We start from the raw sequence: 72,089 nt of genomic DNA on the forward strand, positions 1-72,089 counted from the left end.
ATAAATTTAAAAATTGAATGAATTGCCAATACTATCTTTGGTAGATCTCACATAAAAACAATGAATTCTGATATTTAAAATCTAAAGCGCTTAAGACCTTACAACACAAGGCCCCTGCTGACATAAAGCAAAATCTATTGGCCTGAGTGACTTCTGAGTCTACACTGGGAACCACTCTATATTTCACTTCAGTTGACTCTTAAACCCAACCCACTCCACTCATTCTTATTAGCTAAAGGGCTCCCATAGACATTTAAGTTTTGATCTCTTATCTCCTTTAGTGTTTTACTTATAAAATAACACAAGACAACATTGAAAATTTACAATAAAAATTTATTGCATAGGATCCTAGCACAGTAATTCCCATTGTTTCATTTCATTACAATTGATACTATCTGAATTAATATTATCTGAAAGTATCATCTGTTCATTATAATTTGTATTGCTTGAACTATATCAAGAATAATCCTATCTCTCTTGATTAGTTTTTGTTCTATTATTCTGAACATTATAATACTAAAATGAAGAAGTTTGAACTATTTACAAATGCTGCTAGAAAGCTGAATCAAATCTGTGTTCCACCAGCAGCACAAATTTGTCAAATTCTGTTATATGCTGTGAACCCCTTAAATGCATTCAGGGATAAATTAAAGCATACATGGACCAGTAGATAAGAGCTATGAAATAACATTTGGCAACTTCTCTTGCTTTACTCCACAAACACCTGCTACTGAAAATTCCTTCATTAGTAATTCATATAGGCCTTTGTTATCTTTGGTTTATTCACAGAGAAATGACTTGCTTTTGTAAGTTATAGTATGGCAGTAAAAAAAAATATGGAAAACAAAACAAAACAAAAGAGAGAATTTCCTTCAAACACTTAAAATTCTGGACTCTCTGATACAACATGTAGGCAATGAAATTCTCAAAGGTGGAGGCTCTAAAGCAGGGGTCCCTAACCCCCAGGTAAGGTCCATGGCCTTTTAGCAACTGGGTCGCACAGCAGGTGAGCTACCAGCAAGTGAGCATTCCTGCCTGAGTTGTGCCTCTTGTCAGATCAGCGTTGGCAATAGATTCTCATAGGAGCATCAACCCTATTGTGAACTGCATACACATGCCAGGGATGTAGGTTGCATGCCCTTGTGAGAATCTAATGCTTGATTATCCCCAACCACCCCACCCTCCAACCCCTATGCAATGGAAAACTTATCTTCCACAAAACTGGTCCTTGGTGCCAAAAAGGTTGGGGACTACTATTATAAAGGAAGCTCATGCTTGTATAGTCAAATGAAAGGGGCAGTCGGTGGCTTAATCCATTTTTCAGCAAACTTTAGGACACTATTTCCCCATTCCAAAAGACATTGGTAACACAGAAACCATTCTTTTTAGGAATCATCTGCATATTATACACACAGTTAATTGGAGCCTTTGTCTTTTTAAGACAACCAGGCCCTATATCCTGGAGTCATGCTTAACTGGCTATGTGAGAGAGAGTGAGAGAGAAAGAAAGAGAGAGAGAGAATAAGGAGAAAGATAGAAAAGAAAACATGTAATGGACTTCTCTTTCACTTTCCTGATTTATTTTAATCCATTTAAGTGAAAAATGCTGGCACCTAAGGAAATGGTCAGAGGAAATTCTACCTTGGTGACTGAATTCATTCTCTTGGGATTAACAGATCTTCCAGAGCTTCAGCCCATCCTCTTTGTGCTGTTCCTGGTAATCTACTTGATCACTGTGGTGGGGAACCTTGGGATGTTGGTGTTGATCAGGATAGATTCACGCCTCCACACCCCCATGTACTTCTTTCTTGCCAGTTTGTCCTGCTTGGATTTGTGTTATTCCACTAATGTGACCCCTAAGATGTTGGTGAACTTTTTATCAGACAAGAAAACCATTTCCTATGCTGCTTGTTTAGTCCAGTGCTATTTTTTCATTGCCATGGTGATTACTGAATATTATATGCTAGCTGTAATGGCCTATGATAGGTACGTGGCCATCTGTAGCCCTTTGCTTTATAGCAGCAAGATGTCCAAAGTGCTCTGTATTTGCCTGATTGCTGGTCCATATGTCTATGGGTTCCTTAGTGGCCTGATGGAAACCATGTGGACATACCACCTGACCTTCTGTGGTTCCAATATCATTAATCACTTCTATTGTGCTGACCCACCCCTCATCCGACTCTCCTGCTCTGACACTTTCATTAAGGAGACATCCATGTTTGTGGTAGCAGGATTCAACCTCTCCAACTCCCTCCTTATAATCCTCATCACCTACATCTTCATTCTCATTGCCATCCTGAGGATGCGTTCTGCCGAAGGCAGGCACAAAGCGTTCTCCACCTGTGGGTCCCACCTGGTGGCAGTGACTGTGTTTTATGGGACCCTGTTCTGCATGTACGTTAGACCTCCCACGGACAAGTCAGTGGAACAATCCAAAGTCATTGCTGTTTTCTACACTTTTGTAAGCCCTATGTTGAACCCCATCATCTATAGTTTGAGGAACAAGGATGTGAAACAAGCTTTTTGGAAACTGATCAGAAGAAATGTGCTTTTGAAGTAAAATCAGTGTATCTTTCTTTATAAGTCAAATAAAAGATCTCTCTATGAGAACTGTATTTAACTTTAGTAGCTTTATAGTAAAGTCAATTTCAGATCAATGAAAAGCTATAATCTACCAACAAAACATAGACATAGATACAGAAGATTTATGGTTTTACATGTTACATATGAGTTGAATGTGTGTGTGTGAAGGATAGGAAGGTGTATATGCACATATGGGGAATAATTATTCTTTTATGCACTTTTGCATTCATAACAATACATTATTTTTACATTATAAAAATATACATTGTTGTAATAAAACATTGGGTCTCTATGGAAATGTAAAAAGTAAGATAGATTAAAATATTTCCTTTTCTTTCCCACATCCTGGTTTTTTATTCTCACTTCCTAGTGATACTATGATTAACAGTTTCTTAAGAATAAAAAAAAATTCTAAGTATCTACAAACAAATGTGTGGAGAGAGAGAGAGATATATATAGACACACACACACATACACACACATATACAAGATTGTTAAAGCACAAGCTGACTGTCATGCATTGCTTTTTGGGGTTTACAATTCTGTAGCTATTACTACGCAGAAAATTCAATCTCGTGTTTTGGAGGAATGTCACAACTGCTGATGAGACTTGCTGTCCCCTCTAGGAGAGAAACTTATGATAACACCTCTGTGTCCATGCCTAACACCCACTTATGTCTCTCCACTTGTGAGAGTCACTTTCAATGAGACACTTTTCTCCTTCTGCCACAATAGGACATCAGTACAGTCCAGCAGTTATTTTTCAGATATTAACTCTGGAAGCAGGCAAAGAATGGCTCCTATAAGGATATATGACTGGCCACAAATAACTGTGACTTCTGCAGAGCTTATCAATTAAATTCCACACTTCCAGGGTCTAGAGTTCTTCATGCTTTCTCTCACCTCTGCTTTAATAATCTACTTCTTTAAGGATTGATCATGCATTTTTTATTAGCAGCATCAAATGTTACTCACAGTGGTCCTTTGCCATGGTTAGTTATTATATACCTAATTTTAGAATGACATATGTCAACTTGTTTGTAAGTATTTTAGTATGAAAGGAAGCAAGAACAAGTTGATACTTTAAGGATGTGACAATTCTGGTGACTGCAATTGATAACATAAGCAAAATTGACAAATGTGTGCTGAGTATTGACAATAACTCACACCGCTCCTAATACCAAGGAATTTTCAAGGAGCTCTAGAATGGCATAGTTTTACAGGGGTCATGAAACTGTAAAGAGAAAGATCAACACAACCTGTTAAAAGCTATAAGAATATGGAGGTGCTAATGAAACCGAAGAAAGAAAAAATTATCTCTGGGCAAATTGAAACTAACCCTGTGATTGTCCAAGACAAGAACTTATTTCTGTTTTGTGCACCTTCCTCAGCCCTCCCATAGCTCCTAGTATGGTGGTATGGCAGGTGGGGTCTGAGCAAGATAATTAAGAACCAATTTGTGATCAAATATGTAGATATTACTTTCAATGAAAAGGAAAAAACCATAAAACTCTAAGAAGTCATAACTGAAAAAGACATATTTTTTCCTCAGTTGTATTTCAAAGCTTTCTTTGTACCTTCGATTTGCTCTCTTTTTAATATTTCCTATGGAAATTTTCAAACTCATTCATTTTGTAGTATTGCATATAATTATTTTAAACTTTTTACTACTACATGTTCCTATTTAAATACTTTTATTTTGAAAGTCAGATTTCCTACAAATTCTGTTAAAACATACACATAAATTAAAAAGCTGTTATTAACAGATTTTTCACATTTAATTAACAATTTGTTGAATTCCACTTAGACACATACCTAGATATATTCTTGTTTAACACACACTTATTTTTAGTTTTGTAAAACTGGTTCCTTGATTATATCAAATTTTCTGATCTCAGGGCCCATGCTTCTATCTGGACAGCCTAGCTTGGCACTGAAGAAAGGTTCAACAATGACTGCAGCATGAAAAAGTACACATCATAGAAATCAATTTTTAAAAGTAAGTGAATGTTCATTTTCCAAGTAAACAAAGTGCCTCAATTTTAGAATATATAAGAAAAGTGTCTTTGAATGGACCAACAGCTGACTCTGAGGGAATATGTTATTGGTCATAAGCCAACTTACTTTTCAGAAATGTGAGTGACCATAATGTCGTTGATGTTTATGACTGACTCTAGCAATAGAAAACCAATAGTTATGCCCATATGCACACAAGTTTAGGATAAAAGAGGAATTACAGCAAGTACTTTCATGAATTGACTGGCAAGCTGGGATCACATCAATCAGCCTGTTAAGACTATCTAAGTCCATATCGTATTGTGTTAGACAAAAAGTAAATACGTGCTTATGAAAATTTTTGGTATTAGTACATTATTTTAGTAGACCCTGGATTTTACCTAAAAATTAAAGAATAATTTTTTTATTAACGACATTATAATCCCATTATTAAAGTCTATCATAAGGGATTTCAAGAAGAGTCTCAAATTTCATGTCTCTTTTCTTTCAAAGTTAATTCTGCTGAATTTCTTATTTGTTGAACAAATTAGGTAATACAATGAAGAAATAATCAGAAAAAAATAGACAATATTTACTGTACTTTTGAAAAGAACAAAAATTCTGATATATTTTTTTCCTCACCCATACAAAAGATCCGTTATTTCTTTTGGGAAAACTTATACATGTGTATAAAAGACTAAACGTTATAGGAACAGTTATGTTATGAGCCTAATGTCTTTGCTCATATAACAGATATTTTTAAGAGCAATGAATAAGTGAAAAATATTTAGACCCTCACAGTCACACATATATACAAAAATAAGAAAAACAAATACTCTTTTAGTTCAGGTAATATTTTAACATAAGTTGTTTTTACTTAATCTGCCCATCAACACTATGAATTCAGTATTATAATATCAATTTCAAAGAAAAGAAAACAGATTTACAAATTGTTAACCTAAAATCACATAGATAGATCAGAAGGGGAGTTCAAATATGCCTGGCGTTAAAGTTTGTTTGTGTTCTTACTATAATGTACTTTTGTCACCATACTTTATTGAAAGGAAAATCATATTTTTTATTTTCCAAAAGTGTTGCTGATCATGAATTTGACAGCTGCATGCACACTGACGGATATAATGCACTATAAAAAACATTCTTTTTATAATGCATAGATAAATTTAACTTGTTCCATAAGATAAACTTTTGTAGTCAGATCCTGACTCCATCATTTAAGCTAAATGAGTAATTATGAGCATGAACTCTGGAATCTGATTTACTGATCAAGTTATACAACCTCTCTCTGCTCAGTGTTCTCCTCTATAAGGTGAAGACATAGTGCTTTTTCATAGGGATGCTATCTTCATAGAAGATATTGATTAACACATAAAACACACTTAGGACAGTACTTGATACATAGTATTTACTCAATAAAAGGTAGCTGTTTTAATTATTAACTGGAAAGTTACTTTGCCTATCTTAGACTTAGGTTCCTTCCATAACTTTCTATCTTTTCTTTTAGTACATTTGTCACTCTTTGGATATAATTAATGTCTGTGTTCTCTATAATATTGTAAATGACATGAGGTCAGAAACAATGATGTTTTGAGAGCAGTTATTTTCTATTTCTCAGCCTGGTGTGTGGTGTGTGATTCCTAACCAAATGATATATAGATAGATGATAGCTAGGTAGATGATAGCTAGCTAGAAAAAAAGAAAAGTAAAAAAAAGTAATGGTGATTATAACACTAGTTTTGTAAAGTAATAGGATTTTTCTGCAAAACAGAACACACTGATGGTATCTTAAATGTGTATATTTTATTCATGTATAGTCAGTCTGCTTTTGTTTCCTTCAACAGAATTCGTCTGGAAATGTGCAGAATAAATCAAACCAGAGAGAAGAAATTTATCTTCCTGAGGTTGACAAGTTGCCTGGCGTTGCACCTTGTCTTCTTTGTCTTAGCTCTATTAATTTGTATTTTTCTTTTTCTGGAAAACTTGGGCCTAACTCTGCACATCACATCCTTACACTGTCTCCTTGCCAGTCTGTCAATCCTACAAATTCCAGTTAACTTATTTGGCAAGTTCAATTCCATAGCCAGTTTATATGAATGGCATAACATGGTCACATTCCTGTTAACCCAACATTTTGTCCCTGTAGCCATCTATGAAAATCACATCCACATGGTCATCTGTCTTCTGTGTAGTCACAGTATTGGGTCCAAAGTGCTCCACATTTATATGGTTGCCCTTCTCTATGTTTTCACTTCATGTAGACTTATTTAACAATGTGGTTGTTTTCCCAGAGCTGACCACATGGAATAGCATCATGTTCAGCCACTCTACTCTGACCACATAAAACCCAATTTTACTATGTGCTGTGTTGGACCTCTATAATGTGATGGAAGTATATGGGAGTTATAACTTTATATTTTCCAAACAAATTTGGAATCTTTATACTGTCAGCCAGAAAAACTTCTCTGTTTTTAAATTTCACCTTATAAATTTGTCTAGGTAATGGTACCTCCTTGAAGGAATCAGCAACAAAATTAAAATAGTAGCTGCCCTATATGTTTGTGACTCTTTTTGAACCACCAAATAAATAGAAATAGAAAGAGTGTAATGTTTGAAAGTAGTAATGTGATGGTTAATTTTATGCATCAACTTGACTGGGCTAAGGGTTGCATAAATACTTGGTAAAATGTCATTTCTGGGTGTGTCTGGAAGAGATTACCATTTGAATTGGAAGACTGAGTAAAGGAGAGTGTTCTCACCAATGTGGACTGGCATCATCCAATCATCTGTTGAGGGCCTGAATAGAAGAGAAAGGCAAAAGAGAAGTGAATTTGTTTTCTCTGGGTGAGTTAGGACATCAGTCTTCTCCTGCTCTTGGACAATGTTGGTGCTCCTGAGTCTCAGACCTGTAGACTCTGACCAGGACTTATTGTTCTCCTAGCTATTAGATCTTCAAACTCAGACTGAATTAAACCACCAGCTTTCCTCATTTTCCAGCCTGCAGGCAGCAAATCATAGGACTTCTTTGCCTTTATATTTGCATGAGCCAACTTCCATTTTGTGTGTGTGTGTGTGTGTGTGTGTGTGTGTGTGTGTGTGTGTGTGTAATACATGTAATACATGTAATACATGTTTTCTCTGGAGAATCCTGATGAATACAGATTTTGGTATTCAGAGTGGTTCTAGAGCAACATAATTTTAAGGATATATTTTCTGATCTGTTTTTGAGGTTTCTGGAATTGGCCCTTTAATTTCATTAGATTTCAAGACGCTAATGACTATTTACAGTAGTCAAAAAAGCATTGATAGTCCATGGCATAAATTTTTTTATGTATATGCCATTCATCTGCATTGAATTATACTCATCAAACACTTTTAAGATGCAAGGAACTATGTGACTCTCTATATGATACTTTTATACTTTATTGGAAAGCTGAGGAATATAATGACATTGGTTACTCTTAATGTCACTGGAAGAAGTGCTGAAAGGTAAGGATGAGCTCAGGGATTTTAATTCCCAGTCTAACCCTAAGAGCTTCTATATGTGTCCCGAAGGAGATCCTTGTTTCCTGTAGCTTCAAATATAGAATTGCAGAAAGGGATCCTATATGTTGAGTTGGGGATTTGTGGGAAGATCCTGATGAAGCTTGAGAGAGCCAGCCCCTGAGTTCTGATGAGTGCTCTCTGACAATGAAAGAGGTGTCCCTACTCCTAGTGGAATTGGCCTCCCCAATCCCAGTGGTATCAACTTTTTCACCTATGTCTTGAGTAATTAACTCCATATTGCCAGAATAAATGGTAAAGATGTCCCCTGAGGCAGTTTCCATACAAGACAATACTGATTCTTTTGGGGGCCCACCTTTTCCACCCCTCTTTGCTTCTAAACTTATAACTAAACTCAAGTCCCAGCAGGCCCTGAAAGAAGAAGTGCAATGCAAGATCATGAGGAGGTGGACCACACTTCTCAAAAAGTAGATGAGTTTTCTAATTTATACAAATTTGGAAACGTGTAGGAATGGATATTAAGCATATGGTAAAAGAGTGGGATGGAGATAAAGTTGAATCAGGTCTAATTTATTAATATGAACTCACTAAACATAAATTCTCCATTTAATGTTGCAACTTGGGGAGTTAAAAAAGCTCTAAGTTTGGTTGTTTGGCTGAAACATGCATCAAAAGATGGTCCACTGTGAGTGAACTGGAAGTGTCTAACTTCCCTTGGTTTAATGTAGAGGAAGGAATTTAAAGGTTTAGAGAAATTAAAATTTAAGAGTGGATTTGCCATTTAAGACCTACTCATCTTTACTGGAGGAGTTCAGAAGACAAACTTTTCACCAATACATTGATAAATAAACTTCTGAGGGGACCCCTGGCATCCTTGAAGAGGTCTGTGATGCTTTGCTCTGTAAGTCAGACCTTATAGTGGAAACTGCAACCACACAATTGGAAAATCAAAATGTAGTAACAGTAACTAGACCATGGGGTGGCAGAGGCCAAATGGTGACTTTCAATGGCCCAAGGCAAGGTGGGCATAGTTACCATAATGAACAGCAGGTTAAATCATCAAATAGAATAGTCTAACCTGCACATAGCTATGACATTGGCTAGTTTAATCATGGTGTTCCCAGTGGTATAAGTAAATAGAAAGCCTACTAAATTCTTACTTGATCTGTATATGCAAAAATGTTTTAGGTCAAGGGGACAGAAGTCTAATCTGAATTATAGTAATTGATAGTTATGGTCCCTTAATTAATTTGTAGATTAGAGCCAGTATACAGAGCCAGAACTCCTTGAATGAAAGTGAGACGAAGTATTCGCAAGGAAGATTTCCATATATCGCTAGGTCCCACAGAGACCTACGGTCTTTGATGTGGGTAACTGCACTGGAGAAAAATAAATAATCAGACTTTTGAGTACACTTGACACTGACTCCAAACTGACCGTTTCAGGAGACTCACAGCATCATTATGCCCCTTCAGTGAGTAGGGGCTTATGATGATTAGACAATCCCTGAATTCCATCTCAAAGTGGCCCCAGTGGGTCCCTGAACTCATCCTGTGGTTATTTCTCTGGTTCCAAAATGCATAAATAGAATAGGCATATTTGGAAGAATTCCCACATTGGTTCTCATATTTGTGGAGCTTGGCTAAAAGAAATAGTTGAAATAATTTATTTAAAGTGTTCTGTGAGCACAAAGAAAGAAAAAATAATAATTCTGGCAAAAAGCTTTTTGGGTAATTCTCCCAGAGAAGGTAGCCACTGAGATAGATGGGTTTTAAAAGTCAAGTAGGAATTTAAAAGGGTAGAGGATGGATTGCAAAGGCATTTCCTAAATAGTGAACCAACTGATCAAGAAGAATAGCTTGGTTGTGCTTGTGACACAAATAATAGGTAAGAAAGTAATAAAAGATGAAGTTGAATAATAAGCTAGATCAGATAAGTCAAGAATAAAATGCTTTGTTAACATACTCAGACTTAATTGGATCTACATGATGCCATGGTTTGTATGTATCCTCCAAAAATAATGCATTGGAAAGTCAATCACCAATGTAACAGTGTTAGGAAGTGGGGCCTAATGGAATGTGTTTAGGTCACAAAGGTTACAGCGTAGTGGGATTAATAAAAAGGCCTAATAAAGAATGACTTTTAAAAAAGCCAATTATGAAAGGTCTTGAGGTTGCAAGTCTTTAACTTGCTGTCACCTTCTCTTGTCCTCTGCCTTCCTCCATGCTGATGCAGCATGAAGGCCTTTGATAGATGCCACCATAATGCATTTTGATATCTCAGTTACCAGAACTATAAAAAAGATACATTTCTGCTTACTGTAAATTACCTAGTCTGTGCTATTCTGTTGTAGTAGCATAAAACAGACTAAGAGAAATTTGGTAATCAGAAGTGAGCTGTACTATATCAGCTGAACATGTGAAAATGGCCTTGGAACTGAGTCATTAGTAGAGGCCAAAAGATTTTGCAGGAACAGAGTAGAAAAAGCCTAGACTGCCATTAATGGAGCTTTAAGGGTGATTATGGTGAGGGCGAAGAAATGTAGGAAAATTCTGGAACTTCTTAAAGATTACATAAGTGGCTATCATCAGAATGCTGGTAGAAATATGGCTAGCAAAGGCCATTCTTATGAGATCTCAGGTGAAACTGAGAAACAATGTATGGGAAACTGGAGTGAAGGCCATCTTTGTTATACAGTGGCAAATAAATTGGCAGAATTGTGTCCATGTCATAGGGGTCTGTGGAATACAGAACTTAACACATGCACACATATGTTCATTGCAGCACTGTTTACAATAGCAAAGACTTAGAACCAACCCAATTGCCCAATGATATGATAGAGTGGATAAAGAAAATGTGGCACATATATACCATGGAATACTATGCAGCCATAAAAAAGGATGAGTTCATGTCCTTTGCAGGGACATTGATGAAGCTGGAAACCGTCATTCTCAGCAACCTGACACAAGGACAGAAAACCAAACACTGCATGTTCTCACTCATAGGTGAGTGTTCAACAACGAAAACACATGGACACAGGGAGGGGAGCATCACACACCAAGGCCTGTTGTGGGGTGGGGGAACTAGGGGACAGATAGCAGGGGGTGGTGTGATTGGGGAGGGATAACATCAGGAGAAATACTTAATGTAGATGACAAAGGGGGGATGGATGCAGCAAACCACCATGGCATGTGTATACCTACGTAACGATCCTGCACTATCTGTACATGTACCCCAGAACTTAATGTGTAATAATAAAAAAAAAAGAATAGTGAGCTAGGCTATCTGGAAGAATAAATATCTGAGAAGCAAAAAATTAAAGGTGCTGCACAACTTATTTTGGGTGCTTACGGTAAAATGAGAGAAGAAAGGAAAAAAGATGGAATTTTTAATGAAAAGGAAGCAGCATGAAAAAAATTAGAAAACTTTTAGCCTGACCATGTAAAGAATTAAAAAAACAAAACATATTTGAGACAGAATACTAAGGGAGTGGTCATTTGCTAAAGAAATTAATATAAATAGAAGGAACACAGGTTGGATTTATCAAGACAATGGGAGGATGGCCCTGAAAACATTTCAAAGACCTTGTGGGCAAGCTGGAATTTTGAGGGCAAAGTATCCAGAGGGGTATATAGATATATGCTTAGTTTAGAACTGGAAGTGAGCTGGGATGTACGAGATGCAGTACAAACATACATTTTAAAGATGTGGAAACTGAAAGAGTGTAACTGGCCTAAAGCTAATGGACTAGCTTGTGAAGACAGGATTTCTCAGCGGAACTAAACTGCATTTGCTTGGTTTTCTTTCTAGTTAAATGTTGTAATGAATTTATCAGATATCTCTTCCGTGTACCTGGAAAGCATAGGCATTTTGATTCATTGTAATCAATGTTTAATCATGAAATGAGATAATGTAACAACAAGTGAAGCATGTTAGTGCATGTTAGTGGCTAGAGATAGGAGATTCATGGTCAAATCTGCTTTCTTTTCTCAATAGCTCACTCAACAGCTTTTTGAATTTGAGAAAATTGAATTTTCTCTCTAAGACTCAGTTCCTTCAATATATAATGGGTCTAATAATATTTATTTCAGATTTTTAATATTTACAATAAAATTATACATTAAAAATTTTGTGTATTGAATTTATGAAAACTTTTTATTTTACTAATCGAATATATTAAATACACTTAATCACCTCAAATTTTAACATCTGTATATGGTACAGTATGGCCTAGGAAAATAAAGATTTATAAAAATTATCCTAATTATTTACATTCTTTAGATTTCTTCAATCATGTTCATTTACTCTTGGACATTTCTGAGAACAAAACAACACAAAGAAAAAGAAGGGGAACCAAAATACTGCATGACTTTTTTTTTTCATGAATGTATGCTTACTGTAATGATACTGTGTGGTAGAACATGTTTTGCTATATTAGTGGCCAAGTGAAACACGTGAGTAAGGTGCTCTCTTTAGGGCGCACTTCTTTCTGCTGAGTGACGGAGGTACTGAGGTAGAACAGTGCCCAATGATACAGGATAAGCAATAAGTAAAGTAATTACCAAGAGACGTGAAAAAGATGACACAGAAGAGATGTTAAGCCAGTTTTAACTCCCATGTTAAAAGTCACTGAGCCGTCTTCAGGGAACATTTAATTGGCAGAACTGATTGCTTCTTTGTGATTTCTTTTTAATGCAACAGGGAAAAGGGGTCAACTTTATAAACACAAGCAAACATTTCCTTATTTATTATACTTGAAGGCCCATTGGTTTTACTACTTCTTTATAGGTAGAGCTGTCTATTGTGTGTGTGTGTTAGGAACTAGACAAAGTGTTTTGCTATTTATACTTAGAAACCAAATGCTTATTTGCTAGAAAAGATGCATGATTAGAAATAGTCAAATGACTTCATAGGAGTATTGATGGTTATATAGGTATCAATGCACACAATCTGACAATATGCATTTGTTCTAACTACTGAACAAAGGAGACTAGGGAACTAAAATTTCTGTGTAAAGATATATATATATATATATATGATATATATGTAATGTATGTAAAGATATATATAATGTAGGTAAAGATCTGATAACATGTGAGGCACATAAAGCCACATAAATGGCTTTTAATCCTCAAAAAAATACATTATAACTTTTAATCCTCAAAAAATCCCTTCAACAACATTTCAAGGTGAGAAAACTAAAGCTCATAAAAGTTATGTAAGTTGTCTATAATAGTAGAACTAATATACAGCATAGTTGTAATTTTTTAAAGTCAAATCAGGCAAATTCCAAAACTTTTGAGTTGATTTTGGGAGACGAATACCAGTACTAAGGCTGTTGGAAACATTTTGGCACAAAATAATTTTAACGTTTTGGAAAGTACAAATGTACATGGCAGACTGTTTCTAAGGAAGGAGGGATGTAAGGATAGGGCATGAATGTATAGAAGAGTGCAAAATGATGTTCTAGTGTTCTCTAGAAAAAGATGAGGAAAAGATGGGAAAGTAGCAAACTATTCAATCCTCATGAAAATATATGCATGCACACTGAAACAATTAAAAGCTATTTATGTGTGTGTATTATGTATCTCTATGTGTATACATACAATATGCATAGTGAGGGAGACTTTATGTACGTAGTCAGGGGAAAAGAGAAACATGGAGACAGAGAAAGAGGCTGAATCACTATCCTTCTAAAGATATTGATTCCTGTTACATGAAGAGCCTTTTAGTTTTTCAAAGCACCTCAGTGTGTTTGCTAGGGAAAGTTGGAGCTAGAGCAGAGCTTGTGATTAGGAGACTCAAAAAGGTGAACAACTTAGAATAAAAATATAGAGAAAAAGAAAAATACAGTTTTTGAGGTCATTTTAGAAGAGAAGGAAGGAGGGGTGAGAAGGAAGGAGGGGAGGAGAGTAGAATTAAGAGAAACCAGAGAGGTATCATGAGTTGGATTAAGTGCTGTAAAATAACCAGTGACAAATCCTGTATGATTAGGCTACAGGTAGGAAATTTAAGAAATATAATACTTTTGATGTTTTCATTTTGATTTTTATTCTCTCTCGCAATGAATATCTTTTACCTGCCTTCCACAGAGTTGCAACATTATCTGTGTCTGTGTGTTTGCATACTTGTAAACGTAGGGATTTCTAAGTGGCATGGAATAGACAGGAATATTAAGATGATTTAGAAAGGTCTCAAGATGATGAAATCAGGATTATCTAAGCATTATCCTTATATTTTGTAAGTCATACCATAGTCCTTGAATATAATCTCTCACAGATTAAATTCTATCTAATAACAATCACTTTATATGTTTTCATCTTATATAGCAGTCGAGTTTACAGTAATCTTATGAAGCACTGACCTTAAGAGTGCATATATTAGTTAGAAAATTGATTAAATTCCTATGGGAGCAAAACAAAATAACAGTCAAACAAATTAGAAATGTATTTCTCATTTATATAAAATTCTGAGCTGGTATGTCAGATCAGCTCTGCCAAGGTTTTAGGAGCTCCAACTAATTCGCTCTTCTTTCTCTGCTGTCTGTAAAGAGTTATTCTCATCTATGTGATCCAGCATGGCTCAGTGCTACATCCACATTACAGCCAATGGGAGGCAGTAAAGAAGGGAAAGCAGCCTTTTTTATGAAGAGATGGATAAAAGTAGCATACTTTTCTTTTATCACATTCTCTTGGCCAGAAGATACTCTTTCGCCATAGCAAATCTAGTTTGAAAATTAAAAAAAAAAAAAGGAAATTATGGTCATTTTTTATTTTGTTTTCTTTGGCTTTGCTTTTTAAAATTTATTTTTACTTATTTACTTTTTAAAAGCTGTTCCATAAATACCAGCTCTGGCTCTGAGGAGCAAATACTTACCTGGTTATGGGAGAGGTACTAGCTTCTAGTGCAGGCTCAGGCTCTGTCAAGTCTGTCTGCTGTCTGGATGTCTGGATGATCACTTTGCTCTCTAATCACTTTGCTATTCATGCTCAGTATGCACAAATTTAGAAAGACATGTTGGACAAAGTCATTTCCATGCTCTAATTCAGGTCTGTTGCTCCAAAAAATTACCTTCTCTGAAGTTTATGAAATTAACTAGAAGAATGTTAGTAGACATTTTGAAAGCTTTCCTGTAATATTTTCAATTGGTATCCTCTTCAAATATTTATCTTTTCTTTTATTTCCCCCCAAAAGTAACAGCTAGTCTAAATTAGCATATTCTGTTTATATCACAAAAAGAATGAGCTAAAATGTATTTTAATTTTTTCTAACTACCCTTATAACAAGAACCTAAGGGATTTTATCTGATACAGCATGGAAGAATAAACTATAATCAGAAAAAAATGTCTGGTAGCAAGTTATCAACTTATAGCCAAGTTGTCTAAATAATTAATTCAGATAAGCAGTGAGTATTCATTTGCTTATTAGCACTGGTAGCAAAATCTGAAACTTCAAAATGTGAGGTAAAAAAGCAAAATGTAAAAAAAAATAGATAAAGTAGAAATGAAGATGAGTAAGAAATTAAGTGACTTGAACCAAAAAGATTAACAGAAAAAAAGAAATAAAAGGGCAATTATAAAAGCAAAAGACCTGAAACTGAGTGGCAGTTGAGACACAGCAGCCAGTTGACTGTTTATTAATGTTTAAATGTTTAATTAGACCCTGTTTCAATTAAATCGCTATTTCTAGTGTCTCCTGAGACAGCACAAAGTCAGAAAAAATTGCAGAGGAGTAACGCAAAACAATATTCTAAGAAAATATAAACATGTTTGCCCTTTAAAAATATCTGTACTAATCCAACATTCTCATTTCCCACTGAAGGAAATGATGAGAAGAAACTTCACGTTGGTGACTGAGTTCATTCTCCTGGGACTGACCAATCGCCGGGAATTACAGATACTCTTCTTCACGCTGTTTCTGGCCGTTTACACGGTCACAGTGGCAGGGAACCTTGGCATGATTGTCCTCATCCAGGCCAACGCTCGGCTCCACACGCCCATGTACTTTTTCCTGAGTCACTTATCCTTCGTGGACCTGTGCTTCTCCTCCAATGTGACTCCAAAGATGCTGGAGATTTTCCTTTCAGAGAAGAAAAGCATTTCCTATTCTGCCTGTCTGGTACAGTGTTACCTTTTTATTGCCTTGGTCCATGTTGAGATCTACATCCTGGCCGTGATGGCCTTTGATCGGTACATGGCCATCTGCAACCCTCTGCTTTACGGCAGCAAAATGTCCAAGAGCGTGTGCTCTTTCCTCATCACGGTGCCTTATGTGTATGGAGCGCTCACTGGCCTGATGGAGACCATGTGGACCTACAACCTAACCTTCTGTGGCCCCAGTGTAATTAATCACTTCTACTGTGCTGACCCACCACTGATTAAGCTGGCTTGTTCTGACACCTACAACAAGGAGTTGTCAATGTTTGTTGTGGCTGGATGGAACCTTTCTTTTTCTCTCTTTATTATATTTATTTCCTACTTTTACATTTTTCCTGCTGTCTTAAAGATTCGCTCTACAGAGGGCAGGCAAAAAGCTTTTTCTACCTGTGGCTCCCATCTGACAGCTGTCACTATATTTTATGCAACTCTTTTCTTCATGTATCTCAGACCACCCTCAAAACAATCTGTGGAACAGGGAAAAATAGTAGCTGTATTTTATACCACAGTAATTCCTATGCTGAACCCTATGATTTATAGCCTTAGAAATAAAAATATGAAAGAAGCATTAATCAAAGCACTGTCAAGGAATAAATATTTTTCTTAAAAATCAGTATTCTTTTGGCTCCAAAGCTCTTTATTCTTAAATTGAGAAATACAGTTCATCAATGGAAAACATTGCAGTTTTAAAAGCTTTGTTTTCTAAAATTCATATACATACAATTTTGTTCACAAAAGTTTTATGTTTGTAGTTGTCGTTCATCTTATTTAAATTCTTTGTCTTCTGTATACAGTATAGCTATATACTTCTATGCTATTAGGTTTAGGTAAGAGCATGTAGCTCTTTCTGGAAGATGAGCTTAAAATTCACATATATCACTTCTCAGTTGAACATTTAATTGTTTGTAAGACCATTTTTGAGTGGATCTGTTGTTGTTTTTATTTTTCTATGGGGGCCAGCAAGATTTAGTATAGTGGCTGCTCAGTTAGGAGACATGAAACAGTCCTCATCTGACTCACAATGGCAGCACAGAATGGCTGATAAATACCCTTCTTTTTATAAGGTACAGTGATATGTGGAGTTTGCTTGATTCCATAGCACAAAGTGGTCTATTCTGATTGATGGCATATTAATTATACAAATTCACACAGGCTTAATTACATAACATAGAAAGAGAACATCACAAACCTTGAAGAAATCACCTTTGAGATTTTGTTTTGTGTTTCTTCCAATGCTTTTATATATACACATGTGTTTAGTAAAATTATTTATTATAATTACCATTTGAACTTACTTATGATTGAGGTATACAGTTTTAAATGTCAAATGATATTACAAGCCATATATAAATTCCTGTCTCACTCTCTAACTTACCACTAACTCCCTGTAGATAACATTGTCTTGTTATTTTCTTTGGGAATTAACCCATTTTGAAGGATATACTTGTATTTCTCTTTGCTGATTTTTCAAATATGCACATAATCTATTGACATCTGTTTATTAAAGATAAGGTGCTATCATTCTTTCACCAATCATTCATCCCTACCTATAATGAACACTTCTTTCTCTCATTGTCATCGTAGGGTCATATTTGAATGTTTGGCTTAATCAGTATTGACTGGTAAAATTGCTATGAATGTATCATGAATACTACCTGAAGAATACTATGAGTAATACTTTGAGCATTACTAACACTAATATTAATTACTAATAACATGAGTACTACTATGGTTGTAATTCTCTTCTTGCACAGTTATTGGATTTTCATAACATTAACAATGGCCTCCAGTTTCCAGTTTTGCTCTTCTGTTTGTACAGTGGGTACTCTTCCCCAAGCTTTGACTAAACTATAAAGCACCTTTATGTGGTCAAACACAATAGGTGACCTATAATTTCCACATATTTTTCTCAGACGTCCTCTGTCTTCCCATTGGATTCTGCTCCATTTGCAGAGCTGTTATTTGGAGATAATGACTCCAATCATTGGTTTAAGGCATTTCCGTTATTTAACTTGATGACATGAAAATATGCAACAAACTGAAGATTCAACAACAAACGAGACAGAAAAAAGCCTTAAAGATAATTTTGTGGAACAATCAATGAACTGTTCTACCACGATGAGTGGCGCAAGGTCAGTGATAACTAGGTCCATGCATGTTTGTCAGATTTTTTTCTTCAACGTCAGATTTTTATTGATGCTATTTCAATCATAAAAGCCACGAGCTATGCGGGGCTCCCAAGCAGGCAATTCTCCTTAATGCTTCCTGTTCACTCAGTAGTCAGAGCCATGGGCAAAGAGGCTCAAGTCATTTGACAATTTTGTCAGTATTGCAGTTCATGAATTACGATATATTTAATCAGTCTATAAATGTTACAGATTACACATTCTACAACAAGGAAAGTAACATTTAACATTAAGAAAAAAGGGATTTTGTTTTTAAATTTTTACCACCTTAAGATAGTGTTCAATAAAGAGATGATGCCTATGTGTTTTTGAATGAGTGAGAATTTTGCAATCCTTTCCTCTTTCTGCCTTTATCTGTATTTATGGCCAATTACGGATTTCCTCTATGATACTCCCTTCTCCCATCCTAATGTAGAGTCAAGGCAGAACAATAGACCATTTGGTTTGAAAAAATTATGTTCAAGCTCTTTATCAAAAATGGCCCACTGAAACCCCATTAACATGAATCATTACTGAGCAAGGATTGGAGAATGTAATTTTTTTTATTGCAGTTTAGGTTTTGGAGTATATGTGAGGAACATGCAGGATTGTTGCATAGGTACATACAAAGCAATGTGATTTGCTGCCTTCCTCCTCTTCACCTATATCTGGCATTTCTCCCCATGTTATCTCTCCCCAACTCCCCACCCCATGGTGTCCCTTCCCTAGTTCCCCCCGACAGATCTCAGTGTGTGATGCTCCCCTCACTGTGTCCATGTGTTCTTACTGTTCAACACCTGCCTATGAGTGAGAACATGCGGTGTTTGATTTTCCGTTCTTGTGTCAGTTTGCTGAGAATGATGGCTTCCAGGTTCATCCATGTCCCTACAAAGGATGTGAACTCATCGTTTTTGATGGCTGCATAATATTCCATGGTGTATATGTGCCACATCTTCCCTGTCCAGTCTATCATCGATGGTCATTTGGGTTGGTTCCAAGTCTTTGCTATTGTAAACAGTGCTGTAGTGAACATTCGTGTGCATGTGTCCTTATAATAGAACTATTTATAATCCTTTGGATATATACCCTGTAATGGGATTGCTGGGTGAAATGGAATTTCTATTTATAGGTCCTTGAGGGATCGCCAAACTGTCTTCCACAATGGTTGAACTAATTTACACTCCACAATGGTTGAACTAATTTATAACAGTGTATACTGTTGGTGGAGAATGTAATTTTATTGGCACCAGACAGAAAAGGTCACATACTCCATTCCCTTTTTCATAGCAGAGAGACAGATAGCAGTAAATGCGGAACTACAGTAAAATGTGTTAAGGGAAATACTTGTAAGAAATAAATCTTTGTACCAATGCATTTTTCTTGATATGCAATCATAATTATCCATAGTATTTGGGAAACAACTGACAATTTTTATAACCTTTACAAATATTATTTAGTTTTGATTTTTATAGTAAAGTTACAATGGAAAAATCAGCTAATGTGTAATAAATTTTTTAAAAATGAACAGAAATAAACTAGGCTGTCTGGGACAGAGGAAGGGGAAGGGCTGAGTTATGATTTAAAGTGCAGGAAACAAAAGGGACCTCATCGTTGCTCAGACAGGAAAGAGGTTTGGCGGGAATCAGACAACAGACATATATTGAGACAAGGAAATATCCAATCCTTGAACAAGTACATTCTTGTACATCACTTTTTAATAGCCAGCTGTCCCAAGATTTATGCCACCTGATACACTGATAATAAAACATTCTCTTCAAGTTCAGTCAGAATACTGTTGTGGAAAAATATTTGGCCTTGAAATTATTCAGAACTGAACCTGAGTCCTGGTTTTATTATTGTTTTGTTAGTTTGGTAAACTTGAGAAATTCCCTCTCAGTATCAGTGTATTCAAAGGCAAAACAGGATTAGTGACACCTATTTCATGTACATTTTCCTCAATTGCATTTTGAGGCAAGTATGCTGAGTTCCAGTGTGGACTCAATTTCATTAAAGTTTTTTTAACATGGGAAACATGATGGAGACAATAAGTTAAATAAGTTATACATTTATTTAGCATACACTTATGATTATTGTCTATGTCAGGCACTCTCGTCATTGGCAGTCATCAGTCTCTTCTACCTGTTTCACTGTTTCTTCAACAGTCTCTCTGTTTCATTGTTTCATCTATCTGTTTCTAAAACATTTCATGTTTTTTACAGAAATTAATTGTTTATACCTCTTATTATTTGTTTACCTATCTTAGGCATCCTACCAAAATGCAAATTCCTTTATAAAAGATATGATTTTAAAATATTTTTATTATACAGATTAAACAGTATTAAAGTTTGTACTTAGTACATATTCCTGTGTGAACTTGATAAAGTTCCCACAATGTGGAAAACACGGTAGTGCTCTTGAGATGGTAAGGACAATTACCTGAATTCAGGCTTCATGAGACGTTAAGTGTCCTCAGACTATTTTAAATTTGGTTTTCAGTATTGTAGAAAGTGCTCCCCCAGTTTCATAATAGGAGATTGCTTTGAACTCTACTGAAGTATAAAATACAGACTTTTTTCTAACATCTTGATTCAAGATAGCATAGAACAACCAATTAGTATTTCTTCCTTTAAGAATGTTCTCCACTGTGATTTCACTTCTAATTGCCTCTTCTTATACATTTGGGGATTCTCCTGAGATATATGCTGATGCCAGTAATGTGGTTATATATCTTCTAGCACTGGCCAGAATTTGACCTTTGGGGTCATGAAAAAGACACCCTTATTTTCACAGGTAAGAAAGGAAATGTTTTTGCATATTATTTTTCAATATTGAATAATGTCTGTATTCACTTTGTTAAATTGCGTACCTTTTAGATAGCAATGTGCTTAAGTAGGTAGTTTTGGGGCAAATTTGCACAGACAATGCATTTTCATGAAAGAAAATCTGTAGGGGGCTTACTTAGCTTCATCTTTCACTTTTATGATATTACCAGTGTTATTGAAACACCCTGATACAATTTCACAGTACGAATATTTCAGCAGATGTTTCCACAGTTACAAGTTTCAAGGAATTTTATTTTTGTGTTTTCCATTTGACTAATGTCTTGGTGTCTACTGTCACCAATCTCCACAAGAAAAAGACAAATTGAAAATAATTTAGGTTTACATAGTTTAATTCATCATATAAAATTTTTCTGACATCTAAATAAAGTAAATGCTCAAACAGACTTTTTATTGTGACCACTAAACATATGAGAAAGTGGTCCACTAGATTCAGTATGTGGAGCTAACAAATTTGGATGAACAGACCTTCAGGTTCTCTTGGATTCTCTTATTTTATAAGATTCTGGGTTCTTTTCCAATGCCCTATGTCTGTCTAGACACCTACTTTTTTACAAGCAATACTTGTGCTTCAGAGAGACTTTAGTTTTCAGAATATTATTTTTTTAACAACATACTTGAAACATAAATCAGTCTGATTATAATGAAGCCAGTCTAATTATAATCAAATAACTAAATTGTGTCAAGGCCCTTAAACAGTAAGTTGATGAATAAAATTCTCACTCCTATTTTTCTAGGCTGCATTTTCATCATCATCAAAGTTATTGACTACCTTTGAATGTTCATTTTGAGTGTTTCTTGCCTCTCAGCAGCAGTAGAAACATTTCCCATGGGCTCTATGTTTGTATATTAGTTGTCTCTGTTTGTCATTGTCCCACAATTCTAGAATAAAAATATGGTTAATGATAATGGTGTCTACTAAAAGTCATGTACAGATGACCAGTGAGACCTGAGCAAATTTGCAAAGCTCCTTGGAGACTAAATTAGGACTAAAACCAAGATCTTGTACTGAAGAAGTTGGTCATCATCTGAGAGTTAAAAGAAGCACTGTGCTTTCCTCTTGCTAATTAAGTTACAATTCACAGGCATTATTCTAGATTCTTGGCCCAGAATTTTTTGTATTATTTACAGTAGGGCACTGATACCCTGGCTGGCTGACTTTCTTCTTCCTCATCCATCTCTTATCTTTGTTAGAGTACCTGTCACTATTATCTTCAACTCAAAGAAAACTTGAAATCAAGATCCTCATTTATTCATATTTGTTTCTTTGAGTAACCCATAGTGTTAATCATTGGGGCAGGATAAGGAGGCAATAATATTAGATAAATTGAATTTTAACACTTCTGGAACCAATTTCTATCATTACCCAACCAGTCAATGCAACTGAAGGAAGAGAGAGATTTTCCTGGGAAAGTAAAATATTATAGAAGAAGAGCACTGCTCTTCTTCTTCAGAATTATAATATAGGATTCCTCTTCTTAATCTTCTGCTTCTGAGTTGTAAGCTGGGACCAGAATGTAAAACGTTCTGGGCCTGGTTACTCACTTAACTAAATTTATTTCCTCTATATTATCCACTGCTCCACTTCTACCATCCAGCACCATTTCTAGAACTTGAAAAATGCTCAATGATTATTTACTATAAGCATACATGCATAAACAAATGCGTGGCTGACACAGTTTTACAAAGTAAATTAGTTTTTCAAACTATAAAATTTCACTTTAATAAGAACTTAACAATTGTTGTAAGACCTCATACAATTTAATAGAAAATATGTGTCTAATATTCTTAGATCAGGCAAAAAATAAAGTGCTATTCATATTGATTCCCGAGCCTGCTCAGAAGAGATCAGTTTTATCAGCCTCTGACAATTCTTTAATAATGACATTTGCTAATATCTGAATTGCCCCATGAGAAAAAACAAATTAGATGTAAATTTCATTTTATGCAATTGTTAGTATACCAAAATTGTTTGTTAACCAAAATTTGGAGACAGATTAACACATATGATATTTTAACCTAATTTGATATATATTTAAAATGATTTTTGATAAGTTCAGTGAATATATAAGTCTATATAAATTATAAGCTACAAAATATAATGACTATACATTAAACCACTACCTAGAATTAGAAATAATTTCTGTGCATTGTGTAAAGTAAAGGTACAATTTAATAATTTTCCCATTTAAATAATCCACTAAGCCAATAGTAAATACTAATAATAAATAGTCCCTCTTTCCAACCCTGATCTGAAATTCTATCTCTGTTATATGTCACTTCACCTATGTACACATAGCCACTTCTGGACTTTCTGTTCTGGAACATTGGTTAAAGTATATATTTTTTAAAATTTCATGTCAATAACACACTATCCTGAATACTGTTTTTATAGTAAATTTTGATGTCTAATAAGTGACTCTGCTTATTGTCCTTGGGAGATATTGACTCTTCCCATTATATGGAAATGTAAATATTAGAATCAGTTTTTCACAAAAATTGTGATTGGATTTTCATTTAGGAGAGATTGATTTTTTATGATATTGAATCCTTCTCTCAGTGAACAAAGAATCTCTCTACATTTTTTAAAGGTCTTTCTTTCTTTCTTTTATTTACTTTTTTGAGATGGAGTCTCATTTCCCCCTGTCATCCAGGCTGGAGTGCAGTGGCATGATCTCAGCTCACTACAACCTCTGCCTCCTGTGTTCAAGTGATTCTCTTGCCTCAGTCTCTTGAGTACCTTGGGTTACAGGCATGCAACATGCCTGGATGATATTTTGTATTTTTAGTTTCACCATGTTGGCTGGATTGGTCTTGTGCTCATGACCAGAAGTGATCCACTCGTCTTGGTCTCCCAAAGTGTTGGAATTACAGGCATGAGCCACCATACCTGGCCCATTTTTAAGGCTTTTTAAATTTGCGTGGCAATGGCATCAAAGCAAATCAGACCACTTATTCTGGGGATATTAGCAGTGAGTAAGTGTAGATCGAGAACCTGAAAATAAGTTTTTCATCATCTTAGGTGATTGAGTTAATTCCTTTTATCCTCATGACTAAACTACACATCAGGGTTAACATAGTGGAGGAATAGGGAATTCACTGATATAGGACTTCTTATGCAACAATATGAAAGAGCGTGTGAGCCAAGCAGGGGATTATACTGGTGGTTCTGTGCAGCATGAGTGTAGTAAAATAGTGAGAAATTGAAATATAGGAATAAATTAAAACATAGGCTGAAACCTCAAAGATAATAAATATTAAATTGTGTATAGAATTGAAATATTGATAAAGGAGTATAAATACATATGTTTAACCCAACAGACAGGCTAAATTGTGGTGTGGAAATTGGAAAAAATGCTTATAAACACATGAATCAATGTTAAAGACTCAAATGAAAGGCTTTATTTACGAGTTTCCAAAAACTAACATATAAAACAAAGAAACAACATACACATCACCACCAAAAGCACTACTACCAAGAACAACAAAATATATAAATACCCCTTTAAGGTTCAAGACAGTAAGTTGAACTTGGTGAGATATATAACATATTAGCAGATCACTGAATAGGGATGTATAAGATGCACGTCTGAGTGAGATAAGTCACTTCATCTCTCTGGGGTTCAGTTTCTCAATCTTCAGAATAAAGAACTTTGCCTGAGTTATCCTCAAAGTCCTTTCCACCTCTCTGTGTAGCTTTGTATGTATACGAAAGCAGGTCAGTAGAAGTTCAAAGCATTTCCAAATCTCTATTACAATTTTATTTTTAACATATTAAGTTATCTAGATTTTTTAATTTCCCAAAGTATAGGAATACTTCAATTTAGAATGTTGCATTAAGTCTCCAATTTAATTACACAGTGTGATTACCAATTTAGCCTAAATGGAAACCACTTGTTGAAATGTTTAGACTTGCTTCGTAGTATAACTACCCATCTTGTTACAAAACTGTTACTGAGATAACATAATTAAAGACTTTTTGATCTTTTTATACAAAGCATGATATTTTACTAGGGTTTTAGTGATTTTTAAAAAGTTTCTACTTCTCCTTAGATAATCAGACCAATGCCTCTCCTATGAGACAAAGAAATGTCCAGAAGAAACTACACTGAAGTAACGGAATTTGTTCTCTTGGGTCTGACAAGCCGTCCAGAGCTGCGAGTAGCTTTCTTTGAATTGTTCCTTTTTGTCTACATAACCACTGTGGTAGGAAACTTGGGGGTGATTATTTTAATCAAAATTGATTCTCGACTTCACACTCCCATGTTCATTTTTCTCTCAAGTTTGTCCATTCTAGATCTGTGTTTCTCCACAAATGTTACTCCCAAAATGCTAGAGAATTTCTTATCGGAGAAGAAGACCATTTCATACTCAGGTTGTTTGGTGCAGTGCTATGTTGTCATCGCCGTGGTCCTTACAGAGCACTGCATGTTGGCGGTCATGGCGTACGACCGCTATATGGCCATCTGTAATCCGCTGCTCTACAGTAGCAAAATGTCCAGAGGTGTTTGTGTCTGCCTGGTCATTGTGCCTTATGTCTATGGCTTTCTTCTCAGTGTGATGGAAACCTTGAGAACCTACAATCTCTCCTTCTGTGGTGCTAATGAAATCAACCATTTCTACTGTGCTGATCCTCCTCTTATCAAACTGGCATGCTCTGACACATACAGCAAGGAGCTGTCCATGTACGTGGTAGCTGGCTACAGCAGTGCTCAGTCCCTTCTGATCATTCTCACATCCTACACGTTCATCCTTGTCGCTATCCTCAGAAGCCGTTCTGCAGAGGGAAGAAAAAAAGCTTTTTCCACATGTGGCTCCCACCTGACAGTGGTTACAATCTTCTATGGAACCCTCTTCTGCATGCATTTGAGACGCCCTACAGAGGAGTCCGTGGAGCAGGGGAAAATGGTGTCTGTGTTTTACACCACGGTGATACCCATGCTGAACCCCATGATCTATGGCCTCAGGAACAAGGATGTGAAAAAGGCATTTAAAAAAGCAATAGGAAAACAAAAATTGGAAAAATAAAAATGCTAATATATCATTAAAAATTAGTGAAGTAATGAGATCAAGATATAATATCATTGGGTTAGATGTCACATTTTAAGCTACATTTGCACAAGTCATATCTAATTTTCTGTGTTAGGTAGCTGACTGGGTTAAGCTTCCTGTAAGTAGCAGGTTAAAATGGGAAGAATAGAAGATGTCATTTAGGCAATTTATTTATTTTCATACCTGCTTGTATCAGCAAGTGCCATTTCTTGCAAAAAAAAAAATAGTGGCTTAAACAAAATTGAATTTTTGCCTTATTTTGTTTTGATAATAGTCATTCCATTAAAATTATTTTGTAAATCACAATGTTTAGGTTTAGTTGTGTTTAGATGTCAACATGAGCAGGGAAGCTCACTCCAGTGCAAGTAAATTACTATATTTTTACTTTCCTTCCATTTCACTCATCATAATACCATGAAGGGTTTTAATATGGTCTCAGCCAAATTACAATATTCCTTAATCTTTAGAGATTGGTAGAGAAGTGTCAACATTGCTGATGTTAAATCAATGAACAGCAAGTGTGTGCTAACATTTTCTTGTTTAGTTTCTTCATTTATCAACATTGTATCCTACAATGTCTTTTTTTGTTTTTTGTTTTTTTGGGGGATGTATGGGGTCTCTCTCTGTCACCCAGGCTGCAGTGCAGTGACACAATCTCAGCTCACTGCAGCCTCTGCCTCTCAGGGTCAAGCAATCCTTCCCTCTCAACCTCCCAAGTAGCTGAGATCATAGGAGCATGCCACCATGCCTGGTAAATTTTTGTGTATTTTTGGTAGAGACAGGATTTTAACAAAAGAGGACTTGTGGTCTTCATGGACCATTGTCCTAAGGGAGTTTTCATAATTGTGAAACCATGGTGTAAAAAAAAATTCCAAGTCAGGCAGTCACAGTGGTTCATGCCTGTAATCACAGCACTTTGGGAGGCTGAGGTGGGAGGATCACTTGAGCTCAGGAGTTCCAGGTTGGAGTGAGGTGTGACTATGCCACTCAGCCACTCACTCCAGCCTGAGCAAGAGAAAGCCCCTGTCTCTGAAAAAAATTTAAAAAAAAAGAAATAAGAAATAAAATTAAATCCAAGTATCAGGAAAGAGTTGGAATCAGGTTATTTGGCTATTTACCCAACCATCTAAAAATTCTTCTCAGTCTGATGGAAATCATGAGGTTCTATAACTCCCCTTCTGTGGTGCTAAATCCCAATCACAGATGTGATCTGTCTTGACTAGTGTGTGGCTTGCTGAAATAGTGCTTGAAACCTGATCATTTTTAGCATGCCCTAGAAGAAGAACCCACAGCATTTATCCAGAAAGAGCCAGTCTAAACAGAAACAAAACTGTTAGGGATCACAATCTGAATTACTGCATAGTAAGAGAAGTACAACGTAGCAAAGATGTGTCTGATATCCTAAGTACTGACCAAGACTGATGGTGTTTCTTCCTTTATATAACCCTGCTTTAAAAGTTAAAGGCATGGATAAGGCAGTAATTTAAATGCAATGACTATCATCATGTTGTTATTAACCAGTAATACCTAACCATTAGTTCAATGAAGATATCTTTGGATTGAAAACAACATTTCCAGTAGAGGTACAATTTATCCTGTTAATTTTTATGCTTAGAAGAAAAGGGAATATGATCTTCAGAGACCTGTGAGCATTTATTAGAATCTTGTTGACTGACAGATAGCCCAGAGTCTTGTGTTCTAGACCATAATTTTATTGAGTCAATGTTAGTTAATATTCCATGATCATATATGACTGAAAGGAAATCAAACTGTTTTACCTTCAACACACTCACACACACTTTCGGGTCCTAGTGTGTGTGTGCGTGTGTTTTCCACAAAGCAATTCTCCAATTCTCTGTGGTTACCAACTTGTCCTACAATTCAACTCAATTCTGACACTATCTACCTGGCATTGCCTCAGACCGCACAGGCTCAGCCCCACAACACTCCTTTGCCTCCCATCCACTAGTCACTTCGGATACTGATGGCAAGTCTGTGATCCAGCATTGCATGATAGCTCCAAAATGCTCTATGTTATTTGAAGGAAAAATAATGTATAAAATTGAGGGGGAAAATGCCAGGCAGAGTGGCTCATGCCTATAATCCTAGCGCTATGGGAGGCTGAAGCAGGAGGATTTCTGATTAGCCTGTGTAATATATTGAAAAGTTGTCTGTACAAAAAAAAAAAAAAAAAAAAAAAAAAACAACCAACCAACAAACAAAAAATGTAGTCAGGAGCAGTGGCACATGCCTGTAGTTGCAGCTACTTGGGAGGCTGAGGTGGGAGAATTGCTTAAAACTGAGAGATTGAGGCTACAGTGAGCCTGTATTGTGCCTCTGCACTTTCAGCCTGGGAAACAAAGAGATACCATGTCCCAAAAATAAAAAATAAATTACAATTGGGGAAAAATTAAGAGGTCTCAAAGTTCTGAATACAGAAAACTCAGCAGTGATCAAATAAGAATAAGAATATATCACCAGAATATAAGATTAATGAGCATATATACAACTTTTTGGATTATAATCCAGGCACACAGTAAATGCATAAATGAGTAAATAAATGAATGCCGATATCTATAGGTGATGACATCAAGATTAAGAATTGTGCTTTTACTTTGGGAGGCCGAGGCGGGTGGATCACAAGGTCAAGAGGTCGAGACCATCCTGGTCAACATGGTGAAACCCCGTCTCTACTAAAAATACAAAAATTAGCTGGGCACGGTGGCGCGTGCCTGTAATCCCAGCTACTCAGGAGGCTGAGGCAGGAGAATTGCCTGAACCCAGGAGGCGGAGGTTGCGGTGAGCCGAGATCGCGCCATTGCACTCCAGCCTGGGTAACAAGAGCGAAACTCCGTCTCAAAAAAAAAAAAAAAAAAAAAAAGAATTGTGCTTTTTCACCAGGTGCTGTGACTCATGCCTGTAATACCAGTGTTTTGGGAGGCTGAAGTGGAAGGATTGCTTGAGCCCCCAAGTTTGAGACCAGCCTAGGCAACATAGCCAAACCCCATCTCTAAAAAATGTACACAAAGAAATTAGCTGGGTATGGTGGCATCAGCTTATAGTCCCAGTTACTGGGAGACTGAGGTGGGAGGATGGCTTAAGCCCAGGAATTTGAAGCTGCAGTGAGCCAAGATTACACCACTGCATTTCAGCCTGGATGACAGAGCAGACCCTGTCTCAGAAACAGCCACTACCACCACCACAACAACAACAACTAACAATTGTTTTTCAATGCTTTAGAGTACATTGATCTGCTAGAACTCAGACACAGCCCTGTGGAAAGCAGGAGGAGAAACCAATCAAGTTAGTTTTCTCCAACATAAAAAACAGAACCTCAAAATATTAATCAAGATCAATTAGAGAAATAAAGCTGCATGCTTTACGATACAGAGAAAGTACATCCACTACATTTTCAAACAATTATCTTTGTCAATATCAATTTAAATCATATTTTTCAAGCGGGTTAACTTATTTTTCTCTCCTAAAGTGGTAGAAACTATAAAGACAAAAATAGCAATTTGAAATCAGTTTTATCAATAAAAACAATAAGTCAAGGAATTTATTTTTTAATATTAAAAAAGAACAAAACAACATAAACAACAATGAGAAATTATCAACCCTAACCTAGGAATTAAATTTGTTTTAAAGAATTATATCAATTGTTTCAGAAAGGAGAAGCCCATTTAGGGTTTATCAATGACATATTCATAGGAAATGTATTCTCCTTTATTCTCTCATTTTTTTTCTAATTATCTTACCTAAAAGGGAAGAGACTTTCTTCATTAGTACAAAAAAGTGGTAGTGTGCCTATTGTGAAGTATAAATTATTTCAAATATATGTTGTGGCTGATGCGACATTGACATGATTATTATCATATGGGAAAACAAGACCTTTTTTATTGCACTTTAGGTTCTGGGGTACATGTGCAGATAATGCAGGGTTGTTGCATAGGTACATACATGGCAACGTGATTTGCTGCCTCCATTTCCTCACCACCTATATTTGGAATTTCTCCCCATGTTATCCCTCCCCAACCTCTTCATGACCCACTGTCCCTCCTCTAGACCCCCAACAAACTCCACTGTGTGATGCCATTTTCCCCCTCCAAACAAATACAACACAGTCCCTAGGATACCTAGAAAAGATTTTAAACAGGAAGAAAGCAAAACCTCAAGTTTTCCCAGCCCTTGTTTTTAAAAATTCTAATTCTGTTGAGAGACATTTTGCTTTTGGGAGTCACTTTATATTACAGATGATGCAATACGTAACATTTTAATTACTTCAGGTTTCTACCTGTATTCCCTAGTGAGAAAGCCCCATAGTGAGAAATCCAACGCTTATAAATCCTTCTCAATTATTCATTGATCATGGCAGATGGGATGCTCCCAAGAAGATTTTTTTTCTCATGCACGGGTAGGTATATGCACAGGGAAAAATCAATGTGTTTTTATAAAATCTGTGCAAATTGTCAGTTCTCTAAGCTGTCGTAATTTCTAGTAGGAAGGTTTCTAATTTTGTGGAAGGTTTATAGGAAGTGTTTTAGAAAGGCTTCTCGGGCCGGGCGAGGTGGCTCACGCCTGTAATCCCAGCATTTTGGGAGGCCAAGGTGGGTGCATCACGAGGTCAAGAGATCGAGACCATCCTGGTCAACATGGTGAAACCCCGTCTCTACTAAAAATACAAAAAATTAGCTGGGCACGGTGGCGCGTGCCTGTAGTCCCAGCTACTCAGGAGGCTGAGGCAGGAGAATTGCCTGAACCCAGGAGGCGGAGGTTGCGGTAAGCCGAGATCGCGCCATTGCACTCCAGCCTGGGTAACAAGAGCGAAACTCCTTCTCAAAAAAAAAGAAAGGCTTCTCTGTGGCAATAGAAGCTGGATGTGGATAGTGCTTTGGACTTGATGCCCCCCAGTGCAAGAACCACAATTCAATTAGTGAAAGAAATGTATATTACTTTATCTGAACAACGGAAACCCTACACATCAAGTGTCACTAAGTGGTAACCAACAAAATAGTGTTTCTGTTTCATTTACTAAAGATATTTTCTTGGTAATACAAGTGATATCATCAATTTCTCTTTCTTTGTGTCTCTGTCTTTCTGCCATACACAGGTACAGAGTCATTGAATTAAGCTTTTATGCAGGATGAGCATCTATACAATACCAACAATATGTTTTCAAACTCAGTTATTGACATAGAAGCCTTCTTGTCCACAGACATTAATAAATGATTCTACATTACTTAGAAACCACCAGGTTCTTTTTTCATTCTTCTTTCTCCAACCTAACTGGCTGGAGTTTCACATGGACACAGCCTGAGAGAACGAGTCAGCTCTGTGTATCAGCTCTGTGTGTCATCTATAATTCTCTGCCCTGTTACAGGTAGCACTTTGAAGATGCTTCTAAGTCCCTTGCAGTTTATATAATGGGCTCTAACACTTCATAGGGTGACCAACCTTCTTGGTATGCCTAAGACCATGGTGTCTACCAAGATGCAAACCTTACATTACTAAACTAGAAAATATTGAGACAAACTGAGTGGCAGTTGTTCACCCTACATATATCCCAACACAACCGATAGTAAACTTAGACAGATTTCATGAGAGTATCAACCGTTAGAATCTCATTGTGTTACCCAATTCAAATTTGTCATTAAACATCTATTAAAATTTGAAACCTTCTTGAAGACTTAACTAATTTGGCTTGACTTTACTCATTGATACACTCAGCATTTAAGTGCCTGCAGACCGATATTATTTGTTTTTTTCTTATATTTTGAACTAGAGTGGCCATAAGTGAAAAGAGGGCAGTTACAAATGTTTTCATAAAATATATATTTTCTTAATCACCAACTAAATCAACAAAGCTGTAAAAAATGTTTCCTCAGAATGTGTGCATAAAGTAAATCTATAATGTTGTTTCTTGAACTTTCCTTCAATGACTGCCAACCTTCCAAGAAAGGAAGAAAATAAAGTCACATTTTCCCAGTCTCTCTTTTATTTCTGTCATGTGAATTCCAACAAAGAGATGAGTAATGGGAGAAGCGTATATAATAAGAAAACTAAGATAAGGGCAATTACTAGGGAATGAGGACAGAAGGACAGAAACCAGATGATAGGGAGCAAGAAAAGGGACATGTCTTCACAGACAAGAAACAGGGCATTAGTAATAGCTTTTGATCATGAAAGGTGAAACAGTGAGTTTCCTGGAAAACATTAAATAAATTAATAATAACAAAACTAAACAAAAGAGCCTTACACTTAAATATGTGACCAAGAACATTTACCTCAAATTATGAATTAAGCTGGTAAGAGTATACACTGGTACACATGATCTAAAATTAGTGTGTGTTTTTGTATTGAATGACACAGTTTGGCAGGAACAAAGTTGCTTTCCAAGAAAGGGTTTGATGAAAGGCTTCTAGTAAGAAGGAATTGATGAAAATGTTATTATAAATGCATAAAGGTAGAATCAATTATAAAAAGTATGATAGTAATAGCTAACTCTATTTAGTGTTTCCTGTGTGCTAGATATTTTTTACACTCTTTCCTTGTATCATCTTAGTTAATCCTTACAAAAGTTTTATGTTTTTTTCAGAAGAGGAAACAATCTTCAAGACATGAGTAACATTATTTTAAAGCAAACAATCAAATCATATTACGCTGTATTGTAAGTGAGATACTAATCTTTAAAGAAAAATATTCCTTTTAAATGTTTATATTAGGGCTAGAGCTGAATATATAATTTCTGTTACTGATCCAAGGTATATTTGTATTGCCTCTGAAAGTTCTGAGGAAAAATATTTTAGATAATTTTCTACATTCTATTGTTGTACTACTGTGCTTTGGAATATCTTAAAGATATTTTTCATGTAATATCTCATTCATCTTCTTTATACTTTTGTGAAGTAGGTCAAAATATTCACTATTTAGATAATAGAGAAACCATTATATGGGTTGTTTTTATGCAATTTGTATGAATCCGTGTGTATGTGTGTGTGCATGATTTGTCCAATAGTTACAATGAAGTGTGTAGGATACATATTTGTGTGTGTATTTCTATTATTTTGTATTTATTTATTTATTTTTGAGATGGAATCTCACTCTGTTATCCAGGCTGAAGTGCAGTGGCAGGATCTCAGCTCACTGCAACCTCTGCCTCCCGGGTTCAAGCAATTCTCCCTGCCTCAGCCTCCTGAGTAGCTGGGATTACAGGCACCAGCCAGCCACCAGGCCTGGCTAATTTTTGTATTTTTCTTTTTTTTTAGTAGAGATGGGTTTTTGCCATGTTGGCCAAGCTGACCATGAACTCCTGACCACGGTGATCCACCTGCCTTGACCTACCAAAATGCTTGTATTACAGGCATGAGCCACTTTGCTGGCCTCAATTATTTTAAAATGAATACTACATTTTACAACTACTTTTCTTTTTCTGAATACATAACACACTAAAATATAGTACTCAAAAAACAAGGCCAGAGAATGCTAAAAACTAAAAGCCAAAGTCTTTTATTTCCAAAATAAAATTTTAGGTATTTCTACTGAAGTCATTTCCATTTTGCTAGAAAAAAAGAAAGAAAAGAAAAGAAAATTAATTTACAAGAACATTTGAGATTCATATTAAACATTTTTACTTGTCTCATCTGGAATATTATGTTTGTAGTAATTCAAGAAACACACAATCCTAATATGAGTTTTTTATGTGTAACTCTCTTGACCATTACAGGTTCAGAACCTTCTTCACACAAGTGCATGACTTTTTTAGCCATTATTGGACACTCAAGTTGTACAGTGTAATGAAAGATTCTTCGCAAAAACTCAGAGAAACCAAATGTTTCCTATGACTCTTCTTTGGTCACCTGATGATAAAGTAAAAACTATTAAGAAAAAACAAAAATGTTAACTTTTTTTTCTAAACGCATAAAGGAGAATGCCAAAATATAATTGGGATTATGTTAATAGATTTATATAGAATGCTTAATATTAGTGAAAGTCAGTGGGTTTAACCTATCTGATGATTTTTACAAATAAGAACATTGGATCTCAAATTAAAAAAAAAATAACTGAGTAAGAACACAGCTTGGCATTTTCATCAGTTTATCCTTTTATGATACTTCATGTATATTATCTTTCTTAATTTTCATGACTCCCTAAGGCATACCCTTTCAGTATCCCTATTTACTCATGAAGAAACTGAAACACAGGGATTAGGTCTAAGGTCATGCACACCTAGTAGATAGCAGAGTAGCAGAGCTTGAAATTAAACCCAAGAACCTCTAGCCATTTTATTATTAATGAAGTATTTCAATTTCGTTAATATATAATATCTAATGGAACAAATGGATCACCTGAGTCATTAATTTTCATTCTCTCTCAGCTTAACATCAATGGAGACCAGCTGGGAAGTGATAATATTTTTCTAACTTGCTTTTAGGTGGCAAATATAGGGTAGCTTTATGGAGGACGATCAGTTATGCATCCTCTTGGTCCACAAATAAATGTAGCATAAGTAGAAAATTGCTGCTTGTAAATTAGCTCAAGATATTTAAAGTAGAGTATAAGACTCTGCTAGAAGGTAACGAGAATCAAGATAACTGTCTTAAACCGATGCAGTCAAAAACCAAAAATACCTTTCTCCCTAATGCCTTAACAATTTTTTTAGCTTGCTTGTACATGTTATGGATTTTATTAATTAAGCTTATATACTTAGAGAAGAATAATGTATTCCTTTGTCCAGTATTTGATTACTCTTATGTTACTCACCCTTCTAAGACAGAGAGGAAAGAAGAGACTGGCATAGAATTTGTTAATCTTTTAAAACCAACGGAGAATAAGATTCTAAAGAGGAGATGATGCTTGAGTTCACGTTTATCAGACTTGTTTAAAACAGAGATATGGCTGGCAGTGATTAAATTTTTTTAGACTGATGTAAACAAAATTAATAATTGCCAAAGTAAAAAACTATTCTTTTTTGATATGTGTAATGATTTTATGTTAAGGCATGTATATATTTTTATTAAGTCATTTTTCTAATTACTGTTTCAATTTTGCAAGATGATTAAATGGAGGTACCATTTAACTTTCTAATTATGGAATAGTGTTTTTGTTTTTGTTTTTGTTTTGGCCATAGCTTTAAATAAAGCACTAATATGTGATAGATCATCTAACCTTTACAAGTAGAGTGAATTAGTAAAATGTTAGCACCTTCTGAAAGTTAGGGCCAGTGTTAAGTTTTTGTCTTTCCAGTATATGGCAAAAATAAAAATTATGCTTCTGAAATCTCTATTTTTAGGCATGCAAAAACTAGACCTTGTAAGTTATATCACTATATTTCTGAATTTTTGCATTATTTTACCACTTTCTGCTTAAAAATATTGTATATATGTTTATATTTATATGTAGCAGAAAGAAATACTGCTAACAAAAGATGTATGAGAAAGAAGAGAGGAGAGATAAAAGGAAAACTAGCAAAGGTGTTGAAAGGAAGTGAGTCAGAAAAATATAAATGTAGAATGATAATATTCCATGCATGTATTTACTTATTTATATTTATTTTATTAGATAAAATGCATCTATCTCTGGATCAGATTCAAGAAAATGGTCAATTTCACTGATGTGACAGAATTTATTCTTTTGGGATTAACTAGTCGTCCTGAATTACAGCTCCTTTTCTTTGTGGTTTTCTTACTGGTCTACATTGTCACTTTGGTTGGGAACATTGGCATGATCATATTAATCAGGATCAGTCCCCAGCTCAATAGCCCCATGTACTTTTTCCTCTGTCACTTGTCTTTTGCAGATGTGTGGTTCTCCTCTAATGTCACTCCTAAAATGTTGGAAAATTTGTTACTCTGAGACCAAAACCATTTCCTATCCTGGATGTATAGTGCAGTGCTTTTTCTTCATTACTTTTGTCCACGTAGAAGTCTTCATCCTTGCTGTGATGGCTTTCGATAGATACATGGCGATTGGAAACCCTCTACTTTATGGCAGCAGAATGTCAAGAACTGTCTGTATTCGACTGATCTCTTTCCCTTATATATATGGCTTTTTTATCAGCTTGATCTCAACACTGTGGACCCATGGTTTGTACTTCTGTGGAAACATCGAGATCAATCATTTCTACTATGCAGATCCAGCTCTTATCAAAATGGCCTGTGCAGGGACTTTCGTTAAAGAATACACTATGCGCACATTGGCAGGTCTCAACTTCTCTTATTCCTTATTGGTCATTATTGTCTCCTACATTTTCATCCTCATTGCCATCTTAAGAATGCGCTCAGCAGAAGGGAGAAAGAAAGCTTTCTCCACGTGTGGGTCCCACTTGACAGCTGTCACCATATTTTATGGAACTCTCTTCTTTATGTATCTTAGAAGCCCAACTGAGGAGTCCGTGGAGCAGGGGAAAATGGTGGCTGTTTTCTATACAACAGTCATTCCTATGTTGAACCCCATGATTTACAGTCTCAGGAACAAAGACATAAAGGAGGCCATGAGCAAAGTGATGAGTACTGCATTTTAAAATAAATAAGAACTTAAAATGTACTATGAGCTTCTAGTTCATTAGAAGAGGCAGAAATTAACAATTTCTTTTAGATAATTTTTAAGAAATGTGTTATTTATATTTTCAGTGATAAATAAAAAATAATAGATAATTGGAAAAGGGATAAAGGTATCCAGATACTAGAAGTATATTGTAAACAAGACCCTCTGAGTCATAAATCTGAAATGATGAAACCATGTTGACAATACCGTCTAGAGATTTTCCTTTCCACACAATGTCAAATTCAGTAGGCTATTTTGTAACTAGGGAAGCTATTTATGATTCTTTAATATTTCATAAATCCATTCTTTCAATTACATTTTCAAAACAACTGGAATGTCCTCTATGCATGTATTTTTTTTGTTTGTTTTTGCATCTAGAGTAGGTTTTGACTCTATGTTATTATTGCAAAATATAGAAGTAGAATATGGTTTCACCATTTATCATTGTTATAATGGGAAACAACACTCCTGATAATGGAATATATTATGTAGAATATATTATAAACTCTAAGTCAAATTAAATAATATATACTGCATGAGTATTCATTTTCAAGTATATACTAATTCATTAAATAAAATTCATTTATAAGTGACTTATTTAATATCCTCCGATACCCATTCAAGGTCTTATATATGTCTTACCATTTTAAACTACCATCAGAAAATGATGACACAATTCCACTGGTGTTCTGGAATTTAGAACATGCTCCTCTAAATATATTTTAGTAAATTATTTTTGAAATGTTTTGAGCATTTATAGAGATATGTTTACTTTTTTCTTTGGTTTTGTTTTGTGTTTTTGGGTTTGGTGGTAGAAGAAACTAGCTGACCCCTTAGAAGTTCTAGTGCATTCATTTCCATTATATCTAACTTTAAAATTAATAAATCATAATTTTGTGCAGCAAGAGCCTTATTCTTTGCTATTTTATCATATTGTTGCCTCAGTTTTTAAAAACTTTGCTTTCAAAAACAGGAAAACAATTTAAGGCACAAAGAGCTGAGTTCGATTGTGAATGTATAAAATCTATAATATTTCTTGTTGGGACAAATGCCCTATTCATCATCATTTATTTAGCAATAATTTTATAAAGACATTTAAAAAATTAAACTGAAGCTTTCACAAAGAATGCATAATTGTGCATTATAAATATGTACAGATACATGTACATATGTGTGTGTGTATATATATACATGTGTATATTCATATATACATGTATATTTGCTCAGGGTATGGGTGAGTGCTTGTAGTTGTGTGCTTTTTTCAGAGTAGTTAACTTGATCAGAATTTTTTAGAAGTTCCTCTTTAGAAATTTCTTTCAGTACCAAACTTTGGTATTACATAAAAATAATATTACTTATATTATATTAAATAATTTATTTTATTTATTATATTAGTATATTATATTCTATCATATGATACCTTTGTGTAGTATCTTATTTTCCCTTCTATTACATTTAATTTTATAAATGCCTACTTCATCAACAGACCTTTTTCCTCTATTTAGCTATATCCTGACAATAGATCTTAAACTTAGTCAATTTGAAAGGTAGATTATTTCCTCGCTATTATACTTTAAATATGCTTACGTACTGGTGAAGTTAAATGTTACAAGTTGCTCCTCAGGCACTTGAATTATTTGAATGCTGTTTGTTGATGTTGCTTGTTTTTTCTTTCTTGGACAATTCATATATTTTGAAATGAAGCGATTATCCTAATTACTTTCTGAATTTCAACTTACTGAATTTTGCTGAATTTTAACTTCTATCAGAGAAAAGATCATTTCTGACTTAATCATCACTGTAATACCAGTGTCATAAACTCCCTACATAATACCTTAATAAATATTTGTTAATTACATAAACTGATTATTAGGTATATATGCCACATGTTTTGCTTAAAGCTTTCGGTGGTGCTTTATAACATATTTTTATTTTTAATGTTTAGGTAGTCAGGCATATCAATTTGGTCTTTCTAGTTTCTTCACTAATGTTATGATAGAAAGATCCTTTTTTAAATGTGGGTTTGCAAAGTCTGTTATATTGTCTGCAAGTCCAACTTCTTCTTCTTTTTTAGAAAAAATAAAATAAAAACAAAACCCTACAAAGCTGGATATATTTATCAGCTTCCTTTGCAGTCTCTGTGTCCAAGTGCCTGAGGTCTACTCAAGAGCATAAAGGCAGAAGAGTTGTATACTGTTTTTAAGCCCAGCCATAAAAGTCTTCCAGGATTCATCCTGTATTTCATCTTTTATTTTTTGTTTGTCCCACCCACAGTTGCAAACAAATGTCTCTGAGGCCCCAAATGATGATATACAGTCACAGGGTGAAATATTTGGTCACTGAATCACTGTGATGGTCTCCTGACAACATGCACATTTGCCTGTTATATGAGCAAGAAGTGAACTTCAGCTATACTAAGCCATCAAGTTTTCAGAGACTGCTATGGTTGCCAGTGTTATTTTAACTAATATGGGTAGACTACATAACCAGTCATATAAAAGTTCACCTAATGCATGAACACTCAAAATAGTTACAGTTGATTTAACTCATTGAGAATGTATTTTTATATATGATCTGAGGCGATAATTAGGCTTAATTTTTATTGAAATTAAGCATCATCACTTATTTAATAATCCATCTATCCCCACTAATTTTCAAACGCCAATAATAATATACATAAAATTGTTTTCATCTTTCTCAGCATTCTAAACCTTTGCTTAGTTAATTAATTGATTCATTTTACACATATTAGGTGAGTGACTATTATGTGCTAGGTCCTGTTTTAGTTATTTGTTATCAGTGAGCAAAAAAAAAGTTATCAATGAACAAAGAAAAAAAGAAGTTCTTGATCTCATGAGGTTTATATTCCAGTGTGTGGTGTGAAACATACGTAAACAATTAGCATAATGCTTAAATGACTGTGTTAGACTGTGGGGCTATGGAGAATAATAAAGCAGAAGAAAAGAGCAAAGGGGTACACCTGACGTAGGTGTGACAGTGACAGCAGATTTTATTGAAGAGGTTATAGTTGAGTAAAAAACACATGTGGTAGTTAAGGAATTAGTTTCATAGATTTTTGAGGTGCAAGGTTCTAGGCAGATGTGAAAGCCAGTGGAATAATAATAAATGCAAGCTGACAGGGTTAGGCCTTGTGTCCCCACCCAAATCTCATCTTAAATTGTAATACCCAGGTGTTAAGGGAGAGATCTGATGGGAGGTGATTGGATCCTGGGGGCAGTTTCTCCCATGCTGTTCTAGTGATAGTGAGTGAGTTCTCACAAGATCTGACGGTTTTCAACACAGTTTTCCCTGCTCTTGCTCGTCCTTGTCTCTCCTGCAGTTATATGAAGAGGTGCCTGCTTCCTCTTTGCCTTCTGCCATGATTGCAAGTTTCCTGTGGCCTCCTTAGCGACATGGAACTGTGAGTCAATTAAATCCTTTGTTTATAAACAACCCAGTCTTGGGTAGTTATCTCTATAGCAGCAGGAAAAGAGACTAAAAAACAAGCATTCAAGAAGTGTTTCAAAGATAGCTTAGAAGCCATTTTGGGCAATGAAACATATATGAAATATGAGGTCAGAGACAAAAAAAGAAGAAAGATCAGAGGCATAATGGGATGAGTGACCAATAATTTAATATAGTTAATTTAGAAAAGTGGGAAGCCTCTGGAGGCTTCCTAGCAAAGCAGTGATATGAACTCACTTATGTTTTAAAAAGACCTCTTCACTGAAAAAAACCCCACACACTCAACAGGTGGCTTTTTCTCTAGAGATGTACTTCTCAAGGGGTCATTTTAAGGAAAAATTCTTAACTGCTCCTTGTTTTCTAAGGCAAGCACTTAAGGGAGGCTTCTCTTGTGAGCGTCTCCCAATTTCTCTGTGTCAGGTTGAAGGTGTTTACCATTCCCACATATAGCATGCACTTTTCAACTCTGTATCCTTATTGGGAATATTTCTCTTCATTCTCAGGTTGGTAAAAAATGCATCTATCTGGAATTGTCAGATGAAGCTTGCATTGTAGATTTTATTTCTTTTATGATTTATAGGAATGCATTAATAATTTTATCTATGTTATGTTATGTGTATATGTGTGTGAGATACATCAAAGAGATACATTTCAATAAGATTATATTATTTGATAATTATAAATGATTAATGGAATGTGTCTGATAATTATTTTTATATCTATTATGTGTTAATATATAATATCTCTCTTCATAGTCACAAGCAAACAATGAAATGGTCATTATTATTATTGTTAAGTCATACTGAGTAACAGAAAAAGTAAAAACAAAACAAAACAAGAATAAAACATGTCCAGTTTTACAAAATATGTCATAGAGCCTGGATCCAACCAAGGTCTGATGATAGCAACAGAATTCTTTAACTGGGATACTTAATATTGCTTCATACCTGGTCTGGAAAAGAATCCACATTTATTGGTAATTTAATTTGAAATAAAGTGATACGGTAAAGGAAGAGGATGTGTGTATTTTTGACATTAGGTGGTGAGGAAATCCTCTAAATACTCTTGAGTTCCCCAATTATCTATTTTTTGAAGACCTTGCACCCCCTAGGATCATATTTAACCACTAGTTTCCTTTAATTTTACTATTGCTCTTCATCACCTGGCTAACCGTCACTCAGGGCTCTTTGTATTTAGCTTGTGGGGAGAACTGACAATACCATCTTCTACATTCTTGTTTGCGCTGAATCATCCTTGGTACTATAGAATGAGATATGACTTTCCAAATAAGAATCCTTCTATTGCTTGTCTTTGAAAATTACATTAAGAAGAACATTTCAGGCAGCCGTACGCATAAACTGTTGAATCAGATATCTGGAGTTATCGGTTGATATGTATGTAATCTCTGTTTGCATATGAATCTAAGGATCTTAGAGATTTTAACAATTCTCTAACAGATTTTACAGCTTATTTATAAATATATACTAAGGCAGTTTACATAGTTTTCAGAAATTCAACTATTATTCATTTTAAAAAATTTACCCACTAATTAATTCTTCAAGTTTTTATTAATTAGACCAAAACTCTGGAGTCATGTAGAATGTAATCTGTTTTAGTTGGTAATTTTCTCCTCTAACTAGAGAAAAATTTCCTTTCCAAGTTTGTGGTTGGAAAGTTTTGGATTAACAATGTGAGTAAGTGTTCACTTATTTTCACAATGAAAGTTACCTCCTGCCTACTCTCCAAAGTTTTTGGTAACTGCTAACCAGTAATAATTATAAATAAATTTTTATCAAATTTTGGTTGAACACAGTTTAACACTGCAGATTACAAGAAGGGTCTTGGGAGTAATTGTTTGCTTTAGAGACAATATATAGCTATTAGAAGGTATGACACGATCCCATCTCCAACAAATATATTGTCCTGCTGACAAGCTATCTCAAGATTCTTATTAGACAGACTTGCACTCTGTATTATACAGAATATGAATGTTCATTGACAAAATATCTAATTAATGAAATTTATCACACGTATATGAGAGAAATATATATGAGCTGTATGTATGTTTATTGAAATATATGTGTGTGTGTATATATACATATGTATATACATATATAGAGATGGACGTGTGTATGTGAGTGTGAGTGTAAGTTTTTAAGTTAAATCAATGATGTGTACAGTAAACAACTTTACTAGGTAGATTGTGAATCACTAAGAGATTTGATGGAGTACAAAGATGTCCAATTTGATGGAGAAACATTTGTGAATTATTCTCCATTATATCTATTAACATCATGCCTAGCACAAATGTTTTCTTAGAAATGTAATTTGAGAAACATTTTCTAGAAGTCTCCTATATGATACATCCTATATTTGAAAATAAATTTGCAAAATATCCAAGAAACCTTTTTCTAGAATTCCACTAAATCCCCAAAGAAGAATCAATCACTTCTTAAATTTCTGTCCCTATTATAACTCTGTAAGAACACATCCAAGTTTTAGAACTTGGATTTATGTTAGTACCTTCGTAAATACTGACATTAATCTGTATGTTGTACTTATCTTTGAATCTCTAGAACATAGCAGTATATGATATCTAGTGGTGATATCTATGATATTATTTCCCCCATATCCAAGAAATGTTCATACAGTGTGAATGTGGAAAAATAATTTACCTTTTAACTTGACTTTGATGGTACAAAAGACTGTAATCAGTCTTTTGTTCTTCATTTGAAAATAATGGAAATATGAGATTAGATTAAAAATATTGTTGTGACATTGTAGACTGATAAATTATTTAATCACATGGTTTTCTTCTCTAATCATTGACAATATGCAAATATGCTTATATTGAAAAAGAGATTAGGTTTAAAAAGCACATGTTTTTAGTTCTATTACAATAAGAGCTACAATCCACTGTAATTATCTTAAAAATATGAAACTCAAAACATGCCATCATTGGAAATGAGGGATATTTAAGAAGTAATGTTAGAAATGTGACTACTCACAATACTCACTACCAGTGTATTTCAGTCACTAAACTTTGTATAATTGTTACATAATAGGGACTGTCTACATTTATTCACCGTAGAGCCTATTATATAACAGGTGCTGAGAAAAGATTTGTGAAAATAATGCAAAGTGTGATCACAGATATTGTATAAAGGGAGCATAAATAAAGGTATAAATTGTTAAACAAAAATCCTAGTTTTTCCATTTATTTTATTTTATTTATCACAGAGATTTGTAACTTCTATTGACTTAGAATGGAGAAAATGCTCAATTTCACCGATGTGACAGAGTTCATTCTTTTGGGGCTAACCAGCCATCGGGAATGGCAAGTCCTCTTCTTCATTGTTTTTCTCGTGATCTACATTATCACCATGGTGGGCAATATTGGCATGATCATGTTAATCAAGGTCAGTCCTCAGCTTAACAGCCCCATGTACTTTTTTCTCAGTCATTTGTCATTTGTTGATGTGTGGTTTTCTTCCAATGTCACCCCCAAAATGTTGGAAAACCTGATATCAGATAAAAAAACGATTTCTTATGCTGGCTGTTTAGTACAGTGTTTCTTCTTCATTGCTCTTGTCCATGTGGAAATTTTTATTCTTGCTGCTATGGCCTTTGATAGATACATGGCAATTGGGAATCCTTTGCTTTATGGCAGCAAAATGTCAAGGGTTGTCTGTATTCGACTGATTTCTTTCCCTTACATATATGGTTTTCTGACGAGTCTAGCAGCAACATTATGGACTTACGGCTTGTACTTCTGTGGAAAAATTGAGATCAATCACTTCTACTGTGCAGATCCACCTCTCATCAAAATGGCCTGTGCTGGGACCTTTGCAAAAGAATATACAATGCTCATACTTGCCGGCATTAACTTCACATATTCTCTGACTGTAGTTATGATCTCTTATTTATTCATTCTCATTGCCATTCTGCGAATGCACTCAGCAGAAGGAAGGAGGAAGGCCTTTTCCACATGTGGGTCCCATCTGACAGCTGTCATCATATTTTATGGTACTCTGATCTTCATGTATCTCAGACATCCCACAGAGGAGTCTGTGGAGCAGGGGAAGATGGTGGCTGTGTTCTATACCACAGTGATCCCCATGTTGAATCCCATGATCTACAGTCTGAGGAACAAGGATGTGAAAGAGGCCATGACAAAAGTGATCAGCAGATCATGTTAGACAAAACAAAATGGAATTGGAATTTTATCTTCTATTATTTGTTTGGAGAAAGGTTATTGTCCAGTACCTAGAAACATTAAGATAAAGATATTCTGTGGGTTGAAAAGAAAAATGAAAGTGACGCAAATTGAGAAAATATAAGGTAGAATGAATCATTTCTGTTGATGTGAATAGTGGAGATTAATTAAAAATGAAAAAATAAATTAATAGAAAAGATGATGTGTGACAAAGTTCCTAGGTGTACTAATGGAAATTGCTCAAATACCTAGCTGCAATGAAAAGACTTTTTCTTACTCAAAAGTGCAGTTGCATAAATTTAGGAAATATTTATTTGCTTACTTAAAAACACATTTTGGGCCCAAAAAAACCCCCCAAACATGGAATTGTTTATTGTTTAATGCTTCTTTCATTCTATGGGATAGTGTCTCTTCAGAGACTGCTACTTTGAAAATAGCAATGCAATTGTATTTCATGCTTTTTAACTTTTTGGTGTTTCTACAAAACACAACACGATAAGTATCTCCCTTTCACAGATCACAGTAACTTCTGTGTTTCAGTTCTAAGACTGCCAGTCACCAGACTGTGGTCTGCACTGGCCAGTGGCTTTACTCTGACTGAAAAGTAGGAAAATTAGTGGAAGACGGTGTTATTGTAAAAGCATGGCTCTCCAAATTCCACAGAATGAATTCCATTCACACTCACGTGGGATATCTGGTACACCTGTGACCAAGATATGACTCCTATATATTCTAGTTAACCTTTGCATTTGAAATAAATTCAGTATTTATGATACACTATTTGTTGTTATCAATAACATTTTCTGATATAATAGTAGAAAAATAATTTGACATCTCTCTTGCAGCTTATTTCATGAAGTATAAGGATGAAGCTGCAGCTTATTTCATCAAAGTCTACGTCCTCAAACCGAATAAATATATATCACCTTCTGTTTTGATGCAAACAATATATAGCTAAAGAAATTTATATATTTTGAATTCTACATTTAAATAATTAAAAATTATCTGCAAAGATGTGAATATAAAACAAGATTGGTGCCATCTGAGAAAAAAGCATTCTTTTATATTTAAAGTTCAAGGGTACATGTGCAGCTTTGTTAGATAGGTAACCTTTGTCATAAGGGTTTGTTGTACAGATTGTTTTGTACCCAGGTACTAAACCTAGTATCCATTAGTTATTTTTCCTGATCTGCTCCCACCTCCTGATCTCTACCCTCTCATAGGCCTCAATGTGTGTTGCTCCCCTCTATGCGTTCGTGTGCTCTCATCATTTAGCTCTCACTCCTAAGTGAGAACATGAAGTATCTGGTTTTATGTTCCTGCATTAGTTTGCTAAGGATAATGGTCTCTAGCTCAATCTATATTCTCATTTAAAGGACAAAATCTCTTTTTTTTCCCCTTATGGCTGCATAGTATTCAAAGGTATACATTTTCTTTATGCAGTTGATCACTGATGGGCTTTTATGCTGATTACACATGCTTGCTATTGTGAATAGTGCTGCAGTGAATATACCCGTGCATGTTTCTTTATAGTAAAACAATTTATATTCCTTTCGGCATATACCCAGGAATGGAATTTCTGGATATTTCTGTTTTGAGGTCTTTGAGGAATCACCACACTGTCTTCCACAGTGGTTGAACTAAGTTATATAAGTTCAAGGATCATATGAAAAAGCTCAACATCACTGATCATTAAAGAAATGGAAATCAAAACCACAATGAGATACCATCTCACACCAGTAAGAATGGCTATTATCAAAAAGCCTCCACCCCTAAAAAAATCAGTTGCTAGTAAGGTTGTGAAGAAAAAGAAATGTTTATATGCAATTGGTGAAAGTCTAAAAAAGTGTTCTTCTTTGTCCGTTATTGAATTTTATTTACCTCAAGAGAAACCACAAATCCAATGAACTCATTTCAACATGCATACACATAAATCATGGGCAGCATTTTAAAACCTTTTGTATATATAAACAAACTGCCAATTCAGATTCAGGTGTAGTATTACTGTGTTTCTGCCTGAAAGATGTTAAACCTTGAGAGACTTTAATATGTAAGGTACAGGCAATTCTTTTGGAATTACTCCAAAGTTAAAAGTTTATTTTGGAAATAAAAACATTGATTTACCGTATTTGGGGAACTCTTGATATACCAAATTAGTTTATTATTAATAAATTTCAAAATATATTTTGAAAGCATTCTATCACTTGTAGCGTGTTGGCAGGTAAATTTGAACCATCTTTTTTATCTCTTTAAAGGTGAAATGCGTTTTCTGTTTATTTGTTTGGAGAGTTAGTTTAGTGTTACATAAAGAATAATGAGTCAAGGTCAGTGCTCAAATTACATTTCTGGCTTCAGTTTCCAAATTTCAAGTGAATTTGTAGATGACCTTGGACAAGTCACATTTTGTCACCCATCTAATTACTTTTAAGGTTGTAAACTTTGATCCCATTGCCATTTATGCCTAATAATTTTCATGAGTCTCCATTCTTTGGCAGAGCTTAATGCAATTTTTCCATTTGAACTTCAAGATATTTCTGGAAAATACTTTTAAAAATAGACAGTATTGTCACACTTATTTCTACATCTATCAGCTTAACGATATTTAAGCATTTCCAACATCTAATCAGGAAGCCAAGTTTTCTCTTTCTCTGTTTCTCTTCTATATTTCTCTCTCTCTCTCTCTTTCACACACACACACACACACACACACACACACACACACACACTCTTTCTTCTTTTCCAGGCTACATTTTCTTGAGATATTGTATATGAAGTCAAAATTGCCTAGGGTCAAACTCATCTAATAAACTTTCTCAATATGGGGTCTAGGGTCTGGTGGGGGGCGGCCAAGGGAGGGACAGCAGGGGGAGAAATGCCAGATGTAGGTGACAGGGGGTGGAGGCAGCAAACCGCTTTGCCATTTGTGTGCCTGTGCAACCATCCTGCATGATCTGCACTTGTACCCCAGAACCTAAAGTACAATAATATATATATATATATAAATTAAAAAAATGAAAATACACAAATTAGGTGGGTGTGGTGGCATGCACCTGTATGTAGTCCCAGCTACTTGGGAGGCTGAGACAGAAGAATCGCTTATACTGAGGAGGAGGAGGTTGCAATGAGGCGTGATAGTGCCACTGCCCTCCAGCCTAGGTGACAGAGCGAGACTCCATCTCAGAAAACAAAACAAAACCAAACAAAACAAAAAACACGGACAGTAAATACAATTAATGAAGACTCTGTATTTGGAACTCTGAGAACACCACAACTTCATAGAGACTGCTGGTTTTCTGCAATTAGCAACACGAGTCCTGACTCAAGGAAGTTGTTCTCCAGTCCAGACAAGCAAAAGATAGAGAGAATGGGCTCTACAGAAGACACATCCAGACAAGCCATGATTCATACCACCTGCAGCCACACAGGTGTCAATACCAAGAACTTGCCATATGTCATCAAGAGTGTATTAAATGAAATCTTCTCAAGAGTTATTCTTTTGTGCTCTGTCCGAATCTGGAGAAGCCTTCCAAATACTGTTAAAGTTTGCTATCTTGAGCATATAAAAAAATAATAAAATAATAGGTGAGAAGAAATTTATAAATTCTGGGTACTTTAGCACCAAAAAACTTTGCCCAAGCACAATTCTGTTCATAATTTTCCAGACCTAATTGATGAAGTATGCATTTTAGAGTTTACATAATCTAAGTTTGCATCCACATTCTTTGGCTTGATAGTATCTGAACTTGCCAGTACCACATATTCTTACTTATAAGTGGGAGCTATAGAGGGGAACAACAGACACCATGGCATACTTCAGAATGGAGGGTGGGAGGAGGGAGAGGAGCAAAAAAATACCTATCAGGTGCTATGCTTATTAGCTAGGTGATGAAATAATCTGTACCCCAAGCCTCAGTGACACCCACTTTGTCTATATAATAAACCTGCATATGTACCCCTAAACCTAAAATTAAAAAAGGAAAAAATTAACATCACAATTTTTTTTTGAGATGAAGTCTTGCTCTGTCACCCAGGCTGTAGTGCAGTAGCATGATCTTGGCTCACTACAACCTCTGCCTCCTGGGTTCAAGCGATTCTCCCATCTCAGCCTGTCAAGTAGTTAGGATTACAAGAACCCACCATTATGCCTGGCTAGTTTTTGTATTTTTATAGAGATGGGGTTTCACCATATTAGTCAGGCTGATCTTGAACTCCTGACCTCATGTGATCTACCCGCCTCAGCCTCCCAAAGTGCTGGGATTATAGCCAAGAGCCACCAAGCCCGGCACATCATACTTATTTCACATAGGAATACTTTTATCCTTCAATGTAAGGATAATATTAATCACAACCCTAAAGAAGTGGTAAGATAATACCAGTAAACTGTTTAGAGGTAAAACTGCACAAATAACGAGAACTTTTGTGTGTCTCACGTACAACAGGCATTGGGAAGAGTGTTATCCCTATATTATTCTAAAATCATCTCAACAAAAATGTAAGATAATAGTTTTCGTATTCTACAGATGAGTACTTTAAGACTCAGAAGTACATTGCTTGTTCAAGGTGACATAGTGAAAATGGTATAGCAAAGGTATAATTCCAGACCTGTCTGACTTCAGTAATGACTTCTACCAGTAGTCATTTTGCTAATGATTCGTACTTTGAGTATCTGACATCTAAACACAACCATGAGATGCATGGGACATGCATTGGTATAATCATCTATCCTGACAGACGGTGCTTTTTAGAACAGATGTTCAACCAGAAAGAAAGAGAATCACTGAAATTGTATACAATGTAAACTAATATTTTGCTGAAATGCATAGCTGTCAATGTGTAAATAAAAAAGGACAGAACCCATGTGAAAGTGAGAGATAAGATTATATTACGATCAAGAATTTTGGTCTATTATATTTAAAAATTTTTCTTCTCATCCATGCTCCTTAACTGCTTCTAAACCTGAGCTGTGTATAGAATTTTACTTATTATTCCTTTCATAATTACCTGGAGAGTCCTTTAGGGAGATGATCCCAGTGTTCCTATGTTTAACATACTATTTTAAATAGTGAGAAGTTATCGTTTGCTACTCTCTGTGCTGAAGGTAGGTCTGCAAGTTCTTCACTTTTTGCAATAGAGATTGATGCAGACAAATCTTTTAATTTCACTCTCTGTCTTGAAGAGGAACCTAATACATTATTCACAGTCTTATTTGTTATCAGAGTATTTTCTTCTATGAAATTATATTATTGGGAACTTTTTATACTTCTATCCCTGTTTTATTCAAAACTTTGTAAGAATGAGCTTATTATAATGCAGATTTGCAAAACTCTTTATTTCATTTTTTGTCTTCTCATTCTCCTTTACAAACAAAAACTATTAACTTTAATAATATTGTTCAAATATATATGTGAATTGAGTTGGGGTTATAGGGTCAGAGGGCATGATTTGTCCAATAGTTTATATCTTCACTATTTTTCTTCATGGATAATTCCTAAAATATTAATAGAAATGAATTTTGGTTTTTATTTATAAATTATAATTTCAATCTTCTTGATTATTTTGATAGACGATACACATTTAGGTTATTACATTTATTTTCTCCTGGAAATCATTGTCATCTGATCCTGGGATGATGAGATCACCTAAACTTGGAGAAGCAGAGAGTTGCAGTGATCTACTATCTTAGTGGTCCAGGCTGCTCTGGATAACCAAAACTCTTAAAAGTCTATTAAAGATGAACTATTAAAGAGATAACTTCCTCCAATTGTGGAGGATGAGCAAACTGAATTTTAAATGAAATGTAATGGTAGAAGAGGCAATTAAAGAGGCAGCAATAGAAGATTATTAAACACATAACGCTGAAGTAATTTTTTTTTTTTTCATCCCATTCCTGCTAATTAGTAGACTTCTGACCCAGGGAGACTTTCTTAATGTCTCAGTGTTTATAGCTTACTCATTTTTAAAATGGGCATGCAAATGAAATCTGTTTTGTAGAATGTTTGCATGCCAGAGTTTTCATGAACATTCAATAGCAGTTAGCTATTCTTAAAGATATTACAAGGCTGGAACTGTTGCCTCCAGAAAAATATTTCTTAGAGAGTTTAAATAATTGTGGATTATTGTATTATGTGAAGTGCACCTAGAGATCAGGGCACGTAGAAATCATACGTAGAACTATTTCTGAATTTCTGTTAAATGTAACTATTAAGCAAGACAGTCTCAAGATTTCAAGATAAACAAAACAACTACCATTAGGTTGGTGCAAAAGTAATTGCGTTTTTTGCCATTGAAAGTAACAGCAAAACCCGCAATAACTTTTGCACCAACCTAAATATTAAAGCACAAATGATTTTATGTAAAATAAGAAAAATAAATCACATGGTGACTGAAACAAAACGAAGAGGTGTTAGTTTATGTCTCTGAGATGCCTCGATGCTTTATTTCATATATTTTATGCTTAACACAGTAATAACACTAACCTAAGTCAAATTCTACTAATGAGAGGAAATCAGTGGAGATTAGAAATTTTTACATAGGAAAATCTCTCACCGCAGCATCTGCAAGTCTTTACCTATTTTGACATTTTTGATGAGCCAAAAAGGTGAAACTACAATCATGGACATCCACAGCAAAAAGGGAACTTAGATCAGAAAACGGCAAAGTTTATTATGTTATGTATTCAGTTCATTTTACATATAGTATATTTAAACCCTATATTATACACTTTTCAAAGTATACATTGTTTTTAAATTATTTGAATTAAAATAGACAAATACAACTCAAAGTTACAAGAATAAAACAAATCCATTTACCTTCTTTTTTTAAAAATATTCTCCATAGACAACACAGACTTGGTCTATACTAAGGCAATGCCTAATTTCACGGATGTGACAGAATTTATTCTCCTGGGGCTGACCTGTCGTCAGGAGTTACATGTTCTCTTCTTCGTGGTGTTCTTAGTGGTTTACATGATCAGTCTGTTGGGAAATATTGGTATGATCATTTTGATTAGCATCAGTCCTCAGCTTCAGAGCCCCATGTACTTTTTCCTGAGTCATCTGTCTTTTGTGGACGTGTGCTTCTCCTCCAATTTTACCCCCAAAATGCTGGAAAACTTACTATCAGAGACAAAAACCATTTCGTATGTGGGGTGCTTGGTGCAGTGCTACTTTTTCATTGCCCTTGTCCACGTGGAGGTCTATATCCTGGCTGTGATGGCCTTTGACAGGTACGTGGCCATCTGCAACCCTCTGCTTTATGGCAGTAAAATGTCCAGGACTGTGTGTGTTCGACTCATCTCTGTGCCTTATGTCTATGGATTCTCTTGTCAGCCTAATATGCACACTATGGACTTACGGCTTGTACTTCTGTGGAATCTTTGAAATCAATCACTTCTATTGTGCAGATCCCCCTCTCATCAAGATTGCCTGTGGGGGAGTGCACATCAAAGAAATCACAATGATTGTTATAGCTGGAATTAACTTCACATATTCCCTCGCAGTGGTCCTCATCTCCTACACTCTCATTGTAGTAGCTGTGCTACGCATGTGCTCTGCCGACGGCAGGAGGAAGGCGTTCTCCACCTGTGGGTCCCACTTGATGGCTGTTTCTCTGTTTTATGGGACTCTCATCTTCATGTATCTCAGGAGACCCACTGAGGAATCTGTAGAGCAGGGGAAAATGGTGGCTGTGTTTTACACCACAGTAATTCCCATGTTGAATCCCATGATCTACAGTCTGAGAAACAAGGACGTGAAAGAAGCAGTCAACAAAGCAATCACCAAGACATTCGTGAGGCAGTAAAACTGTGTAGATATTGTTGTCCCTATTATAAATGGTCACATGTAAGAGCCCTAGCTGAGGCAGCACTATGTAAAGGTAACTCTTTCATACACTAAGAGGTTCAACGTAACAGAGTGATGCTTTACCTTATGTATGGACTCCAAATGCTAAGCATATTTTCTCCTACACGTGTGCCCATATTATAAAAGATTACATGATGTTCATTCACAATATGCTTAAAATTGGGCTGAGTGTAGTCACTGGAGGAACTGACAAGTAAGTGTAGATATATACATGTTAAGTTGGAGGTACGCCTGTTAGTGTTGGATGTTATTTCCCAGATTATTTTATACACCTACATGCTCCTCAAACTAGATTTCATGTGAAATATATAAACTCCCAGAAAAAAGTAAACACTTCATTTATTTTTCATGACCATAGAATAATGATCAACAGTTTACCTAAAAAGTGTTTAAAAGTTTGAAAATGCAATTATACTTAGAATTTTAAACTAGCAACTTAATATAATCCTGTTTGTCATCATTTTGTATAATTTGATAGTTAATAATGTTTTGTTTCAATGGTTTGTTTTCTTACCCTAACTGTACTTCTTGATGGGTACTCATTCACACATTTTCTGACGTTAATAGGGTGAACTCTCTCTGACAAAAGATTTTCCTGCCCTTGTAACAATGAAAAGATAAGCCAATACAAATTTTCTGACACAAAGTCTGAGCTTTGGAAATACTATATTGTCTCATTAAATCATTGGTTGATAATATGATTTGAAACTTTTCTTTGCTTCCAGCTCCTTTTCACTAACATTTAATTCTTTGACTCTGTATATAGCAACTTAAATCGAGCTTTTAGTGTCTAGAGTTGATGAAACAGACAAGAAGCACTGTTCAACTAAATGCTGCTGAACTGGGCATGTATTCAAATGTGACCAACAGAGTTCTAAATTGTGTCCCATTTGGGCCTGCTTAAAAATCTTTAAAGGCTCACTGTCTAGACTGGTGCTTCCATCGCTTACTTGTTCTACATTATATTCTTGCTACAGATAACAATGGAAATTTTTTTACCCAGGTGACTCTTGTTAAGCTAATTTCATAAAGTTAAGTGTAAGATAAAGGTGATTGCTGATGAGTTAGGTTATTTGGGATGTGACAATCCAACTATAGGGGTGCACAATTCAACTAGTACGTGCAAGTTGACTCTGAGAAGTAAAATATAGTTATAGTAATGCTTCTAGGAAGATGGACTAATTCAAACACAGAAAGCATTGTTGTTCATGCAAATTTACCATGGTCCACTTTCCTAGTAACTAGGAATGGATCTGAGTAAAAGTATGTGGGATACATACTCTTTCATAAATTTACATTCTGACAGCAAAGTATGAAAATTTGTTTCTAAACCACCCAAAATTGCTTCTAAAAAGTCAGGGTGAGGTACAAAATGTAGAACTACTCAAGCAACAACTGTTTGTTACAGAAATGGGCTTCACAATCTGATATTCTAAGGCCATATTTTTTTGTGATCCTTATGGCAGAGCTATTCCTTATTCTCCACTATTTCATTTTTCCTTTAGACATAAAAATCTGGCTATCCAACTGTACGTTGGAGTTGTAATCACTCCTTATTATCCTGATATACATTTTTGGGGACTTTTTTTAACAACTTAAACAGCATAAATTTACTATTTCAGAATTACCATCAGTTATGAGTTTAGGTAAAGATTAAATGGGCCTGCTGCTCAGGGTCTCCCCAGGCAGAAATCAATTTCTTGGTCAGGTCTATTGTTCCATCTGAGACTCTGGATCCTCTTTCCAGTTAATAATTGTGTTTCTGAATTTAGTTTCTTGCAGTTATAGGACTGATGTTTTCTTTTTAAAACGAATTCAAATTTTTAAATATTTATTAGATTATATGGTATGATGCTGAGACTTGGGATACAAATGATCTCATCATCCAGGTAGTGAGCATAGTACAGAACAGTTAGCATTCCAGTCCTTGCCCCACTCTTTTCACCCCACTATAATAGTCTCCAGTATCTATCGTTCCTTTTTTTATGTCCACCAGCACCCAGTGTTTAGCTCCCACTCACAAGTGAGAACATGCAGTATTTGGTTTTCTGTTCCAGCATCCATTTACCTAGGATTATGTCCTCCAGCTGCATTCCTGTTACTGAAAAGGACATGATTTCATTCTTTTTTAAGACTGTGTAGTATTCCATGGTGCATATGTATCACATTTTCTTGGTGATAGTGTATATTTACCACATCCAGACAAACGATTTGACCCCTAACCTTAACTAAACATTCTTTATGTAACACTAAACTAACTCTCCAAAAGAATAAATAGAGGCTGAGCATGGTGGCTCATGCCTGTAATTCCAGAACTTTGGGAGGCCAAGGCGGGAGGATCTGAGGTCAGGAGTTTAAGACCAGCCTGACCAACATCGTAAAACCCCATCTCTACCAAACATACAAAAAAAAAAAAAATAGCTGGGCATAGTGGCACATGCCTGTAATCCCAGCTATTTGGAAGGCTGAGGTAGGAGAACTGCTGATCCCAGGAGGCAGAGGTTGCAGTGAGCAGAGATCAGGCCACAGCACTCCAGCATGGGCAACAGAGCAAGACTCTGTCTAACAAGAAAAAATAAAAAGGAGAATAAATAGAAAACGCATTTCACCTTTAGAAAAAAAGAGGTAACAAAGATGGTTCAAATTTACCTGCCAACTCGCCACAAGGGATAAAATATAAAAGCTTTTAGAACATATTTTGAAATGTATTAATAATAAGAAACTAATTTGGCATATCAAGAGTTTCCCCCAAATGGCAAATAAATGTTTGTATGGCCAAAAAATATTACTTTTAACTCTGAAGTAACCTCAAAAGAACCTTGTGTACCTTAGATATGAAAAGTCTATAGAAGTTTAACAATTTTCAACCAAAGACACAGTAACACTCTAATTGAATCTAAATTAGCAATTTGTTTATGTATGCAGAAGGTTTTAAAATGTTGCCCATGATTTATGTGTATGTATGTAGAAATGAGTTCATTGCATTTGTGGTTTCTTTTGAGGTAAATAAAATTCAAAAATGGACAAATAAAAATGCTTTTTTACACTTTCACCAACAGAGCACAAACGTTTCTTTTTCTTTGCAATCTTGCCAGCATCTGATGTTTTTTGCACTTTTGATAATAACCATTCTTACTGGTGTGAGATGGTATCACATTGGGCTTTTGATTCACGTTTTTAAAATTATCGGTGATGTTGAGCTTTTTCATATGATTCTTGACCTCATATATTTTAGTTCAACCCTTGTGGAAGACAGTGTGCTGATTCCTCAAAGACCTCAAAACAGAAATACCCAGCAATGGAATACAAATTGTTCTACTATAAAGACACATGCACATGTACATTCATTGCAGCACTACTCACAATAGCAAACACATGTAATCAACCTAAAAGCCCACCAGTGATAGGCTGCATAAAGAAAATCTACATAAACACCATGGATTACTATGCATCCATAAGAAAAAAATGAGATCTTGTCTTTTTGAAGAACATAGATGGAGTGGGAGACCATTGCCCTTAGCAAATTAATGCAGGAACAGAAAACCAAATACTTTATGTTCTCACTTGCAAGTATGAACTAAATGATGAGAGCACATGGACGCATAGAAGGGAACGACACACATGGAGGCCTATGAGAAGGGAGAAGTTGGGAAAAGGGAGCGAATGAGGAAAAATCACTAATAGATACTAGGCTTAGTACTTGGGTGACAAAATAATCTGTACCACTAACCCCTATGACACAAGTATTCCTATATAACAAACCTGCACACATACCCTAGAACTTAAAATGAAAACTAAATAAAAGAATGCTTTTTTTCTCAGATGGCACCAATTTTGTCTTATATTCATATCTTTGTAGATAATTTTTAATTATTTAAATATAGAATTCAAAATGTATAAATTGCATTTCTTAGCTATATATTGCTTGCATCAAAACAGAAGGTGATTATATATTTATTTATTTGGTCTGAGGACATAGACTTTGATGAAATAAGTTGCAGCTTCATCCTTATGCTTCATGAATAAGGTGCAAGAGAGATGTCAAATTGTGTTCCTATTATTATGTCAGAAAACGTTATTGATAACAACAAATAGTGCATCTGAAATACGGAATTTATTTGAAATGCAAAAGTTGATTAGAATATGTAAGTGCCATATCTTGGTCACAGGTGTACCAAATATCCCAAATGTAATTTATTCCGTGGAATTTGGAGAGCCATGCTTTTACAATGACACTATCTTCCACTAATTTTCCTACTCTTCAGAGTGAAGACACTGGCGGGGGCAACCCAGTCTGGTGACTGGCAGTCTTAGAATTGAAACACAGCAGTTACTGTGATCTATGAAAGAGAGACACTTACCATGTTGTGTTTCTTAAGAAACACCAAAAAGTTAAAAAGCATGAAATACAAAAGTATTGCTATTTTCCAAGTAGCAGTCTCTGAACAGACCCAACACCATGGAATAAAAGAAACATTAAACAATAAAAAAATCTCATAAGCATTAGTGAGACCGCTATTTTATGTCATTATATTGGAAAACCAAATTAAATATTTTGAGGTTTTTTTCTGCCCCAAATTTGCTTTTAAATGGGCAGATAAATATGACCTAAATTCATGCAACTGCACTTTTGAAGAAAATGTCTTTTCATTTCAAATTTGAGCATTTCCATTAGTACACATATGAAATTTGGCACACATCACCATTTCAATTAATTAATTTATTCATATTTAATTAATCTCCATACTCACATCAACAGAAATGATTCATTCTACCTTATATTTTCTCAATTTGCATCACATTTATTTTTCTTTTCAACCTACAGAGTATCTTTTCTTAATGTTCTTAGGTAGTAGGAAATAACCTTTCTCCAAACAATAATAGGAGACAAAATTAATTCAAATTTGATTTTATTTTGTCTAACACGATCGGCTGATCACTTTTGTCATGGTCTCTTTCACATCCTTGTTCCTCAGACTGTAGATCATGGGATTCAACATGGGGATCACTGTGGTATAGAACACAGCCACCATCTTCCCCTGCTCCACAGACTCGTCTGTGGGACGTCTGAGATACATTAAGATCAGAGTACCATAAAATATGATGACAGCTGTCAGATGGGACCCACATGTGGAAAAGGCCTTCCTCCTTCCTTCTGCTGAGTGCATTCGCAGAATGGCAATGAGAATGAATAAATAAGAGATCATAACTACAACCAGAGAATATATGACGTTAATGCCGGCAAGTATGAGCATTGTATATTCTTTTGCAAAGGTCCCGGCACAGGCCATTTTGATGAGAGGTGGATCTGCACAGTAGAAGTGGTTGATCTCAATTTTTCCACAGAAGTACAAGCCGTAAGTCCATAATGTTGCTGCCAGACTCATCAGAAAACCATATATGTAAGGGAAAGAAATCAGTCGAATACAGACAACCCTTGACATTTTGCTGCAATAAAGCAGAGGATTCCCAATTGCCATGTATCTATCAAAGGCCATCACAGCAAGAATAAACATTTCCACATGGACAAGAGCAATGAAGAAGAAACACTGTACTAAACAGCCAGCATAAGAAATTGTTTTTTTATCTGATATCAGGTTTTCCAACATTTTAGGGGTGACATTGGAAGAAAACCACACATCAACAAATGACAAATGACTGAGAAAAAAGTACATGGGGCTGTTAAGCTGAGGACTGACCTTGATTAACATAATCATGCCAATATTGCCCACCATGGTGATAATGTAGACCACGAGAAAAACAATGAAGAAGAGGACTTGCCATTCCCGATGGCTGGTTAGCCCCAAAAGAATGAACTCTGTCACATCGGTGAAATTGAGCATTTTCCAATTCTGAGTCAATAGGAGTTACAAATCTTTGTGATAAATAAAATAAAATGAAAGAAAAAATTAGGATCTTTTTTATTTATTATTTTATATCTTTATTTATGCTCCCTTTATACAATATCTGTGATCACACTTTGCATTATTTTCACAAATCTTTTCTCAGCACCTGTTATATAATAGGCTTTATGATGAATAAATGTAGACAGTCCCTATTATATAAAAATTATACAAAGTTTAGTGACTGAAATATGCTGGTATTAAGTATTGCAAGCAGTCACATTTGTAAGATTACTTCTTAAATAGCCCTCATTTCCAATGATGGCATATTTTGAGTTTCATATTTTTAAGATAATAATGGGGAATTATAGTTCTTTTTGTAATAGAACTAAAAAAGTGTGCTTTTAAAACCTAATCTCTTTTTCATTATAAGCCTATTTTCAATAATTAGAGAAGAAAATCATATGAATAAATAATTAATCATCCTAAAATGTCATAAAAAATTTTTATTATAATCTCATATTTGCGTTCTTTTCAAGTGAAGAACAGAAAACTGATCACGTTAGCCATCAAAGTCAAGTTAAAGAGTGAATTACTTATTCACATTCCAGCTACCAGATATCATATACTGCTATGTTCTAGAGATTGAAAGATAAATAAAATGTACACATTAATGTCAGTATTTATGAAAGTACTAATGTAAATAAATGCTTTCTAAAACTTGGATATATTCTTACAGAGTTTTAATGTGAACAGAAATTTAGAAAGTGATTAATTTTCTTTGGGAATTCAGTGGAATTCTAGGAAGGTTTCTTGGATAGTTTGCAACTTTATTTTCAAACACAGAATGTATAACATGAAAATTTTTCTCAAAATTGTTTCTCAAATTATATTTTAAGTATATTAGAAATAGAATTAGTACTTTGCATGATGTTAATAAATACAGATAACATCATGCACTATTAGTCGTTGACATGATGTGAGCAGATATAATGGAGAATAATCCAGAAGTGTTCCTCCAACAAATGGGACATCTTTGTGCCCTGCCAAATTTCTTAGTAATTCAGAATCTACCTAATAAATTATTTACTGTACACATCATTCATTTAACTTAAAAATTTACATGCACACACACACATACACGTCTGCATATATGTATATACATATGTATATATACACACACACACCTATATGTATATACACATACATATAGCTTATATATATTTATTCAATATAGGTATGAGAGAAATTCCATTAATTAGATATTTTGTCAATGAACATTCATATTGTGTAGAACAAAGAGTGCAGGTCAATCTAATAAGAATCTTGAGATAGCCTTTCAGCAGGACAGTATATTCGTTGGAGATTGAATTGTTTCATACATTCTTATGGCTATATATTATCTCTAGAGCAAATGATTATTCCCAAGACCTTTCTTGTAATCTGCAGTATTAAACTATGTTCAACCACCATTTGAGGAAAATCAATCTCATTGCATAGTGAAAATAAGTGCACACTTATTCACAGTGGAAATCCAAAACTTTTCAAACACCAAACTTGGAAAAAACATTTTTCTATGCATAGAGGGGGAAATTACTAACTGAAACAGATTACATTCTATGTGGCTTCAGAGGTTTGGTTTAATTAATAAAAATTTGAGGCATTAATTAGTGGTAAATTTTAAAAAATGAATAATAAAGTTCTAAAAACTATATAAACTGCCTTAGAGTATATTTATGTATGGGCTGCAAAAATTTTCTTACAGTGTTGTTAAATTAATATCTGAGATCCTTATATTCATATCTAAACAGAGATTACAGACACATCAACAGATAATTCCAGATTTCTGATTCAACATTTTATGCCTGCAGCTGCCTGAAATATTCCTCTGTATGTAATTTTCGAAGACTGACAATAGAAGGATTCTTATTTGGAAAGTCTTATCTCATTCTGTAGTACCAGGGATGATTCAGCACTAACAAGAATGTAGAAGATGGCATTGTCAGTACTTCCCACAAGTTAAATATAGAGCCTTGAGTGATGGTTATCCAGATGATAAATAGCAATAATAAAATTACCAGAAACTAGGGGTTAGATATGATCCTAGGGGGTGCAAAGTCTATGAAGAAATAGAGAAATGGGGACCTCAAGAATATTTACAGGATTTCCTCAAAAGTCAAGAATACACACGTAAACTTTGCTTATTGAATCACTATTTAAAATTAAATTACCAATAAATATGGATTCTTTTCCAGACCCAGTATGAAGCAATATTAAGTATCCCAGTCAGGCTGGGCATCGTAACTAATGCCTCTAATCATAGCATTTTGGGAGGCCGAGGCGGGTATTTGGCCTGAGGTCTGGAGTTATAGTCCAGCCTGGCCAACATGGAAAAACTGTCTCTACTAAAAATACAAAAATTAGCTAGGTGTGGTTGTGTGCTTGTGATCCCAGCTACTTGGGAGGCTAAGACAGGAGAATTACTTGAACCCAGGAGACGGAGGTTGCAGTGAGCCCAGATCACACCACTATACTTCAGCCTGGGCAACAGAGCAAGACTCCATCTCGAAAAGAATAAGAACAAAAATGTATCCCAGTTAAAGAGTTCTGTTTCTATCGTCGGATCTTGGTTGGATCCTGGGTCTATGACTTATTTTATAAAATTGGACATGTTTTATTCTTGATTTTTGCTTTAGTTTTACTTTTCCTGTTCCTTGACTTAATAATAATAATATCCATTTCATTGAGCATTTGTGACTATGAAAAGAGATATTACATATTAACACATAAAAATATAAAAAATTATCAGATGCACTCCATTAAGCATTTGTAATTATCTAATTATATAATTTCACAGAAAAAATGTCTCTTTTTTATGTGTCTCTCTCACACACCTACACACATAACATAATAGATAAAATCATGAATGCATTCCTATAAATCATAAAAAAATAAAGTCTACAGTGCAAGCTCCATCTGACAGTTCCTGATGGATGCATTTTTCACCAACCTGAGAATGAAGAGAAATATCTCCAATAAGGATGCAGAGTTGAAAAGTGCATGCTGTATATGGGAACAGTAAACACCTTCAACCTGACACAGAGAAACTGAGGTAAGTGCAAAGGAGAAGCCTCCCTTAAGCGCTTGCCTTAGAAAGCAAGGAGCAATTAAGAATTTTTCCTTAGTAATGAACCTGTGGGAAGTATATCTCTAGAGAAAAAGGCATCTGTTGAGTGTGTGAGCATTTTTGGTTAGAGTTTTCTAAAATTTTATATTCCCCCAAACTCCAGTTATTTTGAATGGGTACTACAGTCAAATAAAATTTGGGAGGGGATTTGTATCATACTAAATTTGTTTATGGAGTTACCCAAACTGTATATATAAATTTCGTGCTCTATACTTCATGTTCTCTGCCACTTGGGTTTTCCAGGGAAGATGGGTCAAACATTATTTCCTATAATTAAGATTATAGCACATCAAAGCAGAAAAAACTATTTTCTTCAATTCCCTCATTTTATAAATAAGGAAACAAATAGTAGTAATAATAATAACAGCAATAATAATGACTTTTTAAAGTAACACACACTGGCTACTCATTTAATTATTGTAACTCAACTCTGTAGCAATTATTATCACTCTCATTTTATAGACAAGAAACTGAGTCTTTCAGAGATTCAGTGACTTGATCAATGTCATACTTTCGATGAATCAAGAACTAGATTCCTGATTCCAGAATTTGTATCATTAACCATCTCATCCTTTGGTTCAACAAGTAACCACTACAAGGAACGAGACCAAATTTATTATGTCCTAATCCTAAAAGACTCTCATTTTCATTACCATGTACATGATGCATTATATCACGGTCTTCATGGGCTTAAGAGAACACAAACATGTTTTTTGCATAGCCAAAAAATTGTGGATTGTTTCAGTGTTATATGCAGTTGATCACTTTACTTGGGTGTCTGAAAATTTTCTCCCATAGCTCAAAGGTGTTCCCTCTTCTGCCCTCCCACTGAGCTACATTAACACCAGCCATGTTTACATTCCTACAAACAATGTTGATTATCATTTATTAAGTAGTGGAGAAAATGGCTGGTTTCTCCTCACATCCATTTTTCCTTCTCCATGGTAATATAGTTTTGATTAAAGGGCCGTTAACTGTATTGCCCCAGCCCTGCCCCAGTATTTATAATGGTATTTGGCACATGGTAGGTGTTCACCAAATATTTGTTAACTAAAGAAAATGGTTAAAGTGGTTGAGTTTTCAATTGTTGAGTACATAGATAGGAGAGATACACATCTAAGTACACTTAAGTACTTCTCAGGATAATGTTGGATGTTTCAGACACAAAATGAAGTTGTAGGGTAGCATGGAAGAACCTTGGTTAAGACTGTGCAAATTGGAGCGCTCAGTGCATCTAGAGAGAACAATTGTGCTACCTATTGCCAGGAGTTTACTATCCACACAAGTCATGGGCCTCAAATAACAAAGGGTAACCTGCAGATCTCTGAACACAGACTGCTTTTCAATTGCAAATTAACTAATTTTTGTCTGTACTACTATTGTGTTAGGTTTAATTTTTAAGGTCAGTCTCTACAAGACACTAAATAGCCTCATGTGATTTTTCTGAATTTTATGTTGTAAACGAGCTTATCGGTTACTGTGAAAAGCTAGGAGAGCCACTTGTTTAGCACAGAGAAATCCAGATAAGACTCATTCCACATGCAAAGTAAGCTTTTCTTCTTCTAGTCCTAATTAAAGTCCTCTCCAGAACAGAAAGATGGTAACTTAACTCAAGAGTTGCTTACTTGAATCATGCAAGTAGTGTCTTCTCTTAAACACATCCTGGAGGCTCCCATGTAAAATTAATAATCTTTACTCCTGCATTTTGACAGCCACTAGTCCATATTGCTCATATAGTAGCTATCACATTTTATTATAGTTCATTTTAAGTTACACATTTCCCTAAATATTTTCCTAAATTGTATAAAACCTAAATTGTATCTGCATCCTGACCACCGCAGGCACATGCTCTCGGGTCCTTCTGAGGGCTGTGTCATGGGCCACAGTCATTCATATTTGGCTCAGAATAAATTGCTTCAAATATTTTACAAACTGACTCTTTTTGCCTTCCTGACAGAATTACTTCTTAATTGTCATGCCCCTTAATACCATCAAAATGGAAATTAAATTTCTATGTGAAATTTGGAGTCAACATTCAAACCACGGCACATAGCCATGTGAATATGGAGGCAGAGATTATTATCATGCTGCCGCAAACCAAGAAACGCCTGGAGTTATCAGAAGCTAAAAGAAGAAACAAAGGATTCTCCTCTTGAGATCAGAAAGGAGGATGGCCTTGTAGAAATCTTTATTAGGGGTTTCTAGCCTGCAGATCTGCACGAGAACACATTGTTGTTGTCTTAAGCCATTCAGTGTATGGTACTTTGCTGTGGCAGCTAAAGAAAATTGATACTTTACTCTTCAGTTTGAAACTGTCATTTATATGAGCCCTTATTAGTCTCCTTGTCTAAAGCCTAGGAAGGTGGGCTGTTTTTCCTTCGCCTCTGGGACTTCTTCAAATGGATCTAACTCTTGGATTGTGTTTTTTCTATATCTCAACTGGATTTAGAATGCTACCTAGTAATGATGGAGACAGCGGGCAGAGAAATTCTAGATAGATGGGGCAGGTCCCTAGCGAATTCCCACCCTCAAGCTGAAAAGCCCGACACTATGCCCAAAGTGAGAACTTACATCCATGTTTTTCTGCTCAAGTGTTGCCTTTTCTTAAATCATTCATGGCCCTTCACTTCCCCATCGTGTGCATGTAAAGACCCCAGACTCAGCAGGCAGAGAGGAGAAGCAGCTGCATGTTGGGGACTACAGCTGGATGTCAGAGAGAAGTGGCTTGTCTTCAGAGGGACAGCTTGATGATGTAACTTTGGAGAAGAATCCAGCCAGAGTGGGCTGGACTTCAGGGGAAGATTACCTACCGTCCCCATCCTCTTCTCAGCTCCCCTTCCCACTGAGAGACATTTTCACTGGTAATAAAATCTTCTGCATTTACCATTCTTCAATTCACTTGTGTGACTTCATATTTCCTAGACACTAGACAAGAACTCAAGAACCAGCTATTTTTGTTTTTTTGGTTTTTTTAGTAGAGATGGGATTGGTTTCTTTCTTTATTGCATATGGCTTCTTTCACTCTAGTCTCTATTTTTCCTATTGCCTACTACTGTCACAAAAATTCTTAGGCTAGAGTTTGAAAGAAAATTAATGGAGGTAAAAGGAATCTCTTTATTTTCTGATTTTCATTAAGATGTCATTAAATGTCTTTTTCTCCATTAAATATGACAGTGACTACTACTAATTTGTGACAGATTGTCTTTATTATTATGCTGTTTTCTTATTTCTGTTTTCCTTGGAGCTTTATTTATGGTGAGAGGTTAATTTTTATCAAACACTTTCTAAAAAAAATGTATGGGGAAAACAATGAAATTCTTTCTTTTGTCTCGTTAATTTTTTGAATCACACCACTAAGTTCAAACAATGAAAATGCATCTTTAATTAGAATAATCTTTACCTTTATAAATACCAGGCAAATAAATATAGTGTCTTAAAAATAAATTTTTTTAAAATACTTAATTCTATCAGATAGTGATAGCAGCAGGAGGCAGACTAAAGCTAAGCAGATAGGGGAGGGTTCTCAGTGAAACTGTACCTCTAAACCAAACACAATTTAAAGCCTGAAAGCCAAGCTACAAGTCAATTCCATGAACCAGATTAAGAACTTTTCTTCCTGTTTGACATGCTTTACTCTTATTCATCTTCACTCATCATCTATTTTACATATACCTACACTTCCCTAATTGTTATCTTACACTGTCATGCCACCTTTGAGTTGTGCCTTTGTTTTAACATTTTTTGCATACTTACAAACCAATCAGCACACTCTCCCCTATTCTGAGCCCATAAAAGCCCTGGACCCAGCCACAATGAGAAAAACCAGCCAACTCACGGGTGGGAGACACCCCCTCACACCCATATCCCCTCTCTGCTGAGAGCCATTCTGCAGCTCAATAAAATTTTTCTTCACTCATCTTCACCCTTCAATTGTTAGCATACCCTTATTTTTCGTGGACACAGGATATGAGCTCAGGAACAACTGAACACCGGTACAAGCTATAACACAGACAGGCTGAGTTGGTGGGGTGTCTCCAGCAGCAGGCCCAGGGCTGAACAAAGCCTGAGTGTGGGGGCATTGTGGACTGTGGAGGTCCCTGGATAGCAAAGTAGTCTAGAAAAATCATGAGCCAATAGTATTATTAATATCTATCTTTTCTCTCTAACAATATATTTTCTGCTGCTAATATATGAGCATTATTGAAAATATAATCATGTTTGCTAGTATGGACCATTGCTAATACATAGGCTGTGTGCTTGGCTAATATGCTGGCATTGTTATAATAACTTTTCACAAATTCTATCAACTGACCCTTTATAATAACCCCTGATTTCAAATTTCAATATTAATAATATATATTTTTTTCTGCTCTCTATTTACATGTGAATAAATTAAGGTAGAAGCAAGACTAGGTGCTCAATGTCACACAAGTTGTTTAAGTTTGAAACAGGAAATATAGTTTTCTCCCCCACCTCCCCTACATCAATCACATCAATCTTTTAACCATTTGTTGCAGAGATTTCTATATTAATTTTTTCTTTTATTTCTAATTTTCAACTCATACATCAGCTTTGTTTCTCTTCTCAATTTTTGGAATTTAATTTCAAATGCACCTAGTTAGACTCTTTCTTATTTAATTGCAAAGTGGTATAGTGCTGTGCATGAGTAATGCTCTGCACGTGACTTAATTTGTGAGCAAATACACACAGAGACAATTATGGCCCTGATGTTTTAAACTGCAAAATCAATATTTTCTTTTAAGAAAGTTTATTTTAGTAGCTTTTACAAGAGTGATTTATTTTGATATGTTTTGATACAATATTTGTTTTGCAATATTTGTCACCTGTTATATTTCTAGAAAATCATTAGACCGTAGTCAAGTATTTTGTCTTATTTCAGCACATAATTTATACTCTCAAATATGCAGTGACCAATGATCTGCCCAACTGTTGAAGCTCATAAATCATCAACTCCATCCAAGCTATGCAGATGTGGCATATACTTTGTTATATTACCGGCATGTATTTCTCCATAGTTGATATTTATAGCCTATCTACTTGTGAGTAGGGCTTTAACTGGTTGTCTGTCTTGCATTTCTTTGTTCAGGAATTACTTTCCTTTAATGCATTCTAATAGGAAATTCTTACCATAGAACATGTCAAAATTTTTTATTGTGATAAAAGTTGTAGTTTGCCATTGAATGTAAAAAATATTAATTGGTGATTATATTCCCGAATAATTTTATACAGATTAATATGTACTAGCTCATCAAAGAATTTAACAGCTCCAATACGAAGGAGTTAGTTTAGCAATTATATTTATAGCCAGGCTTAAAAAATTCAGAGTACATGGAAAAATTAAGAAAAATGCCATTTTATGTAACTGCCATTCTTCCTCTGTTGCTTTTAATTAAATAATTGCTGATCATTAGGTAAAGAGAAAGGAAGTCAGAGTTTGCTTCAGCATTGATGATGAAACTGTCTCTCTGGGTCTCATTACAAACTTCTTCATTGCAAACACAATTCCTTACCGTAATTACTATAAAAAGTTGATTTATTACTAATCAGTTTCCAAGGGCCTTATTAAAATGATTGGTTTCTCAGCTTTTTCATGGGGACATATTAACTGAAACCAATCTCAATAAACACAAAGTTTCAACTTTTTCATTAAGATTAATGAATATGCAGTTTAGTTTGCAAGTGTCAAAATAATTATCTGCTTCCTCAGGGATGGCCATTTCCTCTACCTTGAAGCACCTTCCTTTGGGGGACAAGGTATTTTAGTAGGAAGAGAAGAGGATTTGGAGCCAGACCTAGGTTTGTACCCAGGCTCTTCTATTTACCCATGCACTCTTGGGAACGTTATAAACTCAGAGCCTCAATTAAGAAATGAAAATACTACTTACAGCAGAGGCGTATTTTAAAACTTACACTTACAGTGAATATAAAATTACTTTGCAAACTAGAAATTAATAATATATGGATTATGAGTAAAATTATAACACTAATGTGTTATAGTGTTAGATCACTAATAATATATGGATTATGAGTAAAATTATAACACTAATGATAATGACAATGATAGTGCTAACATTTACTCACTGCTTATTCTATTCAACACAAGGTGCTAAAATATTTATGTGTATTATATCATTAATCTTCATAAAAACACCAAGATATAGGTAAAATGAGCCCACATTTTGGATAAGAGGCTCAGATCAGATAATTTAAACTCCTTGCCTCAAGCTACAGCTGATAAATGTGTTAGCTAGAACCCAGATGCAAATATAGAATGGATTTTTTTTTTTTTTTTTTTTTTTTTTTTTTTTTTTTTTTTTTTTTTTGAGATGGAGTTTCGCTCGTTACCCGGGCTGGAGTGCAATGGCGCAATCTCGGCTCACCGCAACCTCCGCCTCCTGGGTTCAGGCAATTCTCCTGCCTCAGCCTCCTGAGTAGCTGGGATTACAGGCACACGCCACCATGCCCAGCTAATTTTTTGTATTAGTAGAGACGGGGTTTCACCATGTTGACCAGGATGGTCTCAATCTCTTGACCTCGTGATCCACCTGCCTCGGCCTCCCAAAGTGCTGGGATTACAGGCTTGAGCCACCGCGCCCGGCCAGAATGGATATTTTTAACAACTATGTGCTTATTCTCTCCCTTTCTATTTTTTCAGAATGTATTCTAAGACACTCAAACATGAATTATGATTGTGTCTCAGTAAACTAACAAATTTGGCATTCTCATGTTATTTGTAATGATAGGATAAACATTGTACTCAAAATATAGATAAGAGACAGATAGATATATACATACACACCTACATACATACATACACAAGACAGAAATTCTTTGCTTGGCCAAACTTTTGTGTGGTTCTTGAGCCTTTTCCTCAGCCCATCTATGCACTTGTTTGAAAAATTCAATTTTAGCAAATAACCCTGCTAAGTCAGTTTAGCAAGAATCCCCTAACCCCTGATATATGATCGCTTTCAATACCTGATCAGGTTCTTTATCTTCCACCGTCTCCTACGTGATAGCTGATCATGCTGGCCTGTTTTCTGCAAGAATCCTGGTTGGTTTAGCCAGAAGCTCCTTTACCGATTATGTTTCTCCTGGTCATTTTCCATTCACTGACCCCGACTCTACCCCCTGGCTCTACATTTCTACTTCCCATGCTCTACTGAGAGCTCAGTTCAGACTCTCTCCCCTGCTGCAAGACTCCACTGCAGTCATCGCTATATCTATGCCAGTGGTCCTGAATAATTTCTTCCTTACTGTGCTTTAACAAGTGTCATTAGATATGTTTTTTTTCTTTAATACATGCACACACTTATGCATATATTATTAAATTCCTTAAATAAGACTATCAGTCTTCTAACTATGAATCCCAGTAGCACAATCCAGGGAACAGTAAACTAAATGCAGAAATATCCAAATGTTAACATTTTTAAAAAATTTTATACACACAGACTATAATGTGTGTGATTTTTTATATTTTGAATTTTATTCTGTTTTTATTAATTTTCCCACATATCAGCCTCTTTCAAAGTTGCCACATGGTATTTCATTGTGTTAAACCCCTATGTCATTGAAGGACCTTTTGAAAATGCTACTTCTAATTATATCAATCCTATATATCTGGCTGGTGCAAAAGTAATTGCAGTTTTGGACCACGAATTTTAAATCATTGTAACTAGGCTCAAGCACATTTTTACTAAACAAAATACGAACAATCACAGTCAACACATTTTTGCCAATGAGACATAAAGTTGCTTATTCCCGTACCATAAAAATTTGTGCTTTGGGATTCGACAAACCCTGGGAAAGCATTTTCTGCATCCTGTTGGTTATGGAAGCGTTTCCCCTGCAAAAAGTTGTCAAGATTCTTGAACTAGTAGTGGATTGGTGAGAGGTCAGGTGACTATGGTAGATGAGGCAAAACTTTATAGCCCAATTCGTTCAACTTTTGACGTGTTTGTTGTGTGATGTGCAGTTGAGCATTGTCGTGGAGAAAAATTGGAGACTTTCTGTTGATGAATGCCAGCTGCAGGTGTTGTAGTTTTTGGTACATCTCATTAATTTGCTGCACATATTTCTCAGTTGTAACTATTTTGCTGGGATTCAGAAAGCTGAAGTGGATCGGGCTGGCAGCAGACCACCAAACAGTGACCATGACCTTTTTCTGGTGCAAGTTTGGCTTTGGAAAGTGCTTTGGAGCTTCCTCTCAGTCCAAACACTGAGCTGGTTGTCACTGGTTGTCATATAAAATCCACTTTTAATTGCACATCACAGTCCAATTGAGAAATGGTTCATTGTGTGGAATGGGAATATGACACTTCAAAATGATGATTTTTTTTTTTTTTTCGCTCAGCTCATGAGGCATCCACTTACTGAGCTTTTTCACCTTCCAGTTTGCTTCAAACGCTGAAGGACTGTGGAATGTTCCATGCTGAGTTCTTCGGCAACTTCTCATGAGGTTGTAAGAGGATCAGCATTTATGATTGCTCTCAGTTGGTCACTGTCAGCTTTTGATGGCTGGCCACTATGCTTCAAGATTCTTGTCTCCCTTGCAAAAGTTTTTGGACTACTGCTGCATTGTACATAACAAATCTCAGATTTTACAACATTTTTGTATATTGGTGTTCTCCAGGCAAAGACCACCAGGCACAAAGTGTAGTCAAAGTTGTGTTACCCTTGCTTGTTTCAAAGAGAGAAACAACAGTCCATGTAAAATAGGAGCATCTCAAAAGAGGGTTTGTGGAGGAGCTTGCTATAGAATTTGGACCTGTATTAGGTTATTTATGGGAGGATTTAAGAAAGCATGGTTTCTCTCTGTGTTGAGTATTGTTAGCATGTGGCAGCAATTCTATGATTTGGCGTGTTAAATGGAAAAGGACTAAGGCTATAGTTGGTTAAAAAAAAAAAAAAAAGAAGCAGTTCCTCATATTAGCCAGGTGACAAGGATGTTAGGCCATTTCTGGTTTGGACAGTTTTCCTGATTTAGTCTGTTCTCCAATGTTATTGCTCAGTTATCATGATTTTGTCTTGTTTAATCATAGTTACCCTGTAAATTTTTCTCATGTTGATGTTCTGTGGAATTAGTGTTAGATCAGACCCAACTGACAGTTGTCAGAGGATGTTTTATTCTTGAGTACATCCATGCATATGTCACTTCAAATATATAATTTTGATCATGTGAATAAAATACGAAGAGTCAATATTTTAAGCAGATAGTAGAGATCAATGAACTTAATGAAGTATTGCCTCATTTCTAAGAATGCCAATCCTGTCCATTTTTATAAAGTCTTGGCTTAAGTGCTTCATTTTTTATCAAAGGTCTTAGAATGCACCCACCCCCACCTAAATACGTAGAGATGATATTAATTCTAAAAAATTCCCAAAGCTTTAAACTATCAAGAAAAATCTTAGATAAATTGCAAGGAAATTAGAGAATTATTGATCAGATTCCTGCAAAGAAACAACCCTCAATAATTCAAGCAAAGAGATGTAAACAAACATGGGAAACTGAGTACCTGGGATCTAACCATGACATTTTATTACCACCTCAGTGGCTTTAGGGACTCAAAGGGAATCAAGAGCCCATTGATGTCTAGGGTGTGAGTGAGAGGTTGCCTGAAAGGAGCTGAGAACAGGGATGCCTGTAGTGCCAGAGACAGTGACAGCCATAGGCCAAGAGCAGAGAGAGAGCAGGGCTAAGGTATCTTGGCCTCTCTCTCCTCATCCCATTTAATCTTGTGTTACAGGTTCCAATTGGCTGCAACCTATTGAATCCAGCCTTCAAGTATTCCTTAGAGATGCAGTCCATGGGAATTAGTGTCTTCATGTTTAGAGAAGAGCAAGAAAGAAATGTGTAAATTAGTGGTTATGTTTCTGGAGTTAGTCAAAGTCCCAGTTTCCTGGTGTGTGGCCTTGAGCAAAGTGCCTGGCCTTCCTAAACTTCAGTTTCCACCTTTGTAAATAGGGATAATAATACCTCTTATAGGGTTGCTAGGACTAAATATGCTAATATGTGAACCTCTTAAAATAGTGCTAATATGAGTATTATACGTAAAATATGAGTGACTATAAATAAGTTTGTCTTATTTATAATGAATATTATTACTATAGTGAATATTATTACTATGAAAGACCGTGATGTTCTATTCTTCACTCATAGATAAAATTAAGAGAGACAGTTGTGAGAGCTCAAGGAGTCTTGGTTTCCCCATCTGTTTAAATGATAATGTTAAACTAAATGATCTTAGAAGGCCAGATAGAGAATGTCGCAAATAATTAGTTGTAAGACCTTAAAAAATTAAAAGCAAGGTTTAAGACACATTTTTTTGTTTCGTCTGATTCCAGTTGTGTTTGTGTGTGCTTATATTTTACAGAGCAAACTACTTTTAAAATGGACTGGTAGGCAAGTCAATTTTAAAATATTTGTTTTTATTTTGTATAGTAAGACCTGTGCTGGAATGCAGGGATACAGTGTTGAGAAAATTGGACATGGTCCCTGACCTCACAGAGCTTATGATTTCCTGGGAGAGACTTAAAATAAATGGCTACAGAGGAACTTATAATTATCAGCTGTGATTATTCCTTCGAAGTAGAGTTGCATGATGCTGAGGGAATGGGAAGGGAAACCCAGAATGGTTCAGCTT

The 72,089-nt window shown here is 35.3% G+C and overlaps 6 protein-coding genes and 1 pseudogene across 6 annotated transcripts; 6 read left to right on the forward strand and 1 right to left on the reverse strand.

Annotated features, from left to right (window-relative positions):
* The first annotated feature begins 1,603 nt into the window (after positions 1–1,603).
* LOC110567241 (olfactory receptor 5M5) lies at positions 1,604–2,560 on the forward strand. The gene has a single exon (XM_021666141.2). The coding sequence runs from the start codon at positions 1,604–1,606 to the stop codon at positions 2,558–2,560; it is 957 nt and encodes a 318-aa protein (XP_021521816.2).
* Positions 2,561–15,921: 13,361 nt separating this feature from the next.
* On the forward strand, positions 15,922–16,860 carry LOC110567240 (olfactory receptor 5M8). The gene has a single exon (XM_021666140.2). The coding sequence runs from the start codon at positions 15,922–15,924 to the stop codon at positions 16,858–16,860; it is 939 nt and encodes a 312-aa protein (XP_021521815.2).
* Positions 16,861–25,335: 8,475 nt separating this feature from the next.
* Positions 25,336–26,286, forward strand: LOC110567238 (olfactory receptor 5M5-like). The gene has a single exon (XM_021666139.2). The coding sequence runs from the start codon at positions 25,348–25,350 to the stop codon at positions 26,284–26,286; it is 939 nt and encodes a 312-aa protein (XP_021521814.2). The 5' UTR covers positions 25,336–25,347.
* Positions 26,287–35,904: 9,618 nt separating this feature from the next.
* Positions 35,905–36,829, forward strand: LOC110567239 (olfactory receptor 5M3-like; annotated as a pseudogene).
* Positions 36,830–43,592: 6,763 nt separating this feature from the next.
* On the forward strand, positions 43,593–44,516 carry LOC110569475 (olfactory receptor 5M3). Its single transcript, XM_021676604.2, has one exon. It carries the CDS (start codon positions 43,593–43,595, stop codon positions 44,514–44,516), a length of 924 nt encoding a protein of 307 aa, XP_021532279.2.
* Positions 44,517–51,399: 6,883 nt separating this feature from the next.
* LOC105713456 (olfactory receptor 5M9-like) lies at positions 51,400–52,333 on the forward strand. Its single transcript, XM_012447192.2, is given in 2 exon segments — positions 51,400–51,852; positions 51,854–52,333. Coding segments are annotated over 2 exon segments (933 nt in total).
* Positions 52,334–57,314: 4,981 nt separating this feature from the next.
* Positions 57,315–58,238, reverse strand: LOC110569474 (olfactory receptor 5M3-like). Its single transcript, XM_021676603.2, has one exon. It carries the CDS (start codon positions 58,236–58,238, stop codon positions 57,315–57,317), a length of 924 nt encoding a protein of 307 aa, XP_021532278.1.
* Positions 58,239–72,089: the final 13,851 nt, after the last annotated feature.

The sequence above is a fragment of the Aotus nancymaae genome, unplaced genomic scaffold (assembly GCF_030222135.1).
Source record: "Aotus nancymaae isolate 86718 unplaced genomic scaffold, 86718_ANA_hifiasm-v0.15.2.pri h1tg000059l, whole genome shotgun sequence".
Lineage (NCBI taxonomy): Eukaryota > Metazoa > Chordata > Mammalia > Primates > Aotidae > Aotus > Aotus nancymaae.

Coding starts and splice junctions, on each gene's coding strand:
- LOC110569475 (XM_021676604.2), top strand. CDS start 43,593: ATGCTCAATTTCACCGATGTGACAGAGTTCATTCTTTTGGGGCTAACC.
- LOC110567241 (XM_021666141.2), top strand. CDS start 1,604: ATGCTGGCACCTAAGGAAATGGTCAGAGGAAATTCTACCTTGGTGACT.
- LOC110567238 (XM_021666139.2), top strand. CDS start 25,348: ATGTCCAGAAGAAACTACACTGAAGTAACGGAATTTGTTCTCTTGGGT.
- LOC110567240 (XM_021666140.2), top strand. CDS start 15,922: ATGATGAGAAGAAACTTCACGTTGGTGACTGAGTTCATTCTCCTGGGA.
- LOC110569474 (XM_021676603.2), bottom strand. CDS start 58,238: ATGCTCAATTTCACCGATGTGACAGAGTTCATTCTTTTGGGGCTAACC.